The 60948-nt window shown below is 42.4% G+C and overlaps 5 protein-coding genes across 9 annotated transcripts; 3 read left to right on the forward strand and 2 right to left on the reverse strand.

The window, feature by feature from the left end:
• Positions 1-15387: 15387 nt before the first annotated feature.
• Positions 15388-25040, reverse strand: LOC115185772 (uncharacterized). Of its 3 annotated transcripts, none has more exons than XM_029745804.1 (14): positions 24637-25040; positions 19569-19661; positions 19261-19322; positions 19011-19043; positions 18793-18843; positions 18650-18688; positions 18518-18556; positions 18360-18404; positions 18188-18244; positions 17736-17774; positions 17462-17509; positions 16467-16982; positions 16296-16334; positions 15388-15784 (listed from the first exon to the last, which is right to left on the reverse strand). In XM_029745804.1, the coding sequence occupies exons 2-14, from the start codon at positions 19574-19576 to the stop codon at positions 15774-15776; spliced, it is 987 nt and encodes a 328-aa protein (XP_029601664.1). In that variant the 5' UTR covers positions 19577-19661; positions 24637-25040; the 3' UTR covers positions 15388-15773. The 3 variants fall into 3 exon arrangements, with proteins under 3 accessions (XP_029601664.1, XP_029601663.1, XP_029601666.1); XM_029745803.1 differs by lacking the exon at positions 24637-25040 and adding an exon at positions 23411-23576; XM_029745806.1 differs by lacking the exon at positions 24637-25040 and adding an exon at positions 22303-22330.
• Positions 24376-37820, forward strand: LOC115185756 (casein kinase II subunit alpha). Its single transcript, XM_029745802.1, has 15 exons — positions 24376-24460; positions 25220-25316; positions 25547-25621; positions 27240-27368; positions 27555-27666; positions 27837-27938; positions 30851-30901; positions 31013-31072; positions 31387-31470; positions 31696-31806; positions 31990-32091; positions 32502-32602; positions 33003-33151; positions 34575-34664; positions 36614-37820. Exons 4-15 carry the CDS (start codon positions 27268-27270, stop codon positions 36715-36717), a joined length of 1167 nt encoding a protein of 388 aa, XP_029601662.1. The 5' UTR covers positions 24376-24460; positions 25220-25316; positions 25547-25621; positions 27240-27267; the 3' UTR covers positions 36718-37820.
• A 1585-nt stretch (positions 37821-39405) lies between these two features.
• Positions 39406-45908, forward strand: LOC115185802 (serum paraoxonase/arylesterase 2). 2 transcript variants are annotated; one of them, XM_029745814.1, is made up of 9 exons: positions 39406-39606; positions 40127-40197; positions 40373-40428; positions 40555-40723; positions 40965-41091; positions 41398-41598; positions 42006-42087; positions 42602-42733; positions 43932-45908. In XM_029745814.1, the coding sequence occupies exons 1-9, from the start codon at positions 39530-39532 to the stop codon at positions 44103-44105; spliced, it is 1089 nt and encodes a 362-aa protein (XP_029601674.1). In that variant the 5' UTR covers positions 39406-39529; the 3' UTR covers positions 44106-45908. The 2 variants fall into 2 exon arrangements, with proteins under 2 accessions (XP_029601674.1, XP_029601682.1); XM_029745822.1 differs by having other exon boundaries at positions 39408-39606; positions 42605-42733.
• A 1144-nt stretch (positions 45909-47052) lies between these two features.
• Positions 47053-52492, forward strand: LOC115185830 (serum paraoxonase/arylesterase 2). Its single transcript, XM_029745849.1, has 9 exons — positions 47053-47162; positions 47443-47513; positions 47923-47978; positions 48301-48466; positions 49200-49329; positions 49473-49673; positions 49807-49888; positions 50030-50158; positions 51898-52492. Exons 1-9 carry the CDS (start codon positions 47089-47091, stop codon positions 52057-52059), a joined length of 1071 nt encoding a protein of 356 aa, XP_029601709.1. The 5' UTR covers positions 47053-47088; the 3' UTR covers positions 52060-52492.
• Positions 52493-52645: 153 nt separating this feature from the next.
• On the reverse strand, positions 52646-58275 carry LOC115185815 (potassium channel subfamily K member 5-like). 2 transcript variants are annotated; one of them, XM_029745836.1, is made up of 5 exons: positions 57572-58275; positions 55237-55348; positions 54926-55092; positions 54292-54460; positions 52646-54074 (listed from the first exon to the last, which is right to left on the reverse strand). In XM_029745836.1, the coding sequence occupies exons 1-5, from the start codon at positions 57755-57757 to the stop codon at positions 53335-53337; spliced, it is 1374 nt and encodes a 457-aa protein (XP_029601696.1). In that variant the 5' UTR covers positions 57758-58275; the 3' UTR covers positions 52646-53334. The 2 variants fall into 2 exon arrangements, with proteins under 2 accessions (XP_029601696.1, XP_029601703.1); XM_029745843.1 differs by lacking the exon at positions 57572-58275 and adding an exon at positions 55604-55872.
• Between the last annotated feature and the right edge of the window lie 2673 nt (positions 58276-60948).

Raw genomic sequence — 60948 nt, forward strand, 5'->3', positions numbered from 1 at the left:
TACTAACGACATTACAGTGACCACAGACAGCTATGAGCTGAAACACCAGACACCAGCCCTCGTACTAACGACATTACAGGGACCACAGACAGCTATGAGCTGAAACACCAGACTCCAGCCCCCGTACTAACGACATTACAGTGACCACAGACAGCTATGAGCTGAAACACCAGACACCAGCCCCCATACTAACGACATTACAGGGACCACAGACAGCTATGAGCTGAAACACCAGACACCAGCCCCCATACTAACGACATTATAGGGACCACAGACAGCTATGAGCTGAAACACCAGACACCAGCCCCCATACTAACGACATTACAGTGACCACAGACAGCTATGAGCTGAAACACCAGACACCAGCCCCCATACTAACGACATTACAGGGACCACAGACAGCTATGAGCTGAAACACCAGACACCAGCCCCCATGCTAACGACATTACAGTGACCACAGACAGTTATGAGCTGAAACACCAGACACCAGCCCCAATACTAACGACATTACAGTGACCACAGACAGCTATGAGCTGAAACACCAGACACCAGCCCCCGTGCTAACAACATTACAGTGACCACAGACAGCTATGAGCTGAAACACCAGACACCAGCCCCCATGCTAACGACATTACAGGGACCACAGACAGCAATGAGCTGAAACACCAGACACCAGCCCCCGTACTAACGACATTACAGTGACCACAGACAGCTATGAGCTGAAACACCAGACACCAGCCCTCGTACTAACGACATTACAGGGACCACAGACAGCTATGAGCTGAAACACCAGACTCCAGCCCCCGTACTAACGACATTACAGTGACCACAGACAGCTATGAGCTGAAACACCAGACACCAGCCCCCGTACTAACGACATTACAGTGACCACAGACAGCTATGAGCTGAAATACCAGACACCAGCCCCCGTACTAACGACATTACATTGACCACAGACAGCTATGAGCTGAAACACCAGACACCAGCCCCCGTACTAACGACATTACAGTGACCACAGACAGCTATGAGCTGAAACACCAGACACCAGCCCCCATACTAACGACATTACAGTGACCAGAGACAGCTATGAGCTGAAACACCAGACACCAGCCCCCATACTAACGACATTACATTGACCACAGACAGCTATGAGCTGAAACACCAGACACCAGCCCCCATACTAACGACATTACAGTGACCACAGACAGCTATGAGCTAAAACACCAGACACCAGCCCCCATACTAACGACATTACATTGACCACAGACAGCTATGAGCTGAAACACCAGACACCAGCCCCCATACTAACGACATTACATTGACCACAGACAGCTATGAGCTGAAACACCAGACACCAGCCCCCATGCTAACGACATTACAGTGACCACAGACAGCTATGAGCTGAAACACCAGACACCAGCCCCCATGCTAACGACATTACAGGGACCACAGACAGCTATGAGCTGAAACACCAGACACCAGCCCCCATGCTAACGACATTACAGGGACCACAGACAGCTATGAGCTGAAACACCAGACACCAGCCCCCATGCTAACGACATTACAGGGACCACAGACAGCTATGAGCTGAAACACCAGACACCAGCCCCCATGCTAACGACATTACAGGGACCACAGACAGCTATGAGCTGAAACACCAGACACCAGCCCCCATACTAACGACATTACAGGGACCACAGACAGCTATGAGCTGAAACACCAGACACCAGCCCCCATACTAACGACATTACAGTGACCACAGACAGCTATGAGCTGAAACACCAGACACCAGCCCCCATGCTAACGACATTACAGTGACCACAGACAGTTATGAGCTGAAACACCAGACACCAGCCCCAATACTAACGACATTACAGTGACCACAGACAGCTATGAGCTGAAACACCAGACACCAGCCCCCGTGCTAACGACATTACAGTGACCACAGACAGCTATGAGCTGAAACACCAGACACCAGCCCCCATGCTAACGACATTACAGGGACCACAGACAGCTATGAGCTGAAACACCAGACACCAGCCCCCATACTAACGACATTACAGGGACCACAGACAGCTATGAGCTGAAACACCAGACTACAGCCCCCATACTAACGACATTACAGGGACCACAGACAGCTATGAGCTGAAACACCAGACACCAGCCCCCATGCTAACGACATTACAGTGACCACAGACAGTTATGAGCTGAAACACCAGACACCAGCCCCAATACTAACGACATTACAGTGACCACAGACAGCTATGAGATGAAACACCAGACACCAGCCCCCGTGCTAACAACATTACAGTGACCACAGACAGCTATGAGCTGAAACACCAGACACCAGCCCCCATGGTAACGACATTACATTGACCACAGACAGCAATGAGCTGAAACACCAGACACCAGCCCCCATACTAACGACATTACAGGGACCACAGACAGCTATGAGCTGAAACACCAGACTACAGCCCCCATACTAACGACATTACAGGGACCACAGACAGCTATGAGCTGAAACACCAGACACCAGCCCCCATGCTAACGACATTACAGTGACCACAGACAGTTATGAGCTGAAACACCAGACACCAGCCCCAATACTAACGACATTACAGTGACCACAGACAGCTATGAGCTGAAACACCAGACACCAGCCCCCGTGCTAACAACATTACAGTGACCACAGACAGCTATGAGCTGAAACACCAGACACCAGCCCCCATGGTAACGACATTACATTGACCACAGACAGCAATGAGCTGAAACACCAGACACCAGCCCCCGTACTAACGACATTACAGTGACCACAGACAGCTATGAGCTGAAACACCAGACACCAGCCCTCGTACTAACGACATTACAGGGACCACAGACAGCTATGAGCTGAAACACCAGACTCCAGCCCCCGTACTAACGACATTACAGTGACCACAGACAGCTATGAGCTGAAACACCAGACACCAGCCCCCATACTAACGACATTACAGGGACCACAGACAGCTATGAGCTGAAACACCAGACACCAGCCCCCATACTAACGACATTATAGGGACCACAGACAGCTATGAGCTGAAACACCAGACACCAGCCCCCATACTAACGACATTACAGTGACCACAGACAGCTATGAGCTGAAACACCAGACACCAGCCCCCATACTAACGACATTACAGGGACCACAGACAGCTATGAGCTGAAACACCAGACACCAGCCCCCATGCTAACGACATTACAGTGACCACAGACAGTTATGAGCTGAAACACCAGACACCAGCCCCAATACTAACGACATTACAGTGACCACAGACAGCTATGAGCTGAAACACCAGACACCAGCCCCCGTGCTAACAACATTACAGTGACCACAGACAGCTATGAGCTGAAACACCAGACACCAGCCCCCATGCTAACGACATTACAGGGACCACAGACAGCAATGAGCTGAAACACCAGACACCAGCCCCCGTACTAACGACATTACAGTGACCACAGACAGCTATGAGCTGAAACACCAGACACCAGCCCTCGTACTAACGACATTACAGGGACCACAGACAGCTATGAGCTGAAACACCAGACTCCAGCCCCCGTACTAACGACATTACAGTGACCACAGACAGCTATGAGCTGAAACACCAGACACCAGCCCCCGTACTAACGACATTACAGTGACCACAGACAGCTATGAGCTGAAATACCAGACACCAGCCCCCGTACTAACGACATTACATTGACCACAGACAGCTATGAGCTGAAACACCAGACACCAGCCCCCGTACTAACGACATTACAGTGACCACAGACAGCTATGAGCTGAAACACCAGACACCAGCCCCCATACTAACGACATTACAGTGACCAGAGACAGCTATGAGCTGAAACACCAGACACCAGCCCCCATACTAACCAAATCAAATCAAATCAAATCAAATCAAATTTATTTATATAGCCCTTCGTACATCAGCTGAAATCTCAAAGTGCTGTACAGAAACCCAGCCTAAAACCCCAAACAGCAAGCAATGCATGTGAAAGAAGCACGGTGGCTGGGAAAAACTCCCTAGGAAAAACTCCTGAGAAAGGCCAAAAACCTAGGAAGAAACCTAGAGAGGAACCAGGCTATGAGGGGTGGCCAGTCCTCTTCTGGCTGTGCCGGGTGGATATTATAACAGAACATAGTCAAGATGTTAAAATGTTCGTAAATGACCAGCATGGTCAAATAATAATAATCATAGTAATTGTCGAGGGTGCAACAAGCACGTCCGGTGAACAGGTCAGGGTTCCGTAGCCGCAGGCAGAACAGTTGAAACTGGAGCAGCAGCATGGCCAGGTGGACTGGGGACAGCAAGGAGTCATCATGCCAGGTAGTCCTAGGGCTCAGGTCCTCCGAGAGAAAGAAAGAAAGAAAGAAAGAGAGAATTAGAGAGAGCATATTTACATTCACACAGGACACCGGATAAGACAAGAGAATACTCCAGATGTAACAGACTGACCCTAGCCCCCCGACACATAAACTACTGCAGCATAAATACTGGAGGCTGAGACAGGAGGGATCAGAAGACACTGTGGCCCCATCCGATGATACCCCCGGACAGGGCCAAACAGGCAGGATATAACCCCACCCACTTTGCCAAAGCACAGCCCCCCACACCACTAGAGGGATATCTACAACCACCAACTTACCGTCCGAAGACAAGGCCGAGTATAGCCCACAAAGATGTCCGCCACGGCACAACCCAAGGGGGGGGCGCCAACCCAGACAGGAAGACCACGTCAGTGGCTCAACCTACTCAAGTGACGCACCCCTCCCATGGACGGCATGGAAGAACACCAGTAAGTCAGTGACTCAGCCCCTGTAAAAGGGTTAGAGGCAGAGAATCCCAGTGGGAAGAGGGGAACCGACAAGGCAGAGACAGCAAGGGCGGTTCGTTGCTCCAGCCTTTCCGTTCACCTTCACACTCCTGGGCCAGACTATACTTAATCATAGGACCTACTGAAGAGATAAGTCTTCAGTAAAGACTTAAAGGTTGAGACTGAGTCTGCGTCTCTCACATGGGTAGGCAGACCATTCCATAAAAATGGAGCTCTATAGGAGAAAGCCCTACCTCCAGCCGTTTGCTTAGAAATTCTAGGGACAATTAGGAGGCCTGCGTCTTGTGACCGTAGCGTACGTGTAGGTATGTACGGCAGGACCAAATCGGAAAGATAGGTAGGAGCAAGCCCATGTAATGCTTTGTAGGTTAGCAGTAAAACCTTGAAATCAGCCCTTGCCTTAACAGGAAGCCAGTGTAGGGAAGCTAGCACTGGAGTAATATGATCAAATTTTTTGGTTCTAGTCAGGATTCTAGCAGCCGTATTTAGCACTAACTGAAGTTTGTTTAGTGCTTTATCCGGGTAGCCGGAAAGTAGAGCATTGCAGTAGTCGAGCCTAGAAGTAACAAAAGCATGGATTAATTTTTCTGCGTCATTTTTGGACAGAAAGTTTCTGATTTTTGCAATGTTACGTAGATGGAAAAAAGCTGTCCTTGAAGCAGTCTTGATATGTTCTTCAAAAGAGAGATCAGGGTCCAGAGTAACGCCGAGGTCCTTCACAGTTTTATTTGAGACGACTGTACAACCATCCAGATTAATTGTCAGATTCAACAGAAGATCTCTTTGTTTCTTGGGACCTAGGACAAGCATCTCTGTTTTGTCCGAGTTTAAAAGTAGAAAATTTGCAGCCATCCACTTCCTTATGTCTGAAACACAGGCTTCTAGCGAGAGCAATTTTGGGGCTTCACCATGTTTCATTGAAATGTACAGCTGTGTGTCGTCCGCATAGCAGTGAAATTTAACATTATGTTTTCGAATGACATCCCCAAGAGGTAAAATATATAGTGAAAACAATAGTGGTCCTAGAACGGAACCTTGAGGAACACCGAAATTTACAATTGATTTGTCAGAGGACGAACCATTCACAGAGACAAACTGATATCTTTCCGACAGATAAGATCTAAACCAGGCCAGAACTTGTCCATGTAGACCAATTTGGGTTTCCAATCTCTCCAAAAGAATGTGGTGATCGATGGTATCAAAAGCGGCACTAAGATCTAGGAGCATGAGGACAGATGCAGAGCCTCGGTCTGACGTCATTAAAAGGTCATTTACCACCTTCACAAGTGCAGTCTCAGTGCTATGATGGGGTCTAAAACCAGACTGAAGCGTTTCGTATACATTGTTTGTCTTCAGGAAGGCAGTGAGTTGCTGCGCAACAACTTTTTCTAAAATTTTTGAGAGGAATGGAAGATTCGATATAGGCCGATAGTTTTTTATAATTTCTGGGTCAAGATTCGACTTTTTCAAGAGAGGCTTTATTACTGCCACTTTTAGTGAGCTTGGTACACATCCGGTGGATAGAGAGCCGTTTATTATGTTCAACATAGGAGGGCCAAGCACAGGAAGCAGCTCTTTCAGTAGTTTAGTTGGAATAGGGTCCAGTATGCAGCTTGAGGGTTTGGAGGCCATGATTATTTTCATCATTGTGTCAAGAGATATAGTACTAAAACACTTTAGTATCTCCCTTGAGCCAAGGTCCTGGCAGAGTTGTGCAGACTCTGGACAATGAAGCCCTGGAGGAATACCCAGATTTAAAGAGGAGTCCGTAATTTGCTTTCTAATGATCATGATCTTTTCCTCAAAAAAGTTCATAAATTTATTACTGCTGAAAATTACTGTGAAAGCCATCCTCCATTTGCGAATGCTGCTTTTTAGTTAGCTTTGCGACAGTGTCAAAAAGAAATTTCGGATTGTTCTTATTTTCCTCAATTAAGTTGGAAAAATAGGATGATCGTGCAGCAGTGAGGGCTCTTCGATACTGCACGGTACTGTCTTTCCAAGCTAGTCGGAAGACTTCCAGTTTAGTGTGGCGCCATTTCCGTTCCAATTTTCTGGAAGCTTGCTTCAGAGCTCGTGTATTTTCTGTATACCAGGGAGCTAGTTTCTTATGACAGATGTTTTTAATTTTTAGGGGTGCAACTGCGACATTACATTGACCACAGACAGCTATGAGCTGAAACACCAGACACCAGCCCCCATACTAACGACATTACAGTGACCACAGACAGCTATGAGCTAAAACACCAGACACCAGCCCCCATACTAACGACATTACATTGACCACAGACAGCTATGAGCTGAAACACCAGACACCAGCCCCCATACTAACGACATTACATTGACCACAGACAGCTATGAGCTGAAACACCAGACACCAGCCCCCATGCTAACGACATTACAGTGACCACAGACAGCTATGAGCTGAAACACCAGACACCAGCCCCCATGCTAACGACATTACAGGGACCACAGACAGCTATGAGCTGAAACACCAGACACCAGCCCCCATGCTAACGACATTACAGGGACCACAGACAGCTATGAGCTGAAACACCAGACACCAGCCCCCATGCTAACGACATTACAGGGACCACAGACAGCTATGAGCTGAAACACCAGACACCAGCCCCCATGCTAACGACATTACAGGGACCACAGACAGCTATGAGCTGAAACACCAGACACCAGCCCCCATACTAACGACATTACAGGGACCACAGACAGCTATGAGCTGAAACACCAGACACCAGCCCCCATACTAACGACATTACAGTGACCACAGACAGCTATGAGCTGAAACACCAGACACCAGCCCCCATGCTAACGACATTACAGTGACCACAGACAGTTATGAGCTGAAACACCAGACACCAGCCCCAATACTAACGACATTACAGTGACCACAGACAGCTATGAGCTGAAACACCAGACACCAGCCCCCGTGCTAACGACATTACAGTGACCACAGACAGCTATGAGCTGAAACACCAGACACCAGCCCCCATGCTAACGACATTACAGGGACCACAGACAGCTATGAGCTGAAACACCAGACACCAGCCCCCGTACTAACGACATTACAGGGACCACAGACAGCTATGAGCTGAAACACCAGACACCAGCCCCCGTACTAAAGACATTACAGTGACCACAGACAGCTATGAGCTGAAACACCAGACACCAGCCCTCGTACTAACGACATTACAGGGACCACAGACAGCTATGAGCTGAAACACCAGACTCCAGCCCCCGTACTAACGACATTACAGTGACCACAGACAGCTATGAGCTGAAACACCAGACACCAGCCCCCGTACTAACGACATTACATTGACCACAGACAGCTATGAGCTGAAACACCAGACACCAGCCCCCATACTAACGACATTACAGTGACCACAGACAGCTATGAGCTGAAACACCAGACACCAGCCCCCATACTAACGACATTACAGGGACCACAGACAGCTATGAGCTGAAACACCAGACACCAGCCCCCATACTAACGACATTACAGGGACCACAGACAGCTATGAGCTGAAACACCAGACACCAGCCCCCATACTAACGACATTACAGTGACCACAGACAGCTATGAGCTGAAACACCAGACACCAGCCCCCATACTAACGACATTACAGCGACCACAGACAGCTATGAGCTGAAACACCAGACACCAGCCCCCATACTAACGACCCTACAGTGACCACAGACAGCTATGAGCTGAAACACCAGACACCAGCCCCCATACTAACGACATTACAGGGACCACAGACAGCTATGAGCTGAAACACCAGACTACAGCCCCCATACTAACGACATTACAGGGACCACAGACAGCTATGAGCTGAAACACCAGACACCAGCCCCCATGCTAACGACATTACAGTGACCACAGACAGTTATGAGCTGAAACACCAGACACCAGCCCCAATACTAACGACATTACAGTGACCACAGACAGCTATGAGCTGAAACACCAGACACCAGCCCCCGTGCTAACAACATTACAGTGACCACAGACAGCTATGAGCTGAAACACCAGACACCAGCCCCCATGGTAACGACATTACAGGGACCACAGACAGCAATGAGCTGAAACACCAGACACCAGCCCCCGTACTAACGACATTACAGTGACCACAGACAGCTATGAGCTGAAACACCAGACACCAGCCCTCGTACTAACGACATTACAGGGACCACAGACAGCTATGAGCTGAAACACCAGACTCCAGCCCCCGTACTAACGACATTACAGTGACCACAGACAGCTATGAGCTGAAACACCAGACACCAGCCCCCGTACTAACGACATTACAGTGACCACAGACAGCTATGAGCTGAAATACCAGACACCAGCCCCCGTACTAACGACATTACATTGACCACAGACAGCTATGAGCTGAAACACCAGACACCAGCCCCCGTACTAACGACATTACAGTGACCACAGACAGCTATGAGCTGAAACACCAGACACCAGCCCCCATACTAACGACATTACAGTGACCAGAGACAGCTATGAGCTGAAACACCAGACACCAACCCCCATACTAACGACATTACATTGACCACAGACAGCTATGAGCTGAAACACCAGACACCAGCCCCCATACTAACGACATTACAGTGACCACAGACAGCTATGAGCTGAAACACCAGACACCAGCCCCCATACTAACGACATTACATTGACCACAGACAGCTATGAGCTGAAACACCAGACACCAGCCCCCATGCTAACGACATTACAGTGACCACAGACAGCTATGAGCTGAAACACCAGACACCAGCCCCCATGCTAACGACATTACAGTGACCACAGACAGCTATGAGCTGAAACACCAGACACCAGCCCCCATGCTAACGACATTACAGGGACCACAGACAGCTATGAGCTGAAACACCAGACACCAGCCCCCATGCTAACGACATTACAGGGACCACAGACAGCTATGAGCTGAAACACCAGACACCAGCCCCCGTGCTAACGACATTACAGGGACCACAGACAGTTATGAGCTGAAACACCAGACACCAGCCCCAATACTAACGACATTACAGTGACCACAGACAGCTATGAGCTGAAACACCAGACACCAGCCCCCGTGCTAACGACATTACAGGGACCACAGACAGCTATGAGCTGAAACACCAGACACCAGCCCCCGTACTAACGACATTACAGTGACCACAGACAGCTATGAGCTGAAACACCAGACACCAGCCCTCGTACTAACGACATTACAGGGACCACAGACAGCTATGAGCTGAAACACCAGACTCCAGCCCCCGTACTAACGACATTACAGTGACCACAGACAGCTATGAGCTGAAACACCAGACACCAGCCCCCGTACTAACGACATTACATTGACCACAGACAGCTATGAGCTGAAACACCAGACACCAGCCCCCATACTAACGACATTACAGTGACCACAGACAGCTATGAGCTGAAACACCAGACACCAGCCCCCATACTAACGACATTACAGGGACCACAGACAGCTATGAGCTGAAACACCAGACACCAGCCCCCATACTAACGACATTACAGGGACCACAGACAGCTATGAGCTGAAACACCAGACACCAGCCCCCATACTAACGACATTACAGTGACCACAGACAGCTATGAGCTGAAACACCAGACACCAGCCCCCATACTAACGACATTACAGGGACCACAGACAGCTATGAGCTGAAACACCAGACACCAGCCCCCATACTAACGACCCTACAGTTACCACAGACAGCTATGAGCTGAAACACCAGACACCAGCCCCCATACTAACGACATTACAGTGACCACAGACAGCTATGAGCTGAAATACCAGACACCAGCCCCCGTACTAACGACATTACATTGACCACAGACAGCTATGAGCTGAAACACCAGACACCAGCCCCCGTACTAACGACATTACAGTGACCACAGACAGCTATGAGCTGAAACACCAGACACCAGCCCTCGTACTAACGACATTACAGGGACCACAGACAGCTATGAGCTGAAACACCAGACTCCAGCCCCCGTACTAACGACATTACAGTGACCACAGACAGCTATGAGCTGAAACACCAGACACCAGCCCCCGTACTAACGACATTACATTGACCACAGACAGCTATGAGCTGAAACACCAGACACCAGCCCCCGTACTAACGACATTACAGTGACCACAGACAGCTATGAGCTGAAACACCAGACACCAGCCCCCATACTAATGACATTACATTGACCACAGACAGCTATGAGCTGAAACACCAGACACCAGCCCCCATGCTAACGACATTACAGTGACCACAGACAGCTATGAGCTGAAACACCAGACACCAGCCCCCATGCTAACGACATTACAGGGACCACAGACAGCTATGAGCTGAAACACCAGACACCAGCCCCCATGCTAACGACATTACAGGGACCACAGACAGCTATGAGCTGAAACACCAGACACCAGCCCCCATGCTAACGACATTACAGGGACCACAGACAGCTATGAGCTGAAACACCAGACACCAGCCCCCATGCTAACGACATTACAGGGACCACAGACAGCTATGAGCTGAAACACCAGACACCAGCCCCCATGCTAACGACATTACAGGGACCACAGACAGCTATGAGCTGAAACACCAGACACCAGCCCCCATGCTAACGACATTACAGGGACCACAGACAGCTATGAGCTGAAACACCAGACACCAGCCCCCATGCTAACGACATTACAGGGACCACAGACAGCTATGAGCTGAAACACCAGACGCCAGCCCCCATGCTAACGACATTACAGGGACCACAGACAGCTATGAGCTGAAACACCAGACGCCAGCCCCCGTACTAACGACATTACAGTGACCACAGACAGCTATGAGCTGAAACCTAACCACACACAGTTTAAGAATAGGGATTGGATAGGATAAATCTTCATCAAGTTCAGAATGAGATTTATAAACACATTAAATGAACACATTAAGATCAGCTGACAAATCACCACAATTGACTGCAAGATAAAACAATGATTTTTCTTGTCATTCTGTATTTGTAACTGGATACATGGATAGCAATACAGCACACACTACACACACATACAGTCCAATAGGTGACGAGATCTACACAACATTAGACTAGCACATGTTTATTTATTGAACCTTTATTTAACTAGACAAGTCAGTTAAGAACTAATTCTTATTTACAATGACAGCCTACCCCGACCAAACCCGGGCGACACTGGGCCAATTGTACGCCTCCCTATGTGACTCCCAATCACGGCCGGATGTGATACAGCCTGGATACGAACCAGGGACTGTAGTAACGCCTCTTGCACTGAGATGCAGTGCCTTAGACCGCTGCGTCACTCGGGAGCCCACATCAGTCAAGTCAGCGTCATAATATGTTCCCTTCAATGTATTCAAAATTATTTCAACATGTTTCCAATCCAAAGAAAACAGCCAGAAACCAATTAGGATGGCTGCCATTTAAGGTAGCATGGCCTGGCAAATGATCCCAACCACAGTTAAGCATGGTTCAAGGGTTTTCGATAAACCTTGTCAATTAAACCAGACAGGGAATGAGTTTAATATTCAACAACGCAAAATAGGATGCTTTGGCGACTGCATTTTGATTGGCTGTTACTTAGCTCTGCACCAGAATTGTCCAGTTGTTCACTAAATCAACTAACTCCTTATTACGGTCATTACAGCAGAGGCTGAAAGACTAAATCTGTCACCTCTCAGGAAAGTCACCTCTCATCCAGGAAGGAGGACAATTTTGTCCTCCTTCAAAGGGGTAATTGGTACATTCATTTTGGGACATTTAATGAATGATATCTACCCATTATATTTTGGAGTATATAACTGTATAAACTGCAGATTTCCCCTTTAAGGAGTGACTTTGAAATTGATTTTAAACTGCAGACACAAATGGCTTCAAAGGAATTATAGTACATTAATAGCTCAAATCCTAATGTAATCTTAATCCAGACAGTGCGTAATAATGGTAAAAACAGATGGATTGACCAGATTGTGTGAGAACAGCCAAAGCCTGATCTTGCATAGTTCCACTGGACATTGAGAACAAGAGTGCTACCCATTACCTGACCACAACCACCAGGAAAATGAAGTGTGACCGTACGTGGTCAAGTAGGGGGGAGCTTTTCCCCTGTGCCAAAACCTTACCCCTGTTCAATGCAATCACTCCATTGATGTTTCCTCGTCTTCTTGGGTCTATTGAATACTAAGACCATGAGGTCTGGATAAATCCAGACACACAAATGTGTGTGTGTTACAAACGAATCCTAGAGGGCGGACACGGTGCAGTCCTGTCTTCTACCCAGCAGAGCAGTTGGCCCAGGGACACCAGTTCCCCCTGTCTGACCACATTCACCTCTGATTACAACACTACCTGACAGAATCTACGGTCCAAGTCCACCCATTTAGTGTTAAAGCCATATTGTGTAATAACCAATGGCAATAACCCATAAACCAAATATCAAGGTTAACCTCTGTTTAACTTGTTAAGAGAAGGAGCAGCCTGATCTTTCATCTTAGCAGTTTAAGTAGTATGACATGATGCATGGAGGAGAGCCTCCTGTCTGGCCCACTAATGACTGCCTCAGCAGAGGAGAAATCAGACCCGGCAGCGGCTCACAGAGGAACTCAACTGTCAGACACCATCACTTCTCCCATTTAGCACTGAGTTGTAATTCATCCTTCCCAACAATGTGACGACTCCGTTTGGATTTGTTTAGTCTGCCTGTTCAGGTCCTGTCTGAACAATACAAGTGGGATACGTTACGTTTTGTTAAGTGTGTGTGTGTGTGTGTGTGTGTATATATATGTTATTTTCCAGTGATCGTCATGTAAAATCAGTTTCATAAGAGAGATAAAGAGATGTCGTACTGTTTTGGACTTCAGAGAAATCCATTCCACTCACTCATTCCCCAAGATGCTGTCCTTTAGATGAGGGGATGGGATATTTCTGTCTGAACATTTGTCTAAGGATTCTTCTTCCTCTCCATAAACCCCAGAGCAGCTGACCATTTGGGACTTCTCTGTCCAGACACCACACTGTTTCTGGCAGGTGCCAGGTTCAGTTGGGACTTCTCTGTCCAGGCAACGTACTGTTCCTGGCAGGTGCCAGGTTCTAGGACAGCACAGATAGAAGAGCTAGCTTCCTGTGCCGACTGCTTTTTACAGAAACAGAGTTTTATAAGCATCAGAGCCAGTACATGGAGGTCTGGAAAGGAACACTGAGGATGTGATAGTGGAGGATCTCCGTGGTTGGTATCCACCACAAAATGAAGCTATATTGGAGTGTCACTTCAGATTCCAACTTGTGGTGTGTTTACTATATAAGTAAACAGTGACTACTCTTACAGCTGGAATCCTTATTGGTGAAACAACCAGGTCCGTTTGGGATATTACAACAACATAGAAGTTACTGGAAACAACCAACACAGTTTTCCCCTCAGACATTGCAGTTGCGATAGAAAAACACAATATGTACTGCAATTGTTTTTACCATGATGATCCTCATATAATGTCATATACTGTATCAGACCTTTTCACCACAGCAATAAAAGCAAGCTCATCGTTTTTGGCCAGTGTATGACACGCTGAACAATTCACTGGAAAAGCTTACTGGAGCAAATCGATATAGGCTGATATATGATCCTTGTTTAGGGTAAATGAGGCTTACCTTTCATTGGTACCATGAACACAACAGCCAGAGGTTTTTGGGCAACAGAAACAATAATAACGGTGTTGGGGCGGCCAGTGGCGCTGTTTCCCCTTACTGGGGATTCCATCTTTAAGGTCCAGTGAATTTACTTTCTACAATCGTGACACAAGACTATGGTAGCCTGCTGAGCTAAAGCCTAGACATCAGCTCAGGGAGCTACCACAAGTCTTCAGGTCTCAGACAAGGTAACTCATCATGAGAGGGTCATAAGCCACCATGTATGTATATTTTGTAATCAGCTGCTCCTCATTCTGTGGCACTGGTTTTGCTCAGCACAGCAGTTGATGTTGAAGCTGTGCCTCAGGCCACAGTACATGTGTTAGCAACAACTGCCTGTGTGCAAACAGCAAGGCTGATGTGTCAGGGCAGTCACCCCATGTCAACTCCAACACATGGGAGAGATCACTATAAAACACTGTTGGATGAGAGAAGCGTTTGTCTGGAAAATTGCTGCAGCAGCAAAAAGGTAAGTGACATGTTCTGTCAACATGTTTTTCTTCCGTTGTTGAATCACTGCCATATTATATTTTATACAAAGTTACCAAATGTTGTTTGTATGGGCCAAGTTGACAGTTGAATGATTGGGTGAAGTTGAAATGTAGAAAATGTTTTGTGTAGAATGGTCTTGTAGTCCAAGCAGTTGTGTAACACTGTGAGACATTCTGCCTTCAAACACTGTATTGTCTTTCCTTACAATTGTGAATTTGCATGTATATACAGCCTTTTATTGAATTACCTCTAATTAGTACAACAAACAATGCTTTTTGAGAAACCTTTATTTCATCAGATTGATCAGATTGGAGCCAAACATCTTATTTCCATTCACCCACAACTCAAATGTACTACCGGCAGTAAGACCAGGGGGCACAGCTGCTGTCAGAATACCATTTATTTAAAGATCACTTGAAGTGAAAAATTGGTGGTAAATATCCACAGATGTACTGACGTCTCTGTCATGAATATAAGTGTGAGAGGGACTCTCTGCGGTCTGGTAGAGTCGGTGGAGCTTGAGGGAGACGACACACGAGTGAGAGGCAGGGAGATTTACAGGCCCTGCAGGGTAGAGCTGAGCCAACTCTACCTGGAGGAAGCCTCTGGCACTGACAGGCTCCTGGCTGGAGCTCCTGGCTGGGGCTCCTGGAGGCTAACCAATCACTAGAACACAGAGCAGACAACATGGAGAACACTCAGTATGATTTAAACAATTTGCCTGTGAGTGGTAAGATAAGAAGTCTGAAAACAGTGGTGTGTTGTTGAATGTGTAATATGGATGTAAGTTGACCTCCGGTAGGTAACACCTCTGGTCTGTTTCTACTTAGGTCTTAGAAGCAGTGGTCTTATTTGTAACAGAAATTGTTATACAAAGTATTCACTGGGGTAATGTTTCTGATTCACCACATCAATTTAAATATTTTTGCAAAACAGGAAATATTTTTAGACCTGCTAGAGAACATTTGTGGGTTTCGCAATAGGAGAAAGTGATATTTTCCTCACCAAAGTGTTTCCAGCACATATTTAGGTGGATATAAATTATCTACTGTTTCTCTGTATCTTTCCTTTACCAGAACACATAACCCTACTTACCATCTGAACAGAAGTGCTCAGTGACCTCAGTGTTTTTACTGGGATTGTTTTATTGTTCATGGTGTGTTTTCTCTAAACCTACCTACTGGGTTCGTCTCAGTGCTGACCTCATCTCTGGTTTCTGTTAGGATAGAAAGCAATCATTCAGATATTTTTCAATAATATAGGTTCAGCAGTTAAAGAATTCTGCTGTGGATCTTCTTTTTTGTAAAGCCATAGTTTGGAATTATGGTAGAATAGAAGCCAGACGAACCTCTACTGTTGGCTTCATCAGTACCATTGGGTCTACCATTGACATGCTCCATACTGTCCAAGTCCTGCTGTTCTCTGGCTGTGTCCAACACTCCATTCACTACACCCCTACAACTATCCCTACGTAGGGCCTGCTCCGTGGCTGTGCCTGTGACCTCTTGGCTTTGGATATCTCTATCTCTACTGTTTAGACTGGTATTCTCGTCATCTTCACCTCCATTGACTGTAGTTCCCTGCTCTCCGGGCACACAGACAGTACCCTGGCAGCCCACCTTCACATCCTCTTCACTGTTGAGATCAATGAGCACTCTGCTGGTTCTCTCTCTCCCCCCTGTGGGGTCCCTCTGAGTCTCTCTATCCAGCTCCTTGCTCCCATTGGTTGGATCTTGCCTGGTGGTTGTCTGCATGCTGTCCACATGGTCTGGGTTTATGGTTTTCCTGCCTGGTGGTTGTTTGTATTTTCTCACATCACTTGGAGGAGAACTGTCAGTCTCGTCGCTGCTACTGTCGTCTGTCACTGTATTGGGGATTAAGAGTCAGTTAGAACTGTCAACTGATTCCATTTAGAATTTACTCTTGGTATGAAAATCTATGGATATGAATAAGTGCTATTGGTTTAATAGGTTTTTATTCTAAGTATGCTAATTCTATGTTTGTTTAAATACACTGTTGGCCAAGGACTTCATCGAGTAGATTATGACATATCTTGAATCTCAGTAGAGGGTTTGGCGGCTGCTACAACCACGACCACGTAATTTTTTTCATCTCTGTTGCTGTCCTACAACAAGACACGGCCAGGTGATGTCATGTTCAGTCTCTTACATAGTGTTAGTTACATGTCTATGGGATGTAATTATAATAGGCTGGAATTCTGACCAGCAGAATTAGAATCCTGTGCTACCTTTTGCATTTCTGTCTGGAATGAAAAACAGTGACGCTACATCAATTATCTAGCTACCATTTCTTTACATTACATTGATGTAAAACATGACATACCAGTTTGTGTAATCTTTGTATTAGATCCCAGAGAGTCATCATCATCCTCTGAAGAAAGAAAGAAAGAGAGCGAGAGAAAGAGAGAGAGTGCGAGAGAGAAAGAGAGAGAGAAAGAAAGAATGAGAGAGAGAAAGAGAGAGAGAAAGAGAGAGAGAGAGAGAGAGAGACAGAATCAGAATTGGTGTGGCAGTAACAGTCTATGACATCAATATTACCAGATGAATTTTCCCCTACCGGATATTTCAGTGATAGATTATTTTGATATTTAATATACCTCTGCTTTCTGCTGAGTTACTTTCAGATCGTCCTGCATCTGTGGGATATTGAATAAAACAACTCTGAAAATGATATTGAAACTTCCTATATAACATTATTTTCAAACCATATTCCAAATCAAACCAAATCAAATCTATTTATATAGCCCTTCGTACATCAGCTGATATCTCAAAGTGCTGTACAGAAACCCAGCCTAAAACCCCAAACAGCAAGCAATGCATGTGAAAGAAGCACGGTGGCTAGGAAAAACTGCCTAGGAAAAACTCCCTAGAAAGGCCAAAAACCTAGGAAGAAACCTAGAGAGGAACCAGGCTATGAGGGGTGGCCAGTCCTCTTCTGGCTGTGCCGGGTGGATATTATAACAGAACATGGTCAAGATGTTAAAATGTTCATAAATGACCAGCATGGTCAAATAATAATAATCATAGTAGTTGTCGAGGGTCCACACACCTGTAAGATCATCGGAGTTGCAATTCTCTTTGGATCTGGCATCTGAGTCTACAATATCTGATACATGATCAGACAATGATCAATAACACAAAAAACACATGATCAACCACATATCAATAACACTAACTACTGACTATTGATAACTTCCCAGCTCAACCTTCCCCACACTAACCTGTTAAATAAGCAGAGTTTGCAGCCTGGGTAACATTTGAGATTTCTGGAAGACAAATGATTGCGGAGTAATGATACACGTAATGTAACATTGATTTCATTATATTTCACAACAAAGTTTGACCGTTTGATTAGAAACTAAAGGTAATAAAAAACTACCTGCAGAGTTCTCTGTTGGTCTTAAAGGACTTGGGCGTGCTGTTGAACACGGTAATAAATTAGGTCAACATGGCAATAACAGATGCTAGTTAGAAACACTTCCCTCAAACATCCAAATCTACTTTCACTAACCTGGGGTTGGATCTGGTTTACCAAAGGTATTCTCAGGACCTGGGGAAAGTAGAACAGAAAGACGGCAGATTGAGTTAATGATTTTAAAAGTAACAAAATGAGGAGAGATAAAAAAATGTATATGTAAAGTGTGAAGAACAGACCTTTGATTTTTCCTGAGGTGCTTTGAGTAGGGGGAGCAACATCAAGGGCACCTGTAACAACATCTGAAAATGAGGTACCTTACCAACAGCTTATTAGAATCTCACCACCTGTGATCAATTTTTGAAAATGTGATTTCTCCATCAAGACTAACAACTGTTTGTGTCTCATCATCACACGAAGATAAACAGGTGCGTTAGAATGTAGCCAACCATCTCACCATTCAAAAAGCTTAACACATCCTCACTTCTGTCTGAAAAGGAAACAGTAGTATTATTAATTTATTGAATCTCCATAACCTCAATAATATAATGTCATATACTGTATCAGACCTTTTCACCACAGCAATAAAAGCAAGCTCATCGTTTTTGGCCAGTGTATGACACGCTGAACAATTCACTGGAAAAGCTTACTGGAGCAAATCGATATAGGCTGATATATGATCCTTGTTTAGGGTAAATGAGGCTTACCTTTCATTGGTACCATGAACACAACAGCCACCAGCGTCAGAACTGACAGAGAACACAGGGAGCTACGAGAAAAATAAAGAGCATTGGCCTTTTCAGTTGAATGCATTCAGTTGTACAGTTGACTAGGTATCCTCCCTTTCCCTTCCCTTTTATAAAGATAGTTGTACAGTGTTAAATCTAATGCTTTGTAAGACTAAGCCAAGACAACGCACAACATTTAAATTAAATGTTACATGACCTAAATGTTACATTGTTATAAAGAATATATCAATCAAAGAGGCCATGATGCAATAAAAAAAGTGACTTACAGCTTCATTGTGGGTGGAAGTCATCACACGAGTCCTCTATCTCTTTGTTAAAAGACCCATCAGAGGTTTTATACCTTCCTTCTAGCTGATTGGCTGGAACCACAGAGATAATAGACACAGACACACTTTTATGAGATAGAATGGGGGCTGTGTCAGGTGTCTCTGCAGGAAACAGCGCATGACCGCGGGAATGGTTTAAGATTGAGGAATCAGATGAGCATTTAAACAAAAAGGTTTACAGTTTACAAACGACTAATTATAATATCAGTCGACAAACAACTGACTGACTTAGAAGACAAAGACTCCCAAGATGTGACTGTTCATTCAAGAGGTGTACAAAACAAAGACCTTCTCTTTCTACACTATGTTGATTATAGGTGACTGGTTCCTGTGGTCAGTGATGCAAACAAAACATGCCTCTGGCATTTCCTTGTCATTGTTACAGCAATTTAGAAGAGGGTAGGCCTACACAATGAGTGGATTAATTGATACCGCACTCTGAAAGTGTAGCATAAGCATATACAGTGAGTGTACGAAACATTAGGAACTTCTATGACATAGACTGAGCAGGGGAAACAAGGTGAAAGCTATGATCTCTTATTGATGTCACCTGTTAAATCCACTTTAATCAGTTTAGATGAAGGGGAGGAGGCAGGTTAAATAATAATTTTTAAGCCTTGGGACAATTGAGACATTGATTGTGTATGTGTACCATTCAGAGGGTGAATGGTCAACACAAAATATTTAAGTGCCTTTGAATGGGGTATGCTGGGTTTTTCAGTTTCCCATGTGTATCAAGAATGGTCCACCACCCAAAGGACATCCAGCCAACTTGACATAACTGTGGGAAGCATTGGAGTCAACATGGGCCAGCATCCCTGTGGAACGCTTTTGACACCTTGTAGAGTCCATGCCCCGACAAATTGAGGCTGTTCAGAGGGCAAGATGGGGTGCAACTCAATATTAGGAAGCGTTCCTAATGTTTTGTCCACTCAGTGTACGTTGTCCCTTAGCCATAACGACCAAAGAGAAAGTATGTTCATTCTGTATTCAATATTTCTCTTATCAAAGGCATTCTTCTTTGGTCGTTCAGTATTTCTCTATTTTCTAATTCTTCTTTGGTCGTTCAAAACAGCACTGTTTAATTGAACGTTGCAAAACCCTCTGATATTGCCAACTACTTTAATGACTTTTTCATTGGCAAGATTAGCAAACTTAGGCATGACATGCCAATAACAAACTATAAACCTTAATTTTCATTGATAACTGAATTAGAATTCTGTAAAGTGTGTGTGTTAGAGGTGAAAAAAGTATTGCTGTCTATCAATAATGACAAACCGCGTGGTACTGACAACTTGGATGGTTGCGGACTATTCCCACTCCTATCTATCTAAGCCTACAGGACAGTATGTGTCTCAGGGCTGGAGGGAAGTAAAAGTACTTCCGATACCCAAGAATAGCAAAGCACCCTTTACTGATTCAAACAGCCGACCAATCAGCCTGCTACCAACCCTTAGTAAACTTTTGGGAAAAAAATGTGTTTGACCAGGTACAATGCTATTTCACAGTAAACAAATGAACAACAGACTTTCAGCTTACTTATAGGGAAGGGCCCTCAACATGTACGGCCTTGACACAAATGACTGATGATTGGCTGAAAGAAACTGATAATAAGAAGATTTTAGGAGCTGTTTTGCTAGACTTCAGTGCAGCTTTTGACATTATTGATCATAATATGCTGCTGAAAAAATATACACTACCGTTCAAAAGTTTGGGGTCACATAGAAATGTCCTTGTTTTTGAAAGAAAAGCATTTTTTTTGTCCATTAAAATAACATAAAATGTATCAGAAATACAGTGTCGACATTGTTAATGTAAATGACTATTGTAGCTGGAAACGGCTGATTTTTTATGGAATATCTACATAGGCGTACAGAGGCCCATTATCAGCAACCATCACTCCTGTGTTCCAATGGCACATTATGTTAGCTAATCCAAGTTTATAATTTTAAAAGGCTAATTGATCATTAGAAAACCCTTTTGCAATTATGTTAGCACAGCTGAAAACGTTTGTGCTGATTAAAGAAGCAATAAAACTGGCCTTCTTTAGCCTACTTGAGTATCTGGAGCATCAGCGTTTGTGGGTTCGATTACAGGCTCAAAATGGCCGGACACAAAGAACTTTCTTCTGAAACTCGTCAGTGTATTCTTGTTCTGAGAAATGAAGGCTATTCCATGTGAGAAATTGCCAAGAAACTGAAGATCTCACACAAAGCTGTGTACTACTCCCTTCACAGAACAGTGCAAACTGGCTCTAACCAGAATAGAAAGAGGAGTTGGAGGCCTCGGTGCACAACTGAGCAAGAGGACAAGTACATTTGTGTCTAGTTTGAGAAACAGACGCCTCTCAAGTCCTCAACTGGCAGCTTCATTAAATAGTACCCGCAAAACACCAATCTCAACGTCAACAGTGAAGAGGCGACTCCGGGATGCTGGCCTTCTAGGCAGAGTTGCAAAGAAAAAGCTATATCTCGGACTGGCCAATAAAAAGAAAAGATTAAGATGGGCAAAAGAACACAGACACTGGACAGAAGAACACTGCCAAGAAGGCCAGATTCCCATAGTAGCCTCTTCACTGTTCACTTGAGACTGGTGTTTTGCGGGTACTATTTAATGAAGCTGCCAGTTGAGGACTTGTGAGGCGTCTGCGGTGCAGTTGTTTTGGGTCGCCTACTGGGATCTGATCCATTGTCCTGGGTGGTGGTCCAAACAGAGGATCCGCTTCGGGAAAGTCGTATTCCTGGTTGTAATGTTGATGTTGCTCTTATATCCAATAGTTCCTCCTGGCTGTATGTAATGAGACTTAAGATTTCCTGTGGTAACAGTGTAAGAAATAATACGTAAAAAAAAAGAAATACTGCATAGTTTCCTAAGAACGCGAAGCGAGGCGACCATCTATGTCGGCGCCAAACACATAGCCATGCAACATTTCCTGTTGCTGCAGGATTCATTTCCTGCTGTAGCAAACGGGCTCAAATTAAGATCATACATCTGTGTTTTTATCACACCTGGACTACTGCCGAGTTATATGATCAAATGCTGCAAAGACGGACATAGGCAATTGGCCAAAAACAGAGCAGCACGGTTGGCCCTTAAATGTACACTGAGGGCTAATATCAAGAAAATCAACGTGAATCTCTCCTGGCACAAAGGGGAGGAGAGATTGTATTCATCACTACTTGATTTTGTGAGGGGTATTGACGTGCTGAAAGTTTCGAACTGTCTGTTCAAGCAGCTAACACACCTCAGACAGCCATACATACCCCACATGAAATGCCACCAGTGGTCTCTTCACAGTCCCTAAGTCCAGGGCAGAGGCTGGGAAACACACAGTACTACATAGAGCCATGACTACATGGAACTCTATTCCAAATCAGGTAATTCAAGCTAGCAGTAAAATCAGATAAAAAAACCCCAGATAAAACAACACCTCATGGCACAACGCAGACTGTGAAGAGACACACACCCACACATTGTAATATTGTATTATTGTAATATTGAACATTTTGTACTGTACATTTGTAAAGGTGGAGCAGATAGGCAAATGTGTATAGTGCACAATGTATTGTATGATGTGTTTTATTTATGATGTAGACTATTGTTTGTAGACTATTGTTGTGATGTTTTGTGCATGTTTGGACCCCAGGAAGAGTAATGGCTGCCTTGGCAAAAGCTAATGTAGATTCTAATAAAATACTAATGTTTTGGAGTTATGCATTATCAAATCAACAATAGTTACGCATTAGAGTTAGATGTCCATGGGTCCAGAACGTCATACATACCTGGGGTGCATTCAGTTCGATTAAACAGTAGCTAGGTAGTGTGACGGTTTGTACTGAACAACACGTTTCCTCAAAACGTGTTTCAACATTCTTGAACAGACGTTGAGGTACGTTTTCTCCGCTAGTGGGCGTAGTACGGTGTGGCTTGAAGCAATGAGTGATGAAAGGGCAGTGGAGCGTTCCCCAACCCACAACCCAACCCCTCCCCGGTTTTCAATTGGTCAATCAGAACAGCACCGTTTCCGTTGTGCGTTGTCCCTGTCTGGAACATCCTTGGTCTTGTCCCAGTGAGAACATAGATTTATATTGTGGAAAATAACTAAGGAGGATGTACGACCATAGTCAATCAATCAACAATATAATAATAACTTTAGTAAGAAAATGTATCTTTAACTTACAATCTATGCGATTAGATAGGTTCAGAATGTATGTGAAACAGCACAAATATATGGCACATGGAAATCACAAGAGGGTGGTTTACGGAGAGGTGGGATGGACTGAGAGTAGCTGAGTGGTGGGGTTAAAAACTCATGTTCTATAATAGTTATGACTATAAAAAAATATGAATAAGTACTATCTATCTAGATGTAATTTATATCAAAATATCGGATTACTTTATTTTTGCTATGTAACTACTGTAAAAAATGTGTGCATGATTTATATGTAACAACAAAAGAAAAGCTGTAAAAACAAAGTTTGTTTTTGTCCTTTGAAGAGGGGGGGTGGAGGGCCCCCCCAAAATACATTAAAAGTACGATGTGGATGTGGACTCACATACAGCACCCCTATCTATTGTCAAAACTTCTGGCATGTGGCGCACAGTGAAAAATATATATATAATATGTATAATATACTTTGGATTGAATTGTGACACAGAGGTTCTCACATTTAACCACTAGGTGTCAGTACAGGTTTTCAGAGAAGTAGAGCCTCGTGTTTTCTCTCTCCCATTTTCCACACAAAGACAGCACAGCGCCCCTCACAGGAATGGAGGTGCACATTGCCGCTAAACCAAGCATCGCCATATTGATGTCCCAACAACGTCGAGAGGTAATACACATTAGCTTATTTACCTACGTGAGATGGCCATTGTTTGGAGTCAACTTTGCATGTTATTGCATATAAGACAAATACTCTTAAAGCATACATAAGTATGTTTAGCTTTACTACCATTAGCTATCAAGGTAGCCCACAGAATGTTAGCTAAGGCGTTGTCAGCCAGTTACCTCGCTTAATGCACTCCGTTGTCACTTTTTGCTTCTGAAAACAAATATTTTGTAGCTTGTGGTAGCTAGCAATCTTTAACGTATGTACGTCAGCTAATACTATTTACTGATTTACTAACATTTATAGATAAATACCTGCCCAGCAATTCATGTTTCGTGAATATAACTATTGCTAACATTTGCTTGTTAGCTAGCTAACGTAGTGTTCCCATCCGGCTTTTGATGCGGTGCAGTTCATCATGGAAGCAGCTAGCGCGAGCTAGTTGGCTACATGTGCAGGCCATGGCTCGTGCGTGTGTGACTGTCTCGAGGGAGTTTCACCACAGATGATTAAACCGTGTGGGTCCCAGCCGGACACTGGGTATCATAATGAAACTGCTTTGTGCACCACAGATGTTTCTGATCGGTTTCATCATACAGTGAATGATTTTCAGCATTGTTGACACTTGACAGACCGTTACACAATACCATAGAAATAAAGTTCGTAAGCAGTGACAGGTTTTTGAGTCAAGTCAGAGAGGTTGAGTTGAGACTCTTTGGCCAAGTATTGTACTAAATCAATCACATGTATGTATTCCAACAGGGCATATGACAGTGGGAATCCTAGTGATGACTCTACTGAGCCCGGTGCCCCCTGATTAGACTGGTTGGATGTCCTCCTTAACAACTACAACAATCAGGTTTGTTGATTTTAGCAAACTATCTTGACCAGTATAACTTTGACCACTACAGCAGCGATTTCCCAAACACACATTAAGCTTAGTCCTGTACTTAATTCATTTCCATAGAGCATGCTTTTTAGTCCAGGACTGGTCTTAAATTGTGTCTGGAAAACCTGCCCATATCATGATGGCTACCTGACCAAAATATGTAGCTAGCCAACTAACATCTTGTGTGTTTTATCCTGCAGCCTCTACCAAACCAACGTAGCATCAGCTCTGCAGCGACCCCACCTGTCACCTGCAGCTTGGAGCAAACCTCCAAGGTACCATTCACACTGTGATCAATCACACTGTCTTATAGGCCTACTGTGCCAAGTCAAGCGAAACAGCAGTCAAATACCTGATGCCAACAGTATGCCAAATAGAATGATTCATTAGTCTACATTACTTTCAATCAGTCACTTAATTCTCCTTATAGATATTTCTTATATATGGATCTTCCTTGATATCGATTAGATAGGTTCAGAATGTATTAGAAACAGCAAAGTTGACAAATATATGGCACATGGAAATCATCAGAGGGTGGTTTACGGGGATAGGTGGGATGGACTGAGAGTAGCTGAGGGGTGGGGTTAGGGAGACAGGTGGGATGGACTGAGAGTAGCTGAGGGGTGGGGTTAGGGAGACAGGTGGGATGGACTGAGAGTAGCTGAGGGTTGGGGTTAGGGAGACAGGTGGGATGGACTGAGAGTAGCTGAGGGGTGGGGTTAGGGAGACAGGTGGGATGGACTGAGAGAAGCTGAGGGGTGGGGTTAGGGAGACAGGTGGGATGGACTGAGAGAATCTGAGGGGTGGGGTTAGGGAGACAGGTGGGATGGATTGAGAGTAGCTGAGGGGTGGGGTTAGGGAGACAGGTGGGATGGACTGAGAGAAGCTGAGGGGTGGGGTTAGGGAGACAGGTGGGATGGACTGAGAGTAGCTGAGGGGTGGGGTTAGGGAGACAGGTGGGATGGACTGAGAGTAGCTGAGGGGTGGGGTTAGGGAGACAGGTGGGATGGACTGAGAGTAGCTGAGGGGTGGGGTTAGGGAGACAGGTGGGATGGACTGAGAGAAGCTGAGGGGTGGGGTTAGGGAGACAGGTGGGATGGACTGAGAGTAGCTGAGGGGTGGGGTTAGGGAGACAGGTGGGATGGACTGAGAGAATCTGAGGGGTGGGGTTAGGGAGACAGGTGGGATGGACTGAGAGTAGCTGAGGGGTGGGGTTAGGGAGATAGGTGGGATGGACTGAGAGTAGCTGAGGGGTGGGGTTAGGGAGACAGGTGGGATGGACTGAGAGTAGCTGAGGGGTGGGGTTAGGGAGACAGGTGGGATGGACTGAGAGTAGCTGAGGGGTGGGGTTAGGGAGACAGGTGGGATGGACTGAGAGTAGCTGAGGGGTGGGGTTAGGGAGACAGGTGGGATGGACTGAGAGTAGCTGAGGGGTGGGGTTAGGGAGACAGGTGGGATGGACTGAGAGTAGCTGAGGGGTGGGGTTAGGGAGACAGGTGGGATGGACTGAGAGTAGCTGAGGGGTGGGGTTAGGGAGACAGGTGGGATGGACTGAGAGTAGCTGAGGGGTGGGTTTAAAAGCTCATGTTATATAATAGTTATGACTATAAAACACAATTTATATTGTATAAGTACTATCTATCTATATGTAATGTATATCAATTATCACATTTTATTTTTGCTATGTATCTACTGTAAAAAAAATAATAATAATTGTGAATGATTTACATGTAACAACAAAAGAAAAAGCTGTAAAACCAAATTAGTTTTTGTCCTTCAGGGGGGTGGAGGGGCCACAATAAATGACATTATAAGTGCGATGTGGACTCAAATACACCACCCCTATCATGTTTGTTTTTATTATAATAGGTGCATCTATTTTCTATGTCCCAGGTGATCCAGAGAACATCCTGTGTATAATATGTCCGGCTCTGTCCCAAGCCGCTCTCGAGTTTACTCTGATGTAAACACACAGAGGCCTCGGGAATACTGGGACTACGAGTCCCATGTGGTGGAATGGGGGTACGTAGTGCGTGTGTGGTTCAAAAGCTGAACACATTGTTTTCTGTTGCATGTTCTGGTATGTGTGTTAGTAAGTCGCTCTGGAAAAGAGCGTCTGCTAAATGACGTAAATGTAAATTGTAGTTGGTGTTACCTAGCTGAACTTGTCAAGCCATCACATTGCTTGCCTCTTCTCTGACTATGTAGGAACCAAGATGACTACCAGCTGGTGCGCAAACTAGGACGAGGCAAATACAGTGAGGTGTTTGAAGCCATAAATATCACCAACAATGAGAAGGTTGTTGTCAAAATACTCAAGGTTGGTACCATATTCATTTTAATTGAATTTAGTATTGGCATTTTATCCCCTAACTCAAATTTCGCTCCTCGCCAAAGAGACATTTACATTTACATCATTTAGCAGACGCTCTTATCCAGAGCGACGTACTGTATGAAGTCCTGATGGTATTTTGTTATGTTTGTCAATAGCCTGTCAAAAAGAAGAAAATCAAGAGAGAAATCAAGATTCTGGAGAACTTGCGAGGCGGTCCCAACATCATCTCACTTTTAGACATCGTCAAGGATCCTGTGGTGAGTAGAGCTCGTGATCCTAATTTCTATAAGTGTGCCCTAGTAAAGTGTAAATCATAACACAACCACATGCTCGTTTTGTTGTGCCTTTTTTACAATGGCTGTTGCTCAATCACTAAGCAGAAACAATGTGCTTCATAATCAGCTACCTCCATCCAGAGTTTCCCCCAGGATTTTTTTCAGCAGCTGTGGCAAAGTTAGCGGGGGCGTGGCCAATTGCGCAATTTTAGAGGCCCTCTTAGCCGCAGAGACAAAATGTTGCTGTTTTAAATAGGGATGCACGATATATCAGTGAACGTATCGGAATCGGCCGATATTAGCTAAAAATGCCAACATCGGTATCGGCCCGATGTCTAGTTTAAAGCCGATGTTAAAAACCGATGTCAAAGCTACCGTGCATACCTATATAACATAGGTACATGATGTAATAACGCCATGTAAAATGTTGCACTACACGTGCAACACATCATTCCTAACCTCGCCCACAATGTCTGCTGTGTGGATCGAGCAGTCAACAAGTCAAGCAGTCATTTGAAAGAGTAAGAAAATTTCAGCGAGACAAGCCAAGATAATGGAATTCATTGCCCTTGACAATCAACCGTTCTCTGTTGTGGGTGATGTTGGCTTTTGCTGACTGGTCGAGCACCGGTACACACTACCAATTGCTCTATTTTTCAGATGTTGCCCTACCGGAGTTACACAGTAATAGCTTCACGACATGCATACTATGGAACGCCGTTTGGGTCTTTGTGTGTCAAAAAAGATACAGTAGCACTGTCAAAGCTGTACAAAAAAGTCTGCAAACACCGGCCACGAACAATGTGTTCACAATACCGTGTTGGTAATAAAGCATCATTTGTTCGACTGCAACTTCTGGGGTAGCTAGCTTTAGCTTGGTACCTAGCTAGCACCAATACAACCAGCCTGAAAACAATGACCAGTAGAAACTGCAGTCATTTTCATTGTTTTTAGCAATGATTTAGGAATCCTTGTGAGTAAGTATTAGCTAGGTTGCCACTTGTTGTTCGCCTATTGAAATTGAACTTCAGTTCATGAAAATAAATAGCTAGCCAGCTACTTTACCCTGTTGCCCAAAGCTAACGTTATAAGCAGCCAACTAGCTTCATCTGGCTAGTGAGACTTGACTGGACCGGCTTATGTGTTGTGAAGCTAGCCACAATAAGGATTAGGCACAATAGTGGAATTTGCATTTTGCCTTCAAAATAAAAGTATGTAATTTACAGTGATGCAAATGAATACAAATAGAATTATGCCATACTTTTATTTTGAAGGCTAACCGCAAAGTTCACTATTGTGGCTAATTATTGTGGCTAGCTTCACATAGATGGGTCTGACTAATCAAATAAGAACTGTCTGATAAATTAGGGTTATTTTAGATGGTGACACCTAGCTATATAGTTAGCTAGTTAACGGTAGCTACTGAAACAGATTATGTCGTTTTGCTATGTTTTTGGGGAAGAATTGCATTGTTTGCATCCATGAGCTAGCTAGCTTTTTTTTTATGACCAGCACTGTAGGTGCACAAGACAACTTTACCAGCATTGTAGCATACGTATTGATGAATCGTTGTGATATATCAAATACGAGTGATAGTGTAATAACTACGTAAAAAATGTATTAACTCGTTAAATTATTATTTGACTTGCAGTCATATTCAGGTCCTGATTGGTCAACAAGCTTATTTGACACGCAAAGACCCAAACGGCGTTCCATAGAAATCCTGGTTGAGAATGAAACGACTGAACAACGCTGCTTCTGTGTGTGTGTGAACTTTTTAACTGTACTGGAATGCTTAAAAGGTCGCTAAAATTTTAAATATCAGTTATAGTTATTGTTTTTTTTGGCAAGGAAAATATCGGCCAAAAAATGTCATATTGGTGCATCACTAGTTTTAAAGCTAATTTCCTGTAATTCTACACATTTTGCCATGGCTTATGCCTTGTTCTTATGCTATCTGAGTGACTCAAACATTATAACAAAATCAATGCCATGACATTTTTTTTATTCTCCCTGACTGTCTACCGTAATTTCCGGACTATTAAGCGCACCTGAATATAAGCCGCACCCACTGAATAAAAAAAAATATAGACATTTTGAACATAAATAAGCCGCACATGTCTATAAGCCGCAGGTGCCTACCGGTACATTGAAACAAATTAACTTTACACAGGCTTTAACGAAACACAGCTTGTAACAAAAAATTAGCAGTAAGCATTAGTTGTCTTTTTGCACTGAGTCAATTCCTCACGCTGCAGTTTCCAACGTCTTATCATCGACTCATTAAGACCAAGCTCCCGTGCAGCAGCTCTATTTCCTTTTCCAACAGCCAGATCAATCGCCTTCAACTTGAAAGCTGCATCATATGCATTTCTCCGTGTCTTTGCTATGATGAGGGTGACAAAATGACTACCGTAATCAGAATGATGGGAAGTTTGAGAGCGCTCGATTTAATCTAAACAGTAAACGAAAAAGTTGTTTGACCTTAACCCGTTCGGCAATTTCATTGGTCTAATGAAAGCTTCATGCCGCCAAAAAACTGAGCACGTCACAATGTTTTTTTTGGAGAAAAAAAAATTGAAAGCGAGAAAAATCCATATATTAGCCGCGTCATTGTTTAAGCCGCGAGGTTCAAAGCGTGAGGAAAAAAGTTGCGGCTTATAGTCCGGAATTTACGGTAGTTTTTATTTTGGTGGTTGTCAAAGATTATCTTATTTAAAAATATATCGCTTTTCTACTTTATACCTGGTTTTAATCATTTGAGTTTACATTGAAAACGTTTTACCATCCTGATTATTATTCTTATTTTTTTCAAATGTATTTTTTGTGTGTTCTGGTTGAGTGAGTGATTGTAGTGATTGTAGCTCCTCATGCCTTTTCTTATGTCTTCTCAGTCCCGAACTCCCGCGCTGGTTTTTGAGCATGTAAACAACACTGATTTCAAGGTGAGGAGAGAGACAATGTTCATCTGTCTGTACAGAATTCTAATTAACGTTACATTCTGAACCAATGTCCAGCCATCTCATTTTGATAGATTTTTTTTCTCTGTATTTCAGCAACTGTATCAAACTTTATCAGACTTCGACATACGGTTCTACATGTTTGAAATATTGAAGGTAAGGGATGGTTTCAAAAAACAAATAAACACCTCACGGCACAACGCCTCTCCCCCATGTGACCTACTTGTTGTGTGTATGTACTGACATGTATGTAGAACTGGTAGATGTACACACACTACATGTTAATGTTTTTAAATTTATGTTTTTTTGTCTGTAATGTATTTGTTGTTATGTCGGACCCCAGTAAGACTAACTGTCTCCATTGGTGTCGACTAATGGGGATCCTAATAAATCAAATCTCAGATGCCAATGATACATCTCGTATTTAGACTACTATTAGTTTCAACCGTTACCTAATTTTTTCTTTTCAGGCCCTTGACTACTGTCACAGTATGGGGATCATGCACAGAGATGTCAAGCCACACAATGTGATGATTGATCATGAACACAGAAAGGTATGAATTCAGTCTCCTACTTTCATTCATTCTGTTACTATAGCTTGTATCACTACCATAATTAACCAGATGTCTTTGTTAGACGTTTTAGTTTCCTTATTGTAAAGCTTCTTTGGGATTTAGAAAAGCTCTATATAAGGCCTGTTTATTAATAGTGTTATTATCATAGAACTAGAACTCAGAATTAGGAATTAGAATGTATTATTAACTAAAGTTCTCTTGTAGCTCCGTCTGATCGACTGGGGCTTGGCAGAGTTCTACCACCCTAACCAGGAGTACAATGTGAGAGTGGCCTCGCGCTACTTCAAAGGACCTGAGCTGCTGGTAGACTATCAGGTGAGACCACTCAATACAGTCTGACCAGACTAGTTATAAACATGAAACTAACTAGTATAGTTGGCCACAAATCTATAGTAGCATGTTGTTAATGTAGTTCTAATAAGTTGGTATAGTAATGTAGTCATTGTTGTTTTAAGCACAGCTCTCACTCTCTCCCCCTCTCCTCTCTCTTTATTTCAGATGTATGACTACAGTTTAGACATGTGGAGTTTGGGCTGTATGTTGGCCAGCATGATCTTCAGGAAGGAGCCTTTCTTCCATGGACACGACAACTACGACCAGGTAGAATTGTCTCATGGTGCTGATCACAATGTCTTGATATTGAATCCTGATGCTACAGTCTCTACTACAACAGCACTGATTTTAACTATCAAGTGGATGTCTTGTTGCTCTCTTAGTTGACTGCCTGTTGAATTGCACATTTCTGTAGGATTACAAGTAAGTATTTTGGTTGAGTCTTTTGGTTTGTCTACAATCAGGTGAGAAGAATTGAGTCTCTCAGTGCTGATGAACAAACCTCAAACAATGTGTTGATCATGATGAGACTACAGTCTTTACAACAAGGCTGATGGTTGATATTTAGTGCATACTTCTAGCCCTCTTACTTGACTGCCAGTTGAATTCCAGATTTAGGCCTTAGGCTTTTGATTTAGTTTGTTTTCCCTCTAAAATGTTTTGTTTCTGTTTTACAGCTCGTACGGATTGCTAAAGTCCTCGGCACAGAGGACTTGTATGACTACATCGACAAGTACAACATTGAACTAGACCCACGGTTTAATGACATTCTGGGCAGGTAAGAATATCCAACATTTCATCGTCAGATTACTTCAACAGAACTGGGCTTCAGAATGTATTACTAAATGGTCCAAATACACAATGTGAATGTAAGTTTACACCTGACCCCTGCCTTGAGTAATTCAGGTTAGTAATGCCCAATATATTGACCCATAGAAACAGAAAGAGTTGAACGGCGAAAGCCCCTCAGACATGACAATTTAAGAGTACTCATGGGTACAGTGAATTTGGCCACCAGTCTCTTTCCATATATTGATATGACTTGTTCCTATTTTTTTGTCTCCTTTTTCCCTAAACTTCTTTGTCAAGTGTATTGAGAGAACTTTGTGAATCTACACTCTGAATGAATGTTGGCTTGATTTTATGTATTGACCTCTCTCTCCTGGTCCATTCTCCAGACACTCCCGTAAGAGGTGGGAGAGGTTTGTGCACAGTGAGAACCAGCACCTGGTGAGCACAGAGGCACTGGACTTCCTGGACAAGCTGCTGCGTTACGACCACAACGCTCGCCTCACGGCCCGGGAGGCCATGGAACACCCATACTTCTGTGAGTTTCCCCTCCGCCTCCACTCAGACCTCTAGATATACGTGCTACAGGTGTTCCCTGTAGCTCAGTTGGTAGAGCATGGTGTTTGCAATGCATGGTGTTTGCAACGCCAGGGTTGTGGGTTCGATTCCCACGGGGGGCCAGTACGGGAAAAAAATTTTTTTATGAAATGTAAGTCGCTCTGGATAAGAGCGTCTGCTAAATGACTAAAAATGTTTAAAAAAATGTAAAATATAGGCCTGCTGCATTAGACACCTAACTGAATGTTTAAATACTAGAACCCTCGCTAGATATTAAGATTATGGTGCTAAATTATGCCTCAATACAATACTTTAAAAATCTTTTTCAAGTACTTGTTAAAAAAGAAGGTTCATATTCAGTGGATTCTCTTGCAGCCATTGAACACATTGACGCAGAAGGCTTTTTAACAGATATTTACAGTTTCTTCAGGGGAGTTCATGTGACTACAGTATACATTTTAGCCCTTTAGCAGATGCTCTTATCCACATCGACTTAAAATTAGTGCATTCATCTTAAGATAGCTTGGTGAGACAACAATACATCACAATCATATCAAATTCACTTTCCCTCAAAGTATGGGTGGGAGGGCCAATAGACCAGAGGTGGTGGAACGAAGGGCTCAGGTTGGGATGTAGGGTTTTCAAATAAGCCTGATGATAGGGAGGGACAGTTCCTCTTACTGCTGCGTAGGCAAGCATCAGGGTCTTGGAGATGATGCCAGCTTCGACTGGAAGCAAGTGGCGTGTGCAGAGGAACAGGGTGACATGGGAGAACTAGGTCAGATGACACGCTCAAGTGTTTTTGGGAAAAAAAGAAAGAAGGCATACCGGTCTGTTGTTCTTGACGTCAGAGAGTTTGAGTGTTGCTATCATAGCTGTCGGTGGATTGGGTTAATGAGTGTTGCTATCATAGCTGTCGGTGGATTGGGTTAATGAGTGTTGCTATCATAGCTGTCGGTGGATTGGGTTAATGAGTGTTGCTATCATAGCTGTCGGTGGATTGGGTTAATGAGTGTTGCTATCATAGCTGTCGGTGGATTGGGTTAATGAGTGTTGCTATCATAGCTGTCGGTGGATTGGGTTAATGAGTGTTGCTATCGTAGCTGTCGGTGGATTGGGTTAATGAGTGTTGCTATCGTAGCTGTCGGTGGATTGGGTTAATGAGTGTTGCTATCGTAGCTGTCGGTGGATTGGGTTAATGAGTGTTGCTATCGTAGCTGTCGGTGGATTGGGTTAATGAGTGTTGCTATCGTAGCTGTCGGTGGATTGGGTTAATGAGTGTTGCTATCATAGCTGTCGGTGGATTGGGTTAATGAGTGTTGCTATCATAGCTGTCGGTGGATTGTGTTAATGCATGTTGATTTAGAAGATATCTGATTGTCTCTCTCTCTCTCTGATGCCAGACCCCGTTGTTAAAGATCAGGGAAGGGGCAGCACTCCTGGAGGAATGGTTACCAGCTCCACTCCAGTCAGCTCTTCCAGTATGATGGCAGGTAAGTCATCCAACACTGTGTTCTGAGGACCGTAGGGCTTCGGTCAAAAGTAGTGCACTATTTAGGGTATAGGGTGCCATTCGGGACGGAACCTCTGTCTCAACTCCCTGGGAAGATGTGCTGTTATCATTACTCTTTGAACTCTGTACGTTGATTGAATGGTTTCCCAACACCACTGTTTTATTTGTGATCTATGGTGAGTACTCCTCCTGACTAGGGCTGTTGCAGTGACCGAATTACCGCCATACCGCCAGTCACGTGTCATGAAGGCAGTCAAATTCCACATGACCGTTTAGTCACAGTAATTAGACTTCTCCAAGCTATAATGTTGCTGCTGGTCATTAGTAGCCTACCAAACTTGCTAACTGCCTGGTACTCAGCACTCCATTGTCCCTCTAATCACTCTGACATCAATGTAATCTAAAATCTAATCAAACACTTCATGAGAGCCCATGAGCTCATGTTGCGCAACATTTCTATAGGCTATTTATTTGCGCTAGAAAACAGAGTGATGGCCTCTACTAAATAGAGGAGGATCCCATCAGCTTTCTATAGGCTAGACCTACTATATTTATTTCTCAACTTTCCTAGTATTAAGCACATTGCTTATATTTACAACAGGAGTACAGCCAACCTGGCTGGCATGAAAATCACGGAAAACCGTCCTCCATCCGCTATTTAAGTGCATAGATGCCGTGTGCATTGCTGCCCTTATAATGTGAAGAAATAGCCTAATAGTTTATCAATATTTTAAGCTAATCGTTTTGATCTATTGTGTCAGCCACATTGCGTTAAAATAGTTTTTGTTGATGCTAGTAATTATATTAATTTGGGATCTATTGCATCCCACAACTGTCCCAGACTATGTTTGGAATATTTATATCTGCACAGAATAGAATAGGTCAACTTTTGTACTATGGGGGATAGTAGATTGACAGGTTAGTGCTTTTGCTGTTCGTTAGACCGACTCAACTTGTTGGCTGATTTTAAAAGTAAATGTGGGCAGTTCTTCTAATATCTTCACCTCTGAATTGGATAAGGATACGCGCAGTTGCGTCCACGATGTGTTTGTCTTAACTTGTAGCCTGTGAGAAAGACCCGATCACGTGATTGAGAATAGATTTATTTTAGGGTACATTATGGCCACAAAGGGGATGCCGCCGTGAAATTCGAGGCGTTATCAAGTGCTTGTCAAATTGTGAATGAGAGACTGATGAAGTGTGTCTAGCCTGCGCAAAAAACAAAGCAGAGCTCAAGCTTTTTCAAGCGACTTTTTTCAAATCATCATTAGTCGCATCATGCAGCCTTACAATCTATTAAAAATCTAAACATATAGCATTTGTAGAACTAAAGTTACATTAATAACTCTAAATTAAGCAAATAAGAGTACCTATTTCTTTGTTAACCGCTCAACACAGAATAGCCGCATGTGCGCACACCCTCAAATCATTTGGAGAAAATATTTATATTTTATTCAGCTTTGTTCAATTGTATTCTTCATACTACAAAATAATGCCACGGAATTCTAAGCAAATATTGTCTGCTAAATGAACTAGTGTAGCCCACAGCCATTTGTCATAGCCACATCAGGACCTAACGTAAGGACAACTCAGAGTATGCTATTCTGTTCTTCTGAAATAGTCTACATTTTCTTCATATCATGTTTCTTTAGACCTAAAATAAATCATGGATTTATTGTGATGGTGTAGGCTATATTTATTAGACTTTTTACAATGTAAATGTTCCTACGGTCTGCATCAGTGGCCTGAAGGTTCAATTACCGTGAGACCAACAGTTATTTGCTTGACAATCACCGGCTGATGAAATTTTGTGACCACCACAGCCCTGCTACTGACCATAGATCACACTGCTCTCTTCTTTTACTTCCTGTCAATAAGTGTACTGACAGTAGGAGTCATTGGTGAGAATGTGTCCACTATCTCTTCTAGGTATCACCTCCACAAAGGCACTGGCTAACAACGCTGGATCACCTGTCATTTCTGCCCCCAACACTCTGGCCCCACAAGTCCCAGCGGCCGGGGCACAGCCCTGAAACCTCCACCACTCCTCCCAGCGGCCGCCGTGGCACAGCCCTGAAACCTCCACCACCTCCCAGCGGCCACCATGGCACAGCCCTGAAACCTCCACCACCCCCTCCCAGCGGCCGCCGTGGCACAGCCCTGAAACCTCCACCACGTCCTCCCAGTGGCCACCAGGGCACAGCCCTGAAACCTCCACCACGTCCTCCCAGTGGCCACCGGGGCACAGCCCTGAAACCTCCTCCCAGCGGTTGCCGGGGCACAGCCCTGAAACCACCACCTCCTCCTCCCATCTGCCACCGGGGCACAGCCCTGAAACCACCACCTCCTCATGGGACCTCCTCACCTATGTTTGTGTGGGCCCGTGGTTCGGTTCAGCCCACCCCACTCTCTACTATGTGTTGGCCTGGCCCGTGGGTTTCCTTTTTATTACGTTGAGAAGAATGATGGAGAAAAGATGTTGAAATTGCTTTTCCCTGTTCAGTTATATTTTGAGATCTGGACTTGAGATCATTTTTTATTGTCGCACCTGTCTGGATGATTGAAAGTAGTAAATAACATACATGAGGTGTGTTACTTCACAAAATGCCAGTGGTCTAGGAATTCTAATACAATGTAGACATGATGAAGAAGAAGAGAATGGATAATAACATTTATTTTGTATGTCCCAAATATACAGTCTAGCTTGAAACAGTTTGTTTGGGGATTCCTGCTGTTGCAATACACTGAACCTGTAGACAACTTCACAAAACGAGACAGGATTCTCTGATGTAGCCTCCACTTGGCAGTGGTGGATAGTTGCTCACACACTACTGTTAAGTGCAGGAGTTACCGGTGTTTTGAAGTTGTTAGAAGCTATCGTACTTGGATTGGACATCTGTAGATACTCTACAGAAACTGTTAGGTTGCATGCACCAAATGCTGACTATCACAGGGTCAATAGTTTGCCAATTTGGTGTTACTTTTACTTCTGTATACATGTTTGTTTTTTAATGCGGTCTCTTACACATGATTTTGAATACATAGGCAATTTTGTAACTTTTGGTTTTTAATTTGGGAGGAGTCTTATCACTTGCAAAAAAAATCGACTTCATAAATAAACAATTTTAAACAGGCAGGTATGAATATTTCTTTATCATTGTATGTTTTCTGTTCTTTCTGTGAAATTTACCGACATTGATGCTGTAGAAACCCTGGCAAATATATGCATGGTTAGATTGGTGGAAAAGCAACACAGACAGATGAATTTATTTCAACTAGCCCAGCCTAACGTATTATGTAATGGAGTCTAAACAACAAATGTTTTCTATTTTTTTTAACTAGGCAAGTCAGTTAAGAACAAATTCTTATTACAATGACGGCCTACCCCAGCCAAACCCTCCCCTAACCCGGACGATGCAGTGCCAATTGTGCGCCACCCTATGGGACTCCCGATCACAGCCGGGATCGAACCAGGGTCTGTAGTGATGCCTCTAGCACTGAGATGCATTGCCTTAGACCACTGCGCCACTCTGGAGCTTAAATTCACTGGCACTAATGCCAATGGAATTTGTAAAATATCAAATAGTTTGGACCTTGCAAACAGATGGAACTGAGAATGAGTACTTTGGTGTTAAAGTTCAAGAAGGGGTAATTAATTGAGTTACTCAGCGTTTTATTTGTCTCAAGGAAAAAAGCCCAAAATGTTTCCCACACAACAGTATTACACATTGAGCATTGTTGCATGGTGACCTATCGCCACCTTCCTACTGCATTGATACCAGGATATTTTATGATTGATGTCCACTACAGCATTGATACCAGGATATCTTATGATTGATGTCCACTACAGCATTGATACCAGGATATCTTATGATTGATGTCCACTACTGCATTGATACCAGGATATATTATGATTGATGTCCACTACTGCATTGATACCAGGATATGTTGTATTCTGTTCTGAGTGATTTCAGCTGTTCATGTGCAGATTGAGATTTTAAAATCAAATTCACTATTGTCCTAAAATATAATCTATTGGTTCTGGGGAGAGAGTCTGTAATTGATTGAATAGCCTATAATGGAAGGTAATTGCCTACATATTCTGGTACCAAGGAAAAGTCTACTATATCACTGACATCAGTACAGTGTATGCACCAATAATGTATCTAAGCCCTGGATTGCAGAATCTCTGTATTGGCCATTGAGAGGCTTTGAAGCCACCAGGCGGCCATATTGGCACTCCCCAGTGGGAGTGGTCCTCCATAGGAATGAATGAAATTCTACAGTATTTCAATTCAATGTTTCAAGGAAAAAATTGCATGTATTTAAGTATTTTTTTCTTGTAGTGTGGACAGTACCAGTACTTAAAAAAAAAAAAAAAACTTGATGGAAATGCTTTAATATTTTTTTTACATTTTGTATTTTTATGTTTAGCTCACATATTATTTAAAAGTATGCATGAAGGTGTCTGTAATAGAATAAACATGTCACAAACAAATGTAGACATTAATACATGCATTTCTATAGCTACCAAAATACGTTTTTTTACAACGGAGAAGGAATACCAAGATGGCTTCAATAAAGCGCTCCCTGTTAGGCATCCAGAGTTTATACACAACATTGGAATGCACATCGCACACATTCAGTGGCAACATTTGACATCAGCCGCTGCTCATGTTAACATTTTACGTCAACTACAGTTGCGTTGTGGCCGCTCAGTGAGTCTGCGGGAGATAGGGGTCGTCTCCGGGGCAGGGCGTCACTGGCTGAGACTTGCAGATCTTCAACAGAACATGTGAAGTTATCTAGAAAGTTGCTCAATTTACTACTATCTAATTATTCAACATGGGGAAGCTGGTTGTCATATCACTTTTTGTTGCTGCTTTATCAGCATTTGTTGGAGAGAGAGTTATTAACTTAAGGTAGGCGGTGTTTATGTAGTTTTTTTAGCTGTAATATAATTGCATGCTAACGTTAGCTGTTATAGTAGCTAGCTAGCCAATTTAGTATTTTTGCTAGCAACCTCAAAAAGTTGTTTTGTTGACAACAAGCTATATAAGCAAACTAACCTGTTTTTCTATTTATATTTCCTTTATTAGCCAGTGCTTTATTACTGAGTAATAATGGTTTGGGTTATTTTCACTTTTCTGAATTTATAAATTGAGAGATTGAGGGTCACTACATGTTGTTGACAAACAGCAATGCAGTGTGCCAAGCATGGCCTTTTCTGTCAGCCTATGAAGACATAAATCTGATCTCAATGCTCAAGTTACAGTAGTCTGAGGCTATACAAGATGTGATAGATGACTAGGCTATATTTATGATTGTTTGTACATAGACACATAAAAATGCCCCCATAACTACAGTGTTGAAATTGCTGTGTTATTCTGAAGTTTGAACCATTTGAAGGGATGTAACTATGAACCTTATTTTACATTGCAGGAGAAGGACTCTTGCTTCCAGAAAGCTTGTCCAAACCCACCTCCCAAACTGCCATCCAATCAAAAGCCTTGGTGCGTACAGTACACATATGTACAAGACATTGGGAACTTTAACAGTGCTGGCATGGATATAAAAGGCATGCCTTAAACTCTATGCCACATGTTCAATGGTATTAAATGAAGTAACTGTACAACGTTATTTGCCTGTAAAGCCATATCTGAACACATGTGATTTGATTTCTGACAGAGTACGGATCAGAGGACCTCACAATACTTCCCAATGGACTTGCTATTATTAGCACTGTGAGTTACAACATTGACTTGACCCTATATGAAACACCCAACATAAAAAATATAGTCGCAAACAAATGTATTAGGCTATCTATTAACATATCCTAATATTAATCTTAATATTATTGGAATTACTAGGGCTTGAAGGATCCTGTATTGCCATCCTATTCAGATGCCCCTGGAAAGATGTACACCCTTGATATGAGTGAAGATTCTAGGATGAAACCAGTGGAGCTCCGCATGGGGAGAGGCTTTGACCTGGACTCCTTCAATCCACATGGGATCAGTGTATACACAGATGAGACGGGTAAATAAAACCCAGAATCTGTGTCACAAATGGCACCCTATTCCCTAAATGGCACACTATTCCCTACAGGGCGCTGGTCAAAAGTAGTGCGCTATATAGGGAATAGGGTGCCATTTTGGGACGCAAACAGATTTTGAAATGCTTCTGCTGCTCTTCCCACTCTTCTCTTATGTGAAAAGAGAACTGTCAAAAACACAAGACGGATCTATTGATTGAGCTGAATGTTTTCTCCACTTTCCAGATAACTCAGTATACCTGTTTGTGGTCAATCACCCTCAACAAAAAACCCAAGTGGAGATCTTTCTTTTTGTTGTGGAGGACCACTCCCTTGTCTATGTGAAAACCATAAAGCATGAATTCCTTCACAGGTATGCAAGAGCTAAAGTCACGTCATTGCTTCAAACCAATTTGGTTTATTACCTAGATTGTCGGTAGAGTTTCATATTACAGCAGGGCTAAAAGTGTTAATTACATGGTAACAACATGGAAATGTAGCCTATCCTCTTAAACTTGGCTACTCTCAAGACTGGAGAGTTTGGAGAAATTAGGGACATTTGAACTGAGCACAAACTAGTGCTCATTTTTGTTTTGTAATGTTGTTATGCATCCAACAGTTCTTTAATATGCCATTTAGAGTAAATCGTGTTTTAAGTTGATCTGTGGTTTTCTCTTAGTGTGAATGACATTGTGGCTGTGGGAGTGGAGAGCTTCTATGCCACCAACGATCACTATTTCGGTGGAGGTACTCTGAATACCCTGGAGATACTTCTGGCTCAGCCCTGGTCTAACGTTGTGTATTACAGCCCTGAAGAGGTCAAAGTAGTGGCTGAGGGATTTTACATGGCCAATGGCATCAACATCTCACCTGACAAAAGGTACAATAATTAGATGAATAATGTATTCAACCTCTATAGCGCTATTCAAATATTCAGTCCCGTGTAGCTCAGTTGGTAGAGCATGGCGCCAGGGTTGTGGGTTCGATTCCCACGAGTGACCAGTATGACATTTAAATTTTTTATTTTTTTTAAAGTATTCAAATGTATGCACTCACTACTGTAAGTCGCTCTGTATAAGAGCGTCTGATAAAATTACAATTAAAAAAAATTATTACATTACATAAAGAATCTCAAAGCGCTTTGAGTACTGTCCATATGGACAGTCAAACCTGTTAAGTGTTTGATTATAGAGTGGATATCACATGTTGACATGATAAGACCTGTTGGTGTAACTAACTAGCGACGTAACATATATGTAACATATAACTATTTATGCTTTCATGTAGGCACATATATGTGGCAGACTTATTTGACCACAACATACATGTTTTGGAGCGACTGGAAAGCAATGGTTTGGCCCCAGTGAAGGTAAAATATAAGAAATGGCAGATTTGTTTTACACCTGGTAAGTAGTCAAATGGACTATTGAAACATGCTGCTCTGTTGAAAGCCTTCTAAATCTGATGTGTTTATTCTCTCCCATTGCTTGTGTATCTGAATCCAGAATAGGCTCTTTAAAACTCATTTCATGATATTATTATTTTAAAAAGCATGAGCTGGCGCACACCCAAAGAAATGGATTTAGTGTAGAGGTGCTGACTAATGGCGAATAAACTATAAGTCTAAAAATAAAGAGAGTCGCACACCGAATATATATAAACTCCCAGTAATTTATTGGGTAAAAAAACAAAGTTTCAGCATTCACTGTGTCCTGAAGAAGGCACCCTGAAGAAGGCACCCTCTGCTATCAGGCACCCTGAAGAAGGCACAGTGATGCCGAAACGTTGGGTGTTTTACCCAATAAATTACTGGGAGTTTATATATAAATAGAGTGTGTGACTCTCTTTATTTTTATAGCTCACGTGATATTATTCTTTGTCAGCAGGTCGTGGAAGTGGGCTCTCTTGTTGACAACATTTATGTTGACCCTGAGACTGGCGACTTGTGGATAGGTTGTCACCCTAATGGCTGGAAACTATTTCAAAATGATCCTGAGGATCTACCTGGATCTGAGGTTCGTACACCTGCCGTGTGCTATTGAAACTTCCTGAGTGAACTGCTTTTCTGCATATACCAGCACTGTATCTCTGTACTATACACCAACATTGTTTTCACATGTTCACGCCTCTACTATGCTATAGGTAAAAGGTGCTGGACTACAGTACATTCCAACTACTGTACGAGAGGAAACACACCAGAGCAATGGACTTAGAGTGGACTTAGAGTGGACATGGACTGGACTTAAAGTGGTCTTGGAGTGGACTTGGAGTTGACTTAGAGTGGACATGGACTGGACTTAAAGTGGTCTAAGAGTGGACTTGGAGTGGACTTGGAGTGGACTTGGGGTGGATTTGGAGTGGACTTAGTGTGTACACAGAGTGTACTCAGAATGGACTTAGAGTGGACTCGGAGTGGACTTGGAGTGGACTCAGGGTGGACATGGACTGGGCTTAAAGTGGACTTGGAGAGGACATGGACTGGGCTTAAAGTGGACTTGGAGTGTACTCAGAGTGGATTTAAAGTGGACTTAAAGTGGACTTGGGGTGGATTTGAAGTGGACTTGGAGTGGACATGGACTGGACTTAAAGTGGTCTTAGAGTGGACATGGAGTGAACTTTGGGTGGACTTAGGGTGGACTTGGAGTGGACTTACAGTGGTCTTAGAGTTGACTTAGAGTGGACAGAGTGGACTTGGGGTGGATTGGAGTGGACATGGACTGGACTTAAAGTGGTCTTAGAGTGTACTCGGAGTGGGCTCAGAGTGGACTCGGAGTGGACTTGGACTGGACTTAAAGTGGTCTTAGAGTGGACTTGGAGTGGACTCAGAGTGGACTTGGAGTGGACTCATAGTGGACTCAGAGTGGACATGGACTGGGCTTAAAGTGGACTTAGAGTGGAATTAGTGTGGACTTGGAGTGGACTTGGACTGGGCTTAAAGTGGACTTGGAGTGGACTTAGAGTGGACATGGAGTAGACTTGGGGTGGACTTGGAGTGGACATGGAGTGGACATGGAGTGAACTTGGGGTGGACTTGGAGTGGACTCAGAGTGGACAGTGGACTTAAAGTGGAATTAGAGTGGACTTGGAGTGGACTCAGAGTGGACAGTGGACTTGGATTTAGACTGGACCTGGGGTGGACGTCTTTTTATTGCGTTCCCTATGTAATGCTCACTGTCTGGTATACATCTACATTTCATGATATTGTTTTCACAGGTGATTCAGATTAAAGGCATCCACTCTGAGAAGCCAGTGGTGACCCAGGTGTATGCTGATGACGGCAGTGTGCTCATAGGATCCTCTGTAGCAGCTCCCTACGGAGGAAAGCTTCTCATTGGAACAATCTACCAGAAAGCCTTGGTCTGTGATCTAGCCAAGGTAGACCAGTAGCCAATGCTCTATGTAGAAAACAGCCATCTGACGTGGGTTGTGGTCGGAAGAGTGCAAGTGTGCAACGTACTGAACATTGCAGATAGAAATGCAATGAATAGAGTTAACAAGATTCCTTACTCTATATGACAGGGAGGGATGTCTGTTCTACATAATGTATATCTAGCTGAAAGTTCCTCAATGTTGTGCCGTACTGAATTCTGCCATGGCCTGTGGGGTTCAACTTGCCAAGTAAAAAAACATATTTTAAAGTTAATTCATTGCACGCTCTGTCTAATCACTGGAAGTTAGATTTGCAATATAGTTGACAAAATGATATGTCAAAGATAACGCTGGTGCACTGAAAAAGACCTGTAACAATACATTGTAATGTTGCAAGTGCCATATTGTATAAAAGTTGATAAATGACTGGAGAAATGACATTTGAAATGCATGACATTGGCTTCTTGATAAGAATAAGCTGACTGTTAAGGACCCTTTAAAAATAAATGCTTAAAATGACATATCCAAATCTAACTGCCTGTAGCTCAGGACCTGAAGCAAGGATATGCATATTATTGATACCATTTGAAAGGAAACACTTTGAAGTGTATGTAAATGTGAAATTAATGTAGGAGAATATAGCACATTAGATCTGGTAAAATATCATTTGAAATGCAAATGAAAGGCCAATATCTCACTTAGGAGTCTAGGTGTCAGTGTATGTGCAACGTTTTAGACTGATCCAATGAACCGTTGCATTACTGTTCAAATGATGTTTCAAGTCTGCCCAAATGTGCCGAATTGGTTAACTGAAACATTTTCAAATACATAACTATAGAGAACATACAAAAATGATATGGTAATAAAAAATGTAAGTTTACACACTTCCAGGAATGTCATAAATTATGGATAATTAGCTTCCCTACAGAAAATACACTAACCTTCACACATCTAGATGTGTGAAGGTTTTTTAAATATAAAAATTGATTTTATCAAACAAAACTAAGCTACATTTTATCTCTGGGATCCTCAGGATGACAAATCAGAGCAAGACTACTGAATGTAAGAGCATTATTTACCTTCAGAGGTGAATATATCAAACCAGTTGCTGTGATTAAATTTTTGTTGTTGTTGTGCACTCTCCTCAAACATTAGTATGGTATTTTCTCACTGTTATAGCTATTGTAAATTGGACAATGCAGTTAGATTAACACGAATGTAAGCTTTCTGCCCATATAAGACATGTCTATGTCCTGAGAAATGTTCTTGTTACTTATGAAGAGGGTTAAACCAAGGCCTTTTTAAGGGGTAAATCAATTATGTTATGATAAACTGAAAGGTCTCCTCTTCAGGAGACCTCTGTGTGTGTGTTAAAACCTGTTTTTGAGTGTTGTGACCTTCAGACACTATCAGAAGGCTTCTATGTTCAGACTCCTGTCTGGATCCCACCATGGTTGTCTGGTTTTCTGAGAACACAAGGCTGTCACAGACCTGATAAAACCAGCCACCTTTCAGAAGATGCTTACACTCGTTCACCTTGTTATGACCCTATACTTGTGACGAAAGGTCAAGTTTTGGTCAAACCCATTTCTGAGCTTTTAATTGCTGATAAGATGGTTACTGCTGTCAAGGGGAGGTTAGATTTATTAAAATGTTACCAGGGAAACTCACGCAAGGAGGACTGGGAGAGGCTATATGAGTTGCAGGATGTCTTAGACATTTTGCAGAACTTGGGGAGAACTATCATGTACTGTTATACTGTACTCTGTACCAACTTCTGCCTACAATTGTATTACTAAAAGGAGTATTTTAATACTTAAACAGAGTCTGTGTTTCCTTTCCATTACTAATGTATGTTTGATAATTATATAGACCTGATCATTTGTTGAAGAAATTGACCAACACTTACAACGTCATGCTAATATCATTATCGCTCTTTATTTCAACCATCCCGTGGGGGGGATACCGATCCCATGGAGGCAGTGGTGGAAAAAGTACCCAATTGTCATACTTGAGTAAAAGTATAGATACCTTAATAGAAAGTTACTCAAGTAAAAGTCACCCAGTAAAATACTACTTGAGTAAAAGTCTAAAAGTATTTGGTACTAAATATACTTAAGTATCCAAAGTAAATGTAATTGCAAAATTATACTTAAGTATCAAAAGTAGAAGTGTAAATCATTTCAAATTCCTTCTTTAAGCAAAGCAGATGGCACCATTTTCTTATTTTTAAAATGTATGGATAGCCAGGGGCACACTCCAACACTCAGACATTATTTACGAAAGATGCATTTGTGTTTAGTGAGTCTGCCAAATCAGAGGCAGAAGGGATGACCATGTGTTGTCTTGATAAGTGCGTGAATTGGTCATTTTCCTGTCCTGCTAAGCACTCAAAATGTAACTTTTGGGTGTCAGGTAAAATGTACTGAGTAAAAAGTACATTATTTTCTTTAGGAATGTAGTGAAGTAAAAGTAAAGTTGTCAAAAATATAAATAGTAAAGTGCAGACCCCAAAAAACATAGTACTTTAAAGTATTTTTACTTAAGTACTTTACACCACTGCGTAGAGTTTAAAGTTATGTTTAAATTACAGATACGTCTCACTGATTTGACATGGAAAACAAGTATTTTATAAGCTTTTTTACCCTCTTTGTAAAGTGAACTAGAGTCAGTTGTGATGTAACTGAATATTGTTTTCTTCACAAGTGTGTTAACTTCTTTACATGAAATGTGGGCTGCTAATTTGGCGTGCAAGTCTTAACTGTTGTTTAGTTGTCAACTCATTTGTCTTAAAAGCAGCAAACAATAGATGTGGACAATATCATCATCATGAACCCTGGGATCACAGTTTTGGGACTGCAGGTTTGACCTCCCTCTAGGAATTGCTGAACTACAGCGCGCCCCATGGTTCAACTGTGCAATTGCACTCTGCTTGTACACCGCACCCACATTTTGCACACTGCTTTCATAACCTTTGACCAAGGGAAAGAGTTTGTCTGCCATGAAGTGGGTGCTTGTTACCATCTGCATTGCTGCCTTGGCAGCTCTTTTGGGGCAAAGACTTCTTAAATTGAGGTAGGCTGCATGGTTGCTGAACATTTTAACATTATTGGGCATGTGTATCTTCTTTGGAATCATGCTACATTTCCCTGATCAGAGTTTACAATATTGACATTGTCAACAGAGGCCTCAGACATTAAAAGTTATATTTGAAAAATAGTATTTTAGCAACTTTGAAGTGAACTACTTTAGGTGAATTGAGCAGTGGTGTGACAGTGTTAAAAGCGGGATTCAGAATGATCTGTGTTGCTTTTGCTTTCACTCCAAAGTAATATTAACCGGGTTCTATTTGCAGTGAAATAGCCCTTGCCAACAGAGAAGTGCCTGTAAAACGCCTCCCCAACTGTCACCTATTAAAGAATATAGGTAGGTCTGAACCAGTCCATTAAATTGTAATCATACATTGACATTATAACAGTTCATGCTTTAATTAATACATATAGTATAGTTATTCTGTGTTTCACATCGGTGTGAGATAGATACTAATGTAATGTTGAAATAGCCCGTTCTACTTTGAGCCTATTCCAGTTATTCCAGTAGGCTCAAAATAATGAGTCTTCTCAGTATATGTGATGAGATCAGGCTGTATAACCGCTAGTTGGGCAAGTGTCAGGGCTGAAGTCCATTAGACTAATAGACAAAGTATCAACGTGTCCCAGCATGCTTTGTTTGGTGTCATAATGATGATGATGTTATGTTCAATGAAGGCCTTTGGCCTATGGGATAAAAAGAATAGGCTATTGCTAATGGTTTGTGGACAATCCTATATGTACAGAATATGGAGCAGAGGACTTAACCATACTCCGAGATGGACTGGCCATCATAAGCACCGTAAGTAATATCCATTGTCATGATGCGATCCTTAATGGCAAGCATATTCTGGTAAGGCACACTGAGTAATTAAAATATTGTCCTCAATTCATATTACATGTTGAACATACCTCCCTCACACTGATGATAAAATAACTATTTTTACAGAATAAAACAACTGTTTTTAACAATACAATACATACACCCTGTTTGTATCCCAAATGGCACCCTATTCCCTACATAGTGCACTAATTTGGTCAAAAGTAGTGCACTATATAGGGAATAGGGTGCCATTTAGGACTTAACATTGTCACGCATGTCGAATCATTACCCCCCCACCCAGGGCTTGAAATATCCTGGAATGCCCTCGTTCTCTGATGACCCAGGGAAGATCTATACCCTGGACCTGTTGGACCCCAGACTGATCCCTGTGGAGCTGACAATCAAAGGAGACCTGGACCGGGACTCCTTCAACCCCCATGGAATCAGTGTCTACATTGACGAGACAGGTAAAGTATGGGATATTTAGCTCTCACATATGAAATTAGTTTGTTTCAAAAACATTGGACAGGGTGTAGTACAGTACAATATACAGTACCAGTCAAAAGTTTGGACACACCTGCTCATTCAAGGGTTTTTCTGAATGTTTTACTATTTTCTACATTGTAGAGTAATAGCGAAGACATCACAACTATGAAATAACACATATGGAATCATGAGGTAACCATTTTTTTTTTAAACAAATCAAAATATGTTTTTGATTCTTCAAATTAGCCACCCTTTGCCTTGATGACAGCTTTGCACACTCTTGGCATAAAGAAAAACCCTTGAATGAGTAGGTGTGTCCAAACATTTGACTGGTACTGTATAGCAAAACAGTACAGTATACAGTAAAACAATAGTGTACAGTATACAGTAAAACAATACAGTACAACAGTACAGTAAAACAATACAGTATACAGTACAACAGTACAGTATACAGTAAAACAATACAGTATACAGTAAAACATGTGTCAGCAATTATTCTAGTTACTCAAGTCAGAAATCGCAGCAAATCTCTCCATTCCAGACCAGATTATCCCAAATTGGGAACACCCTTCAGACCATTGCCTATGGAATTATGAACACTACTGTGTGTGTGTGTGTGTGTGTGCCTTCCCTGTCAAGCAATAGAGAGCCTTAGACACCAGAGGGGACAGTAGAGACCATATTTCTCACTGCTGAACTCCCATCTCCTTCCAGATAAAACCATTCATCTGTTTGTTGTCAATCATCCTCAACATTACACCAGCCAGGTAGAGATCTTTCTATTTGTCGAAGAGGACAACACCATTGTGCACTTGAAAACTATAAAGCATGATCTCCTTCATAGGTAGGTGTGAGATGTTTACATTTACATGATGTGGATGAACCACATTGGCTATGTACTTACTGTACAGTATGACCAGTGAGAGTTCCACAGTGGTGTTTTTCTGCTTGGCTAATTCTTTATGTTTTTGCCCTTTACTCTCTCAGTGTGAATGACATTGTGGCTGTGGGTGTGGAGAGCTTCTATGCCACCAACGATCACTCCTATCCCAGTGAAGTGCTACACATGCTGGCTGTCTTCCTGGGTCTACCCTGGGCTGATGTGGTTTACTACAGCCCTGGAGGAGTGAAGGCAGTGGGCGATGGCTTCCTATCTGCAAACGGCATCAACATGTCACCCGACAAAAGGTGCCTTCTTTGTTTCCACAATTGTAGTAAAGTCTACACAATTGAAAATAGAACCGTTTAAAATGTACAAATCTGTTGTGCTCTTTGAAAGTGTGTTATGCAGTAAAACAATAACTGTGCTTTTCCCCCCCAGGTATCTATACGTGTCCGCTATTTTGGACCATGAGATTGCTGTTTTTGAGATAAAGAAAAACAAAGACTTGGTACATGTCAAGGTAAAACTTTTTCACTACATCAAATATGAACGCAAACTTCTTTACGGGCACAATATTATATTTTGTATTGTTTCTAGAGATGGTTCAACCGCTGTATTACAATCAGCCATCACATTCCTATTGATGTCTGTCTCCAACCAGTCTGTAGCCGTTGGGTCTCTCTGTGACAACATCGAGGTGGACCATGTAACAGGTGACATATGGCTGGGTTGTCACCCTAATGGAGTAAAGGTAGCAGCATGTGACCCTGAGGATCCACCTGGATCGGAGGTTAGTGCCTCATTTACCATGTCCTCTCTAGTTGTATTATATTATAGGAATAAATTCACTCTGATCTCAGTTCCAAATGGCACCCTATTCCCTATAGCAGTGGTTCCCAAACTTTTTATAGTCCCGTACCCCTTCAAACATTCAACCTCCAGCTGCATACCCCCTCTAGCACCAGGGTCAGCACACTCTCAAATGTTGTTTTTTTGCCATCATTGTAAGCCTGCCACACACACACTATACAATACATTTATTAAACATAAGAATGAGTGTGAGTTTTTGTCACAACCCGGCTCGTGGGAAGTGACAAAGAGCTCTTATAGGACCAGGGCAGAAATAACAATATAATCAATAATTTTTCTCTTTATTTAACCATCTTAGATATAAAACCTTATTTGTTCATTGAAAATGGTGAATAACTCACCACAGGTTAATGAGAAGGGTGTGCTTGAAAGGATGCACATGACTCTGCAATGTTGGGATGTATTGGAGAGTCTGTCGTAAATAATTTTCGACAGTCTGTGCCTGTATTTAGTTTTCATGCTAGCGAGGGCCGATAATCCACCTCACATAGGTATGTGGTTGCAAAGGGCATCAGTGTCTTAACAGCGCGATTTGACAAGACAGGATACTCTGAGCGCAGCCCAATCCAGAAATCTGGCAGTAGCTTCTGATTTAAATTCCATTTTCACAGAACCGCTTGTTGCAATTTCGATGAGGCTCTCTTGTTCAGATATGGTAAGTGGACTGGAGGCAGGGTATGAAAGGGATAACGAATCCAGTTGTTTGTGTCATCCATTTCGGGAAAGTATCTGCGTAATTGCGGACTCAGGTGCTTCGCTATATCACATTTGAAATTGTCCGTAAACTTGAGTTCATTTGCACACAAAAAAGCATACAATAATGGAAAGACCTGTGTGTTGTCCTTGTTAATGCGGACAGAGAAGAACTCCAACTTCTTAATCATAGCCTCAATGTTGTCCCACACACTGAATATAGTTGCGGAGAAAGAAAAAAAACATCACCCAGATAGGCCAGTCGTGTGAGAAACTCGTCAGACAAGTGAAAATTATGTCAGTAAAGAAAACTTTAAGCTCGTCTCTCAATTAAAAAAAAACGTGTCAATACTTTGCCCCTTCATAACCAGCGCACTTCTGTATGTTGTAAAAGCGTTACATGGTCGCTGCCCATATCATTGCATAGTGCAGAAAATACACGAGAGTTCAGGGACCTTGCTTTAACAAAGATAACCATTTTCACTGTAGTGTCCAAAAACGTATTTCAAGCTGTCAGGCATTCCCTTGGCAGCAAGAGCCTCTCGGTGGATGCTGCAGTGTACCCAAGTGGCGTTGGAAGCAACTGCTTACACGTGCGTTAACACTCCACTATGTCTCCCTGTCATGGCTTTTGCGCCATCAGTACAGATACCAACATGAGTAGCAGCTACATTTGGCTACATACAGACCGTTAGTGTAATCCCCGCGAGAGAACAACAGTTAATGTGATTGGATGTTAATTATTTGACTAGGCTACCTGTATTAGACATTGTGTTGTTGTTTCGCTGAACACCAGATGGTTTAATTTGACCCCAGTTTGGGAATACCTGCCCTGTAGAGTATACTCCCTATGGGCCTTGGTCAAAAGTAGCGTAGTGCACTGTATAGGGAATAGACTGCCATTTGGGACACAGCCCATGTACCAAAAGCGTTAATTGGTTTTCTTTATCATAATTTGTTTTATAGGTCATTAGGATTCGGGACATCCACTATGAGAAGCCAGTTGTGACCCAGGTGTATGCTGATGATGGCAGTGTGCTCCTAGGATCCTCTGTAGCAGCTCCCTATGAAGGAAAGCTTCTCATTGGAACAGTCTACCACAAAGCCTTGGTCTGTGATCTGAAGTAGCCAATGATTCCTTTCAGACTTCTGATTTCCAAAGTCTGTGTGTGTATATATAGATGCAGTAATGACACTCAAACTGTATTGTGCTCAAAGTCTGTGCTGTTTCTGTATAGTACATCTTGTCTGGTATAATATGATTGAAAAGTATAAATATTCCACATGCTTGCCACAATATAACACTGCAATTGCTGTGATGCATGGCATGTGTTATTATGTTAAATGATAAGAGGCCGTCTGCGCTCTTAAGTTCCTTAGTACTCAATAGTGTCTGTTCCGGGTGCGTAGGAATCAAAATAAGAATACTGGAAAAGATGAAAGACCTGCACACTGTCGAAAAAATGAATCAATCCAAAACTGAGGCTTGATGTGTTATTATGTTTACATGTATCTTGATGGACTATTTGTATTGATTAAACAGTTATATTCCATTCTCTGACATTGACAAATTGTTGATAATTGATCTTTGGGGATTTTTTTTGTGGGGGGGGGTGATGACAAACAAAAAATACAACATGTTTCTATATCTTACATCTCATTTTTCAAGTCCACAACCACTACATCTACTCATATAAAAAACATGGAAATTGCATAGAAACTCATGTAAACTTTATTTCTGAAGGCAGTTTGTAACAATAGACAAACTACGTTGCTTTCAGTTCTCATTTTAGAGTCAGGTAAATCACCCTGGCAACTCTGAATCCATTGTTTGCTATATTTTCCTTTCTTTACTTTTCCCACAGACCTAAATGTGTGTTTAACATCGAGATAAACATTAGAGAAGACAGTAAGTTGTCTAGACTGTGTATTCATGGTCTTAGGCTGTGATAATCCTGGGTCATACATTTCACTGATCACTATGTTAAGGAAAACCGTAGAAGATTTGGACCCACTCCTCACCACAGGGGAATATGACCAATCCTAACTCTGCCATTGTCTCTGGTTGTCCCAGGACCTTGTTATGATACTTCTACATCATTCAGTTCACATGGATAAAAAGGTGTGATGGGTGTGATACATGAAAAGGTGTGATGGGGTGATAAATAAAAAGGTGTGATGGGGTGATAAATAAAAAGGTGTGATGGGGTGATAAATTAAAAGGTGTGACGGGTACAATAAATAAAAAGTTGTGATGATCCGCGGACCCATCACAGACCCATCATACCTTTTTATTTATCTGAATTCACAGGTTGTATGCACCAACCAAACCTCTAGGAGAGTGCGATGGTCCCCTTTTGATTACATCATTCAGTTCTCCATGAAGAGGATGGATCCAAGGCTTCAGCCTTTCTCATCATTCTCCTCTCCCGAATCCCCCTCCACTACCTTTGATACAGTAAACCTATTCTCTCCACCATCTTGATTCTGAACATTCTCGTCTTTGTTGATGTTAGGACCTAGATCGGCGGGGTTTAGGTTCTCTTTTGAGTTGGACACATTAACAGCCTTCGCTCTAGTGTCCCTATCCAGACAGTTCTCCTCAAACACAGGGTCTTTCATAAAGACAGGGTCTCCCATAAAGACAGGGTCATCCTCGATAAGCCTCTGCCCCTCCTCTCCCATCCCAAAGCTGCTTAGTAACATATTGTGACTGATGCTGAGGTGGCGCCTCAGGCGGCGTGGGGAATGCTCCAGGGTTTGGATATTCGTTCCCAGGATGTCACTACAGCTCTTTGAACGACTCAACTCCTTGAATTCCGTCTTTGGCTTCGGCTTCGCGGCAGCGCCAATCTGCCTGATGGCGGTGCTGTAGTCCTCATGTTTCTCAGACAGGAAGTTGAAGATATCGACGGCGGTGGGGAGGCGGCGAGGGCTGCGGATGTCGTCCTTCTCGGGCTGCCATCGATGGTCCAGGTGGTCCATCCTGTGTCTCTGCCTTCTCTTCTTCAGGACCTTGTGGGCCGACACAACCATGTGGACGTTCCAGCTGAAGAACAGAGACAGCCAGGCCAGACCCATGTAGATCCACACCTCTGCAAACACCCGGTACAGCCTTGGGTAGTCTATGTTCGGATTGATACCTGTGGAGTCAAAAAGAGAACATAGTTTTATTAAGTATATGTCACCCTTTCTTCAGCATGGACCAAGCAGGATTGCACCAGGCAATGAATCCACCTCCAAATAACTTCATGATCCTCTAACGTGAATTAGGTGATATCATTCTTCACATATCTCTTTAAAATAAACTAATATTTTCTGAGGAATGCCATCTACTTCATGAAAAGCCTATGTAACTACCTGCGACGTAGTCCCCGAAGCCGACAGTGGTGAGGGTGATGAAGGAGAAGTAGAAGCCCTCCAGGTACGACCATCCCTCCAGGGACATGAACACAAACGGGGGGATCACCAGGTGTACCAGCAGACCCCACAGGAGGAAGATGGCCGTGCAGATCAACTGGACCTTTTTCTGCAGACGTCACACAGGGACAATCAATCGATCATTCAAATGTATTTTTATAAAGAACTTGGTGACAACTGCTGATGTAAAAAGGGCTTTACAGTGAGCCGGCCTAGACCCCAGAGAGCAACCAAAGCAGAAGCTAAAGCACAGTGAGAAGAACAAGCAACGGCATGTGACACAAGTGACAATGTTAGACCAACCCCTTTAATTTGACCATGTCAATTGTCATTGTGAGTGTTCCACCAGATCTGGTGATAAAGCTAACATGTCTTGTAGGCTAACACTTCTCCATTAGTTGGACCATACAGGATTCAGTAATTAGTACGCAGCTACAGTGGCTAAACGTGGCTTGTCATTGGCTAATCCACTGTTAATAAATGCTTAAGTCATGTATTGCACCTCCCCCAAAGTCATTGATAGAAATCCAAATCAGCACATTAAACGTGCTGAGAGATTCCCAGTGAGTCTTACCACACTAAGGCCTTTGAGTACCAGGACCTGTCCCAGGCGCTTGGCTCTGTCTCCGAAGAACGAGCCCAGCTCACTAATCCAGGTGAGGCAGAGAGGGATCCCACACAGGCCATACAGGATGCAGAATATACGGCCGCCAGCCGTCTTTGGGGCAACATTACCATAACCTGCAAATCACAAACGTATAGACTTTCAGACAGCAGCTTCATTTCTGCTATGGTTAGACATTGGGTAACTGAGTTGGCAGCAGTTATCGGAGAGAGATGTACATGATTCATTGTTTCCAGTGTTGTATTCAAGATATTGCCCACCTATGGTAGTGACAATAGTGGCAGCAAAGACAACCGAATTGGTCCAGTCCCAGTTGTTGTAGGTATTCTCTCCAGTGATGGTCACACCTTGTCCAGCAGCGTCTGACACCACCTAGGGAACAGAGTGGCTTATCACACCGTACAAACAGAGCTGATTGGGGTCATCTTAAAAGTTAACGGGTTTCAGTGGGATGAATTTCAGGAGTTTCACACTCTGGGAAAACACAGCTCTAAAGTTACTTTGGGAATCTAAGTTCACTGAGATTGAGCAAATAAAAATATAAACTGTTCCCACTTTGATTTGTTTGAAAAGTATATTTTAGTCATTACACACAAACAATAGACCCCTCTTATATACTTCCAGAACCTTCAAATAGAAGCACACAGCCGTCATTTATGGACTGAAAACGCCCTCTGTAGTCTCGTAAACACGATCCTAGACAGCAGTGGCATTGAAACATCGGAGGCAACCCGGATATCTAGAGAGACTACGCCCTCTGAAAATATGCTGCCGCTTGGCTATTCCATGGTAGCAGAGTGGCACTGAGACTCTGATTGTTCACTATAAAATGTATGTCAAAACGAAAACCAATGATTGCAAAGTTAAACAAAACATACAACTCTGCACAAGGACTACTTTTAACAATTTCCACTGAAAACATATTGGCTTGAAGAACAGTGCAGACGCAAAGTTTGGTAACAGAATGACTGTGCAGTTTTCTGATGTCATTCTGTTACCAAACTTTGCATCTGCACTGTTATCCGAGCAAAGAAAATGCCAAACCAGTTCTTCTGAACTGTCCCAGCATGCTGGCTTGGCTCCTTTGGTTAAAGAGCAGAGAGATTATGAAAATGCATGCAGGCTCATCACTGGTGTGTTCTGTTGCTATAATTGAAACTTGATTCATAAGCATAGTAGTACTCCAAACTTTTACTGCAACAGTGAAAATAATATATTCAATGCATAACAACATATAACAATAACACAGCCATTTCAGTACTGCCAAGGACTGAAATGTCCTAACTTGACAAGCTTTGTTTAGATGAAATCATTTCAGATGATCTACAATGTTCTTTTTTTCATGTAAAATTACCAACAAAGCATTTGACATCAGGCAGTCCGGACCAAATCTGAACCAATCATAGTTGTCCGGACCGGCCTATATTTGGCCCAAACATAGACATTCAGATTTGGTCTGGTCCAGACCGGCCTTGATTTAGCCCAAACACAGACATGGATCTGGCCCACACCGAACCAATGTGTACTTATTTGGGGGCATAGCTCATTAGAATAATACCCAGCAAGTGTTTGTTTTTACATTTATATTTTGGACATTCAGTAGATGCTCTTATCCAGAGTGACTTACAGTCAGTGTATTCAACTAAGGTAGATAAACAGCAACATATCACAGTCATAGAAATATTTTTTTTTATCTGTAAATGTTACTCTGAATGTTATTGTAGTTAAAGTGGTCTGTTGGTTCATTGTGTATGCTGGCCTAGTTTGATCATCATTGCTGCCAGTTTTAAAGCATTTGAAAAAGCTAACATAACTGCATGTGATAGATGGGAGCAATAATACACATTTTGTTTCTTACTTAATAGAACATGCATTGCATTGAACATTTTGCCATAGAATCATTGGCTGAAAAATACATATTTTCAACGTCTGGAAAATACATATTTTTACCATTCATTCTGCCCCTAAAATGCACCTGATTTCAACGTCCAGAAAATAAGTATTTTCGACATCCATATAACACTTATTTTTATATTTTCGAGGTCTAAGCTTTCATTCAGCACCTGAAATGCACATGATGTCAACTTCTGGAAAATAGGTACTTTCAACATAATTCTGCTTACTGGGTATGTTTATTATCCAGGGACAACATCCATGGGCCTACATAGTTGTAGAACAGTAGGCCTAAAATATAGTGGCAATTATACGGTAACAGAGGGATTCTGAGACTCGGATTTCTTCACTTTAAAATAAACAAAAAAACAATGATTGCAAAAAAGTTCAACAAACCATACAACTCCACGCACAAGGACTACTTTTAACAATTTTCACTGAAATGTTTACAATACATTTGCTTGAAGAACAAAAGTGCATAGAGTTGTAAGGTTTGTTTAACTTTGCAATTATTGGTTTTGGTTTGACATACATTTTATAGTGAAAAATCCGAGTTTCAGCAATAACTGTTACACCTTGGAATTTCCCATAGTGTAAAATACAATTTTAGAGATATAATAAAGCTGACAACACAGTAATGATAATCATTAAAACACAGATTGGGAATATAATACATGCATTCTTAATTGAATCCCTACATACCCCCAAAATATAGTTCAGATCTTCTTTAGTCAAGCACGGATATGTTTTAAGAATGTTTTCCTTTTGACGGGAATATTCGGATTTGGCCAGTTTCCAATTGGGTTCTTCAAGTATTTGAAATATTGCTGCCCCGATCGATAGGTAAAAAATGATACCTGACGTTAATACAGGACCCTTATCAGACATTGCTGATCACTTAAACATACTCCTCATTATAAAACTCGCATCCAAATTGTTGCCCAAAACAAAAAAATAGGACGCGTGTTGCATTCAAACTTCTCTTCCTGGTTCCTGTGCTGGGTAATTACAAACGTGGGAGACTGGGATTGTGATAATATAATGGAGGAGGACAAATTCAATCCAGTCCACATACAAGACATCGTTTCAGGTGTGCGCCATTGTTTAGCCTATAGTATAATTTTCAAAGAGACATAAAAACGTTATAAGTGACTTTCTGATTTCTACAACCTAGCTATATGGGTTTAAAGCCGGAATCCGTAGCTGTGAAACTGCCACGTTAGCCCAGCTACTTCAAACAACGAACACTGTTTTTCGCCCCTCGAACATCATTGCAGCGCGATAGAACAGCAGATGATGTACTTCTCAAACTTCATAAACCAAGCTAAATCAATAAGAAATGCGACCAGTGGCACTGTTCACTGTATGCTGATCTCAGATGTAATGCTGTGTGGATTAAAGGTCTCAAATGAAATATCTTTATTGAGTTTTGACTGATTGAAAGTCTGGGGATGTGTTTCTGAAAAGCAGCCAAATAGACGTCTACCCTTACGATAAAAGATTGCAGTATAACTAGTATGCTGCAAAGACAGCGCCCCAAATAACACCGTTTTTTTTACTGCGGTCATTTTGCAGTGTAACTGCAGTTCAACTTCGGTACACTGTAGTTATTCTGCAATTACTGCGTCCAAAATACCACAGTTGACTGCAGTTACTGCACTTTTACTGATGTTTCAAAAATGTACTATTTTTTTGTAAGGGTGTAATTGGTTTAGATTTGGTCTGGTCCATTTGGCCCAAACATCGATGTCTATGTTTTGTTTGGACAGCACAGCAGAGTAGAGAGCTATACAGTAACCGACTACATGACATAAAAAAGTAGAGTACAGTAGAGTATAGTACAGTACAATATAATGTGCTGAATTGTATCCTACTTTACTCTAATGTACTCTACTGAATCAAACTGTACTGTACTGTATTATCCTGTGCTCTCCTGTACTGAACTGTGCCATACTGTGCTGTTCAAACTTGTGAAGCATAGCCTAGACGTCTATGATTCGTTCAGATTTGGTCTGGTCCGGAGCAACCACATTTGTACTTATTTGGGGGCCGAAGCTCAATAGTATAATCTCCAGTTTGCAAGTGTTTGTTTTTTACATTTACATTTTGGTCATTCAGCAGATGCTCTTATTCAGAGCGACATACAGTCAGTGCATTCAACTAAGGTAGATAAACAACATATCACAGTCATAGCAAGACAGAAAATATGACAGAGAATTTTACTGAGAATGTTATTGTAGTTGACGTGGTCTGATGGTTTATTCTGTAGGTTGGACTACTTTGAACATCATTGCTGCCAGTTTGAAAGCTTTTGAAAAGCTAACATTAGTGCATGTTTACAGATGGGAGCAATAATACATATTCTATGTTGCAATCTTTCCTCGGCTCCTCTTTCCTATATTAAATGGATTTAAAATGTATTATTGTGATATTGTGTTTACGTCATTGAGAATGTATGTACAGTTTAAATTTGGCCATATAATTAATTACCAAAAAAAAAAAAGTCTGTCAATGACGTCTTTTTACCTTTCATTCAGAACTGAAAACGGACTTGATTTCAATGTCCGGAAAATATCTTTTCAACTTTCATTAAGAACTGAAAATGAATCTGATTTCAACATCCGGAAAATATGTATTTGCAGCTTTCATTCAGAACCTAAAATGAACCTAACTTCAACGTCAGGAAAATACGTGTTTACAACGTAATTGTGCTTACTGGGCATGTATAATGTTATTAGTGTCACGGTTGTTGTAAGTGGACCAAAGTGCAGCGTGTGTCATTCCACATTTTATTTACACTGTGAAACTATGCAATACATAAACTAAAGAACAAAACAACAGACTGTGACACAGCAGTGAAACATACACTACTCAAAAACAATCTCCCACAAACCCAGGTGGCAAAAACCCCAACTTAATGATCTCCAATTAGAGACAACGAGGACCAGCTGCCTCTAATTGGAGTTCATACCAAACAAAACCCAACATAGAAATACAAAACTAGAACCTGACAACATAGAAAAACTAAACTAGAAACACCCTGACCTACTCTACCATAGAAAATAACATCTTTCTATGGTCAGGATGTGACAATTAGCCTATATGTAGGCTACATTATTGACATATAATAACATTATATGTAGGCTATAATAACATAATAGCCTACATTATTGCCTTTCATAAAATACAGGTACACACACACACACATTTACTTGCCGGCATTGCCTACACACAAGTGCATAATAGAGGCACTAATAGAGTTTGCCAGCTTGGAGTCCCAAAAAACAGAAATTAGTTACCTCCATTCCTATGGAGGGAAATGAATCGGGAAAGAATGGGGTTTTGGGACAAAGGCCAAAAATAAGGTTTGAGGCTAACACAGGCTCAGGAGATCTTATACATTTTGTTTTATGAGATATCAGTCAGTTAACATGACTATGAATTATGAAGCCTTTATGTGCTTGTTTAGATTACATAAATGCTTCAAAATTCACAAAAGGTGATGTTAGCTGAGATGATCTCATGGAACAAAAGGTATAAGAGCTCCTAAACTTGTGTTTACCACAGACGTTATTTTCGGCGTTTATCCACCCCCCCCCCCCCCCCCCCAAAAAAAACATGAATTTCCACATAGGCTTTGGCCAATGAGACATTGTGGAGTTAGTGCCTACAAAAAGACACCATTTACTATTGCTCTCTATAGAATACCACAGTATGAGTCATAATACCCATAACAAACAGGGAAATGGTTCCAATCATTTTTCCACCATTCATTTTCCCCATAAGGGATTTTAGAAACACTTAAAATAAGGCATGTGTTTTGTGTAGGCTTACCCTGGTGTGATGTTTTGATAACAGTGTAAATCTCTCTAGGACAAAGTGACTTTCATCAATATATTTGCCTGTATTTACCCCCCCCCCCAAAATGAAATGTTAATTAGCTGCTAATGTGGCTATCATAAAGAACTACAAATCCCATGATGATCTGGACGAGCGTGCCGAATCGAGGCAAAGGTAAAAAATCTCTGGATTAACTATCGAATGTTAGCTAAATGTAGTAATTCATAAATTGGCAACAT

Source organism: Salmo trutta, chromosome 3 (assembly GCF_901001165.1).
Source record: "Salmo trutta chromosome 3, fSalTru1.1, whole genome shotgun sequence".
In the NCBI taxonomy this organism is placed as follows: domain Eukaryota; kingdom Metazoa; phylum Chordata; class Actinopteri; order Salmoniformes; family Salmonidae; genus Salmo; species Salmo trutta.

Bases quoted from the DNA above. Each gene is read 5' to 3' on its own strand.
- LOC115185772 (XM_029745804.1), bottom strand. The intron at 19,044-19,260 runs GTAAGCCTCATT...TTTCCTTTTCAG, and splicing joins GTTCATGGTACCAATGAAAG to ACAGAAGTGAGGATGTGTTA. The intron at 16,335-16,466 runs GTTCGTCTGGCT...CTATCCTAACAG, and splicing joins TGATGAAGCCAACAGTAGAG to AAACCAGAGATGAGGTCAGC.
- LOC115185756 (XM_029745802.1), top strand. From the start codon at position 27,268: ATGTCCGGCTCTGTCCCAAGCCGCTCTCGAGTTTACTCTGATGTAAAC. The intron at 30,902-31,012 runs GTGAGGAGAGAG...TCTGTATTTCAG, and splicing joins TAAACAACACTGATTTCAAG to CAACTGTATCAAACTTTATC. The intron at 34,665-36,613 runs GTAAGTCATCCA...TATCTCTTCTAG, and splicing joins CTCTTCCAGTATGATGGCAG to GTATCACCTCCACAAAGGCA.
- LOC115185802 (XM_029745814.1), top strand. From the start codon at position 39,530: ATGGGGAAGCTGGTTGTCATATCACTTTTTGTTGCTGCTTTATCAGCA. The intron at 39,607-40,126 runs GTAGGCGGTGTT...TTTACATTGCAG, and splicing joins GAGAGAGTTATTAACTTAAG to GAGAAGGACTCTTGCTTCCA. The intron at 41,599-42,005 runs GTACAATAATTA...GCTTTCATGTAG, and splicing joins AACATCTCACCTGACAAAAG to GCACATATATGTGGCAGACT.
- LOC115185830 (XM_029745849.1), top strand. From the start codon at position 47,089: ATGAAGTGGGTGCTTGTTACCATCTGCATTGCTGCCTTGGCAGCTCTT. The intron at 47,979-48,300 runs GTAAGTAATATC...CCCCCCACCCAG, and splicing joins GACTGGCCATCATAAGCACC to GGCTTGAAATATCCTGGAAT. The intron at 49,674-49,806 runs GTGCCTTCTTTG...TTTCCCCCCCAG, and splicing joins AACATGTCACCCGACAAAAG to GTATCTATACGTGTCCGCTA.
- LOC115185815 (XM_029745836.1), bottom strand. From the start codon at position 57,757: ATGTCTGATAAGGGTCCTGTATTAACGTCAGGTATCATTTTTTACCTA. The intron at 55,349-57,571 runs GTATGTAGGGAT...TCTGTTCCCTAG, and splicing joins ATCTGAACTATATTTTGGGG to GTGGTGTCAGACGCTGCTGG. The intron at 54,075-54,291 runs GTAGTTACATAG...TTGACTCCACAG, and splicing joins CTTCGGGGACTACGTCGCAG to GTATCAATCCGAACATAGAC.